The sequence below is a fragment of the Photinus pyralis genome, unplaced genomic scaffold, assembly GCF_008802855.1.
Source record: "Photinus pyralis isolate 1611_PpyrPB1 unplaced genomic scaffold, Ppyr1.3 Ppyr1.4_LG4, whole genome shotgun sequence".
Classification (NCBI taxonomy): Eukaryota; Metazoa; Arthropoda; class Insecta; order Coleoptera; family Lampyridae; genus Photinus; species Photinus pyralis.
The window spans coordinates 38,829,120-38,890,067 of record NW_022170511.1 but is presented as its reverse complement, the minus strand read 5'-3'; the positions used below and the strand labels follow the sequence as shown (position 1 = coordinate 38,890,067).

The window sequence follows — 60,948 nt, the reverse complement described above, 5'->3', positions numbered from 1 at the left end:
TCAGTCACGATGATATAGCCCTTCCACGGCGATAAGATCCTTAGGGTGGACAGGCAGAGTGCACTACCTCGCTAATTTGTCTTCTCCTCTCTACTGAGTTCGTCCTCCATGTCCGCAGCTTCACCGCAGTAAAAACACACTAAGGACCCCTGCAAAATTCAGATTGCCAAGAATGTTGTTGGAGTCCTTACGGACATCGAGCTTTCGGCTACTATTTACTACTACTCTTAAATTTACCTACACCTACACCTTATTTTGATATATTTCCCTCCTTAAATGGGACAATTCCCTAGAACCGAATCTTCTAAATGGAGATTTGATTTGGAAACAATTTGATTGCTCAAACCTTTTGAGGAGTAAATTTTTTTTGGTGTTTTCGTTAATGACTGGTTGCAACTCTTTAGTCTATCAACCAGTGGACGGTGGACGAGGCTGTTTTTCATTGTTTTGGACATGGTAGATTTCTGGGAACTCTTTTTCAGAAGAGTGGTTGCATTTCTTAAAAACAAAAATGCGGCATTACAAGCGGTTTTCCGCACTTGGAAGTCGTAGAAATCTCGTTAATGTCTCGTTTAATGGATACAGGTTCCCAATTAGTGCAATAACAAGAAATGTTTTTCCCAATCACTTAATTTGGTGAAAATTTTCAGTTAATTACCAATCCGGGGAGAAACGGCGGATTATATTGATTTGTTTCACATGAACTAGATTTTGCAATCTGCCTGTCATAATACATTTTTGGTTAATTAGTAGAGCGAAATCTATTTTTATTCCGAAAATTTCATCGGTGCAGCCGCAAAATGCATTGCCTTGATGCACAACTTTTGTGCTCGTTGTTTGTTAGTTAATTTCGTTGGGAACGCTGCAAAAAGTGCCACCGTAATAGGCAGGGGAACGATAGTGATATGCGTATCAAAAATGCGCTATCGTTGGCCCCCCATGTGTGTAACTTGTTGACTTTTTCGTATTTACATCTGAGTTCTGACGAAGCATAGGTACTCTCGATTAAAATCTTAATCAAAGAAAAAAAGATAAGATTAATTACATGAAATTTCATTTACCTGGTGATTACTTACGATTCATTCAATCATAACGTTGCTCTTTGCTCCTACTATATTGGACTGTGTTGGTTACTATAAATAACTCTGACCTTCGCTGTGTATTAGTGTAAAAATGTTGTTTGTGATGAGTATACGTGAAGTGCTCATCGGGTTGTTGTTTGTAAACCAATATGTGGACGGTGAGAAAATTTTAGGCATTTTTGCCCACAAGGGTAAAAGCCATTTTGATTCTTTCGTACCGCTTATGAAGGCATTAGCTCTGAAAGGACACGATGTAACGGTTATTAGTCATTTTCCTCAAAAAACTCGTGTGGCGAACTTTAGTGACATTGATATTAACCCGGGAAACATTTTCCTTGATGTAATTAACTTGGGAGATATACCGGAAAATTACCGTGTGCGGCGATACGCAACCCCTTTACTACTGCTAAATCTGGGATACGAATCGTGTAAACAAGTGTTTTCCAATAAAAATTTTATAAGTTTTTTTAACAGTGCGCCTAAATTTGATTTAATAATAACGGAGTTGTTCAATACGAAGTGCTTCTTGGGTGCATTGCGTCAACTAAATGCCCCAATTATTGGTATGTCCTCCACCGTCCCACTATCATGGGACGATTTTACAGTGGGCTTTCCTAGCAATCCAGCCTACATCCCAAATAACTTTATGTCATTCAATGATAAGATGACCTTTTTACAAAGAACAGAAAATACGATCGCCTACCTGCTTACCGGTGCCATCAATCACCTGCACATGGCGATTTCTGGATACTTATTGGCGAATGTGGTTAGCGAAAGTCCACATGATCTCAACGAAATTGCTTCAAATATCAGTCTGATGCTGGTCAATGCCCATTTCAGTGTGCAGCTTCCACGGCCTTTACCTCCAAACTATATTGAAGTAGGAGGGCTACATCTGACACAACCGAAAATACCCCCATCGGTAAGTACATTAATAGTTCAGTACAGGAGAGAGGATGTGGTACAAATGATGGTTTTTAACGTTAACATCAAAATAGCTGTTATCCAATTTGGTAATTTTACTGGTTTAATTATTCACATGTACCGGAAAATACTAATTACAATCATAAATAAATAAGTAAAGAGTATACCTTTGTCGGTCTACTTTTCGGTTAAATTTAAGGTATTAGTGCATATAAATGGACCCAATACTAATTCACACAAGGTAAATAGTAGTAAAACGTATTCCCAAAAGGGAATGAATTTACTTTCCATTATAATATTTAATCAAATTTTATATATAGTTAAGCACTTGCTTGACTAACGCCGCTTTTTCCATTTAAAACTCCAGAGGAAACAAACGACACGTCCTTCCCTTGTGCTGACATTGACAGATTACGTTTTTTAATTGTTTGTCTTTTAAGTGATGTAAAGGGAAGCGTGAGTTTTTGAGAAACATCGGAACTTTTAATAAAAATTTAATAATGGATGATAAATTATTAACAAAGTATTTTATTATGTAAATATTATAATTGTTTATTAAAGCACGCTGATCCCTTTTAAAGACTTTAAGGAATGTGATTAATGTTGCAGGATTTCGGCTTGTATACTCTGAACGAACAAAACGTTTAAATTCCCGTGAGATTGTCTCATTTTCTGATAGTTTGCTGAAGTTTCGTCAAGATTTAGGTCCCTAAACTTCTGCGGTTTGTCTTGTAAACAACAGGTTAATTTTAACTGCGCCTAAATTTAGAAAACGCAACCCTTTGAATATTAACGGTATACAAAACTTCTGCCCGAATAGCTTGTGTGCGTCAATTACGTGGAAAGTTACTTTAGATGCGGTAAAACAAAGCCATTAGGTTCTACTGACTCAACCCCTATTAGTTTTTAAATTTTTACAAATCGTTTATAAATAATAGGTTAACCCGTTTGAGAGTAAACTCAACTTATTTTACAAGTAGGAATATTAAGGATAGGGTTCCAACCGCATAATTCCCCAAAACATTGCATGGAGAGATCAAAAGGCGTTCGGGAACCGTGTTAGTGGCGAAAATTCTGCCTTTACCATTAGTTGAATTAAAAAAATTTCAGTGTAAACGGCTTCGTAGGTGATAATCTCTATTATTTCCTGGCTCATCTTTCAATCGTCAAATTTGTTCAGTAAATGCTTTCTGTGTCTGGCCTCTAGAAAATAAAATCTTTTATGCCTAAAAGATTATTAGTTAATAATTGACAAAATAGATGTTACGGTAAAATGTTAGGTAAATGTAGAATCATAACCATATTATGCAGTTTACTTCAAGATACCTGTTTCTATTTTCCACCAGTTGAAGCTGCAGTTTTAAATTGAAATGTGGGTACTGTTTAAAAATCACTTGAAAGTATTTTTAAATATCTATCTACCCTTATAAATATATAAGTAATTCATTATTTTTTTGTAAAAAGATGCTTACGGATTTCTACGGACCTCTGAAAATTTCGGAAGTAGGTATATACTGTATTTTACGAGGGGTTAATCTGCCTCAAAAATCGCATACACCAGAATTCCCAAACAACAGATTTCCCGGGAATTCCCAAGGACTTCACCTGAATTCCCAGAGACTTCCTGAGAATTTCTCATAATTCCTAAAGACTTCACCCACCTTAAAGTCCTTTTTAGTTAATGCTGAATATTATATTAATGAATTCTTTACATAATGTGGCGTTGTCGCAGACCTTACATTATAACTGCATACTGTAACTATATATTCTATAAATGTTATAATTGTAGTATTTGTTTGTACCATTTTATTATTTTACATTGTATTGTAACTGTTGACATATTTTCCATGTATATGTCGCAGGGAAATGATGAAAATGGAGATTTGATCAAATCCCTAAGGATGATGTTAAAACTTTGGTTAGGTGATTTCCCTAAACAAAGTAAGTGATTTGATCAAATCCCTAACTGTTTTAGTGAAATGACGCAATAAGCGAGTACCTAATACCACAATGGCCATTAAAACGCAATCATTTTTTTCGAAACAAATATTAACAAAAGAAATAGATATTTAGCAAATTTGATGTTTTTAAAAGAAAAGAGGATCGTTTTAGTGATATTTGAATCATTTTTATTAAATCTAAATTAATAATAATATTTTTATTTTTTATTTTGAATCTCGTTTTGAATTATTTTTATTAAAACACGTTGTTGATTTGTGGCATCTGGAGTTACACAATAAGTTTTTTTACAAACACATCTTTTTGTTTTACATTGTATTTTGGATTGTTCGCAGGAACACTTTTTAAACCTTTGACCTCCAAATAAGGATAATTTTCCTGCAATCTCACGTTAGGAAGATGAATAACAAGAACTCGTGAAATTCACGTTTAAAGAGTGATGTTATACTGTTAACGTGCGTCAAAAGGCACTATAGTGTATACGATTTAAATATAGCCATCAAAATGTTGGTTAAATGTTACAGCAATGTTACTCAGCCACGAACTCTAATGCGCACAAACGCATCTCTCCTCTGAGGAGTGAGTAAGATGAATGCCTCTTTCTAAAGGTAGAGAAGCTATTTTGAATACCATCATGCGACGATCGTTATGCACAGATAAACGCACTTTTCGAACGACGAATGGTATAACACTCACTGGACACTTTTCTGTTACTGCACGTACGCAATTATATTACAGGCGCAGTACTTTCGTGGAGGTGAATTTTTCCCACCCCTTCCTGTCAATGGAGGAACTATTCTGAAAATCGCGGTTCACGTACATGCATCACCTGTTAACCCCAAAAAGAGATTAATGGTACTTTTTCAATACCTTGTCCTCGTCTCGCGGTTCCATTAAAGAGGGCAGTTTAAAAGCGGATGATTGGAAACGTAGCCCCCCACTCTGCCCCCAACGTTATGTTACCGATTTGTAATACAATTGGAAGGCTGAGGGTAGGATAAATCCTAGTTTACCATTTATATGATTTTTTCAGAGGCAGACTGGTGCTTTCTTATAATTGATTGATTGACCGCAACCCTTGTGTTAAGATTTCATGAGCAGGAGTAACAATTAGATGCTGGCAACTTTTGAATGTTAGTAATTGAGGGTGAATTTTTTCACTCCTAGTGGAACTCGCCGCTTCTTATACGTCGAAGAGCTATTCTGGATGGTAGGTATAGTTTACATTCCCAGCCATCATTTTAATGAGGGGGAGCCAAAGTGCAATGAATTATGCATTTTGTTGGTCATTTCGTTAGATGAAATTTTGGCCGACGTAAGTAGGAAAGAACAATGTCGATAAGTAGAGAAATTATTTTACAAATCATAGTTTACGCGTACCAACTACTAGTAATTTTACACAGACAAGATTATCTTCTAGACGCTTATAGTCCAGCAGCCACAGTCTTTGTTTTTTTCAGTGATTAATAACAGGATGAATCTTCGTGAGTAAGTTGCCTTATGATCTGCGTAGGACTTGGAAAAGCAGCTGATTTTTTGTATGGAGCTTAGTAAATATTTGTATAATAAAATGGTCATATAGTCCTACAAATTTAGTCCTACGCTTGGTAGTTTTTAAGACCTGCGCAGATCATTAGCTACCTCCATCGAGAATTTTCACAGAGAAAAAACTGGTCGGCCCAACCTACTCATGAAGATTTAGCCTGTTAATAATCACTGAAATAAACAAAGGCGGTGGCTACTGGACTATTAATTAATGCCGAGGTTAATTTTCCTACATCCACAGAAACTTTCCTCAAAGTTGGAGAAATTATTGTATTGCTTCACTGTTTAATAGCTCCGTCACGATATTAAAATCAGGACACGCGCAATATGAATGATATTTTTATTTTCAGTTCTCAACGATACGATTATCGCCATGCTCAAAATAAAAACAACCTTATATAATTTGCAGCATGGTGATCATTCTGTTCAGATAAGCCCAATAACCACCATGCTGAAAATGCGAAAAATGTTTTGTAAATCGCATTTTCGTACTTCCGAGACTAAAGTGACAACTTCACTCCATTATTTATTATTATTCATGCGGGAAAATTTACTTACCGAACTTGTTAGGTAAATAACTATGACGGTACCCTCATAGGAGCCCCCACTACGACCTAATGCCACAAATTTTTGCCTCTTAAACCGTTTTGTGTATAAACTCAACCGTATTTGATAGCTGGGTATACCGCTGTAATTGTCTATAAATCGTGCAAAAGTACTAATTATGCAATGATTCGAAGAAAGTAGCGTTGTTAACCGCTTTAGGATACGTTTTTTCCTCCCTTGTAGGTTCTAGGGTTCGTCTCCTAGAATCAAAGACTATTAACACCTAGTGCATGGAATAAGAACGATTTTCTGATCATTTAAAATAAACCCTAATCGTTTTAAGTAAGGTTACTGTTTTTTCAATGTTACTTCTACAGATTCAGATTCCCCTAGAATGGGGAATCTAGATAGTTGGTACAAGTTACGCCACTGCTCCGAAGGTACTCAAGAACTTGTAATGGTGAATGTTTTAAATTTAACATAAACCGTTTTTCACCATTCGCTTTATCGATTTAAAAAACTGAAGCGAAAAATTGATCTTGGCTGGATCACAAGCTGGTTCCCTTGAACTGTAGCTTGACAATTTCTTTTTGTAACAAGCCAAACTCTTTCCCAAAGGGTTGCCGAAACGTACGGGATGATAACTGAGTAGGTAATTTAGTACATCCCTTTATCCAATTCATGATTATATAATTGGAGGTAATCTTGCTCTAATGTTCATCAAAATCTTGCAAACGTCCAGCACTTACCGGAGTTACTTTTTTCAATGTGTGTCTATTCGGCTGCGGTTTCGGTAGCGAATTCGTATATGATTGCTCCTTCACGAATCCCCCCGATTCGAGCGATATTTTTTAATCTATTTTGTGGTCCTCGCTCACTCGTTGAGCCTGCGGGTAGGTTTTTTCGTGTGACGTGTCTTTCGGCGCCTTGGGGCGACAGGCATATGAAGAGCTTTTTAAAGCTTTGCGTTTGTCAAAATCTTAATAGACTTTATTTCTCTACTAGGTCATTACCAAGCAACCATTCCGTCGGCAACCATTTATCCGCCACCTCTTTCAGGAAGAAGGCAGTTTTGGGACGTAGAAGGCTTGCGAAATAAGCTTGCCAAGATTTTTCTTGCGTCGCACACAGTTTCCATAGGGAAGGTTGGCCTCGTCTTTTGGGTAATTCACTCGGTAATTGTGAAGAACTTCTTCAGGAAGGTCTATATTGTTGTCAATAGACAGGCAGTCATTTTCTGAGGTACAATCGGAGAGCCTACGACTGTTGCTAGCTACGTCCGCATTTTGTTGTGAGGATTCGATCCTCCTTACGGATTCTCGTGAAATATCGTATCTGCCTCTGTTCCCAAGTGGGGAGCACGTGAGCTTGACCTACGGTACTGGCGTGATCGGGAACGCCCCTCCCAATAACCGCTTTTTTTTGTCTATAATTAATCGCTTACTAGAGTGTTTCTTATCGGTATCCGAAAGGTCGAAAGACGATTTTCTATAGCGCGTTCGCACCTCCAGATGCAGTATGGGGTCTTATGGACTAACTGCCTCTCTTACTAGTTTGCCATATAATAATAATGTGTCATTTATTTTGAAATATCTTTTTAAATAACGATTTTGCAAAATTTCGTTTTTTTCAGGATCTCCGAAAGTAGTCGGAATTTTTTCAGTTTCAAAACGACATTGCCAGATTTAAACTATTTACCTATCTCTTACAGTTTCCCAGATCCTCATGGTGGCCCTCGAATTTGAATCAGCCTTTTAATTTACAGTATTTACAGCGCCGTAGTACATTTCCTGCTTTTCGTAAAGCTGCGTAGGTATACATTATCCAAACCGAACCGAAACTATTATTATGGTCCCTTTTTTCCTTCTACAAGATGCTCGTTTTAAACTTTAAGTCTGACGTTTCCTGTAAAGGAACGGACCCCCAAATATAATTAGCAATAATATCTACGTCTGATGATCTAATTCTGCCTGGGAAATTAGCAATAGAATCTCTACCTTCTTTGAATAATATGAGATTCCAATTTTGTGGTTAAACGTGTTACATATTCTGACTATTGAGAATGAACCGTCGATGTCTAATTTAAACTTTAATTAATTTCTATTACTGGTCTTAAGAATTCCTAATTTAGTAGTAGACGCCTGAGCGCAAGGAACAATTTATATTTATAATAACGAAAGTTCACTATAATCTAATTTTTTATTTATCCTTACACACAATATTCGATAATCTCATAATTTAGAATTTAGCTTCCGAATTTTTAAGAATTTCAATATGCAAATATTCTAATTGTCCACTGCAGTACAAATTAGGGTTGAAGTTGATTAACAAATAGCGAAATTCTAAAATTAGAATTTTTCGATATAGATATTGATCCGCTTGTACTGGACCGGTGGCGAAAAATATAAATTCCATAACATTAACCACCATCTCCCCAACTATAGGCACAACTGGAAATATTGATTTTAACCCTCTCTTCTCAACCTATAAATCTGATAAAACTTTAAAGTTTTAAAAAGATCGTATCAACCCAAACGTCACTTGCGCAAAATTTGTGGAGGGTCATTAAAAAAAATTCGAGAGGGTTTGGCCGCACTTCTTCGCAAGTGCAGCGTTAATAGTGCCAGCTTCATTTTTAATCTTATCACGCACGTCAGCAAACAAATGCAACGAATGGCATTAGGGTTTACAAACACCCGACTAAATAACTAATCTAAATCCTGCATGATAATTTTCTACGTATAGAAAATTACATCTCCTTGTATAAAATTCCTGCCGCAATTTGGATGGGATTGAGATTTCTTATGAATTAAATCAAATTTCGTGGTTTGATGAATTGCTTCATTACTTGCTGATGAAATTAGTGTTAAATAATTGAATAGAATGTTGCATTGTGAACTCGATTGTAAATTAGATTGTTTGGAAGTGTTCATTTATTTGTGGGCGCAATATCGTCAATATTCAATGGTGATGCATGCAAATTGTCAATGACTGTAGGTACACGAATGCTCATATATTTATTATGCATGTCATATATTCATTTCCCGTATTGTTCATTTTTGTTATATTTACCTCATCATAACAATGGATTCTTTATTAAAGATTTTTTTTTCGTCTAATGATTACAGTTTCCCATAGTTTGAAGCTGGGTTTGAAGTAACATCGGTACCGGACGACAACAAGTTGGAGTTAATTGTTTGCAATTTTCATTTGCATTTTGTAAGGAGAAACATTATTTAGGAGAATATTGCGTTTCTAAAACTGTGTGGCGGTTTCAGGACGGGATTTGACCTGACTCTGCCACTAGGAGTCGGCCCCTGGGTCGAAACTTGCTCGCTTTAATTTGTTACTAATCCATATATTTATCTGTGTACTTTCTGAATTATAATTTTTTTTTGGTATGAAGTTTTCCATTTTGCCGGTGAGGTAATTTTCAGGGAAGTAATGAGAAAAACAGGCAAATCGTATTATAGTTTCTTTAATGGCGATCGATTTCGAGCTTGACATTATAGCCCATCATCAGGCCTGATGATGAAATATTTACTCGACTCAAAATGGATAGAAAAATACGTAAAAAGACGGATTTATTTTTACAATGACATGTTTTCAAAAACACCTTTATTTCACTGCCTTCTTTTTCTAATTTATCAATTTTATACATAAAATTACAATACAGGTATAATTTTGCTGGACCATAGGAGCATGGACGTTGTTGTTTTTGTGCAAAAAAAACCACTTTGCTCTATTTATGATATGTAACATGCCTTTCTTTAATCTTGTTCTGCTACCCTTAGCTAACAAACATCATTATCGTGCCGTAAACAATTTGCACATAATGCCTCCGGTTCGTCGTCTGTCAAGTTCAACATTCATGTGCTTCTCATGTTCAGTTTGCATCAGATTAGAGTTTCAATGACACAAGATAACACAAAAAATTTCGATAAATCAATTATACATGACCCGCTTGCTTCAGTATCTCAACAACGCGTCAACATGTGGTTGCACACCGTGATTGTTCTCGCAATACTGGCGCATGTTAACGGCTACAAAATATTGGCCCTGTTTCTCTATACTGGAAAAAGCCATTTTGATACCTTCCGACCGTTGCTGCAAGAATTGCATGCGAAGGGTCACCAACTTACCGTACTCACTCATTTTCCTTTCGGAAATAGTAGTACAAATATCACGAACATTCCCTTGAGAGACCCATTGGAGCTTCCTTCAGTTGGGGTAATCGATTTGGAGCTGTTTCTCAATTACCCTGTTCTTCGGGATACGTTACCGGTATTGGTGCCCATACATGCAATGTATTTGTGTGAACAAGTGCAGACGCAAACCAAAGTTAGGGAGTTTATAAGCAGTGAGCAAAGCTATGACTTAGTGATTGCTGAATTTTTCGCCGATTACTGCCTCATGGGTTTAGCAGAAAAATTTAAGGCACCATTGGTAGGCGTCAGTTCGTGCGTGCCCTACTCCTATTTAGACAAATACATCGGTTACCAAAATACGCCGAGTTACATACCGATTACATTTTCATCCTTTTCGGATCAAATGAACTTTTTGGAAAGGGTACAGAATTCAGTGTATTATGTTTTCACGCATGTTTTCTTTAACGTGCTCGTCCCATTGTACTACAATCGATTAACACGGAATAACATCGGAAGGAACCTATCTTCAGTTGAAGAAATTCACTTGAATACCAGCATCATGCTTGTGAATAGTCATTTCAGTTTGACACGGGCGCGACCGTTACCTCCTGGATTTATTGAAGTGGCTGGTTTGCATATTACAAAGTGGAAAAGACCGCCAATAGTAAGTGTACGCTATCCTATTTTAGATTAGAGGATTATCCGCTTTTCAAAATTGACAAAGTCTTATAAATAAATCGCTAATTATCACAGTATTGAACAAAAAAGTGGCCTCAAAAACCATAGTACATTTTTAACGAAAAAAGTTTAACAATTATATAAAAAATAATTCGCCGTTATCAGTTTCATTAACAAAGTAAACAGAGTCGTCCCCTTGGTCGACAAATTCCTCAGACCCGCAAATCCCGCGGGATCCCGCTCCATTTATGTGCGGGATTAATCTCGCAAAAATGCTGCGGGATCCCGGTATTTCGGGATCCCGCAATCCCGGTATTGCATTCCCTAGTTTTTAGTCTATAACTTTTTATTGAGAAGTCTGATCGAAAAAGTACGATTCGTTTTGGATTCTACGCACCAAAATTAATAAGAAAAAGTGTTTTCCCGAGAAATTTTGGTGCAGTCGATTTTTGGTAAAAAACGAAGGTTATACACATCTTTCGAAATTGGTTTCTAGTAGGGAATGCAATCCCGCAGCAAAATCTCAATCCCGCGGGATTCTAAACCACGTAATCTTTATCTAGATAGAAAATATTTTCATCTTTATAGAAAAAATTGAAAAAAATTATAATTTTTATAGAACACGAGCATATATTCTAAGGTGCGAACTTAAATAATTATAAACAGTGGTATTTTGTTACATGACTGGAGGTTTGTGGCTTTACATGCACAACAGACGTATCTTACACTTATACGTAACAATGGAGAGATACTCGCTCTGCCCCTCACTTACCGTTTGCCGCTCAAATCCTGTAGGCTCGCGTAGTCTAGGCAAGCAGAAGATTAAATTACTGTTTTTCATAGAGTACAGTCATTTACCCAAGTCAAGATCGACAAAATCTTCTTGGTTCGTTTAAACCCTAAACATTACAACAAAGTTTGTACACAGACTTCATTTTTTGAAAAATAAATTTTAAACTTATTCGTTTTTTATATGCTCAACTTGTGTTATTGTTCAAATTTGTACGTGAGTATGTGCAAGTACATGTTGATGTATTACCATGCAATTTTGAAGATCTAAGGATCGAGTTTTTGTGTAATTATTCAAATATTTCCGTTTTTAGTTCTCAGGTCTAATGCTGAAAATAACCAACTACTTGAATGCGTCTTAACTGAACAAGTATCGGTTAATCACTATCCATTATAACCTTCATTTCTATATCTTTGCCATTTTTTTTTACTGTTGACAGCTAGTAGTTAATATTTCCCGGTTATGGAGTTGTTATCAGTTATCATTCATTCATACCTAAGTGTCACAAAAAGATTGCATATAATTCCTCCGGTTCGTCGCCTAGTTCAACGTTCGTTCGTGTCTCATCCACTCTCATGTTGAATTTGCTTCAGATTAGAGTTATAATGACCCAAGATAACATGGAAAATTTCGATAAACGTATTAAACTTGGCCCGCTTGCCTCAGTATTTCAACATCGCGTCAACATGCGGGTACAAACCGTGCTCGTTCTCGCACTTGTGTCGCTTGTTAACGGCTACAAAATATTAGCCCTGTTTCCCTACACTGGAAAAAGCCATTTTGATACCTTCCGCCCGTTACTGCAAGAATTGCACGCGAAGGGTCACCAACTTACCGTACTCACTCATTTTCCTTTCGGAAATAGTACTTCTAATATCACCAGTATTCCCTTGAGGAACCCATTCAATCTTCCTTCAACAGGGGTGGTCGATTTGGAGCTGCTTCTCAATTACCCTGTTCTTCAGGGTACGCTACCGGTAGCGTTGGTAATATATGCAATGTATTTATGTGAACAAGTGCAGACGCAAACCAAAGTCAGGGAGTTCATAAACAGTGAGCAAAGCTATGACTTAGTGATTGCGGAATTTTTCGTCGATTACTGCCTCATGGGGTTGGCAGAAAAATTTAGGGCGCCATTGGTGGGCGTCAGTTCGAGTATGCCGTTGCCCTATTTAGACAAATACATCGGTTACCAAAATACGCCGAGTTACATACCGAATATGTTTTTACCCTTTTCGAATCAAATGAGCTTTATGGAAAGGGTACATAATTCAGTGCATTACGTTTTCACCCATGCTTTCTATAACGTACTCACCCCATTGTATTACAATCGATTAACACGGAATAACATCGGGAGGAACCTATCATCAGTTGAAGAAATTCACTCGAATACCAGCATCATGCTTGTGAATACCCATTTTAGTTTGACATGGCCGCGACCACTGCCTCCTGGATTTATTGAAGTATCTGGTTTGCATATTACAAAGTGGAAGAGACCACCAATGGTAAGTGTATCCTAACCGATCTGATTTTTCAAAATTGAGAAAGTCTCTTGTTCAAAATGTTATCGCATTCGACATGGCGAATGTTGATGTCCCCTTGAGTAGTTTTCAAAACTGATCCGTGCGAAATACCTGGAATAACTGAATAAGTTGGAAAACGCAAATACATGTTTGATACTGTATCTAGTTCTACCCGGTCCAAATATCGCATGGGGTCGATTGATTAGGAACAGTATATTCTTAGCGCACTTTCCAACTCATGTTAGAAGGCTACTTTCTCCGTCCGTCTGTCCTTCTGTCCGAGGCCTTAACTGCTCCAACAGTTTTCCAGATATTTAGTTCGTTCTTTTTGCATTCGGTAGCTTATAATACCTCTGGCGCCTCAACCAAGAAAAATCTTGACGATTAATTTGCGCAATGTCAACGAGACACTTTCTTGAAATTTCAACCAAAGATTCCTCTACCTATTAGAGGCAAACATATCGCATATATTTTAAACATCAGGTGTGCACATGCATAGACTGCGCAATGCTAAAGTTCTTATTTATAAGAATGTTTATGCCTTATCTACCTTATTTTCCTTTGTATGTTAAATCACCTTTCGGGAAGTACTGATCAATTACCACCGTACAGATACAAACCCTATTTTCAGCTCGTATTTTAAGCACATAAAACGAAATTTCGATTGGTCTATTCTGAAGTATTAATGTACAGGTATCCCCCCTTAATTTCTTAATTATCTATACAGGGTGTAAACGGAACTAGAGAACGCGATTTTTCTCGGATGATAGAGATACAAACAAATCTTTCAAATACAACTTTTAATGTTTCGAGTAACCCTACATAAATGAATGTAAATCAGGAAAAAAAACGTAAATTTTCAGAGATATTCCTATTTTTTACTTTTTTTTAATGGTACGCCGTGTATATTTTTATACTATTTGGTAGGAACTAATTTTTTCTTAAAAAAAGTTTTAATAAGTTATACCTTCGAGAATTCGAGATATCAAAGAAAGTATTAAAATAATTTTACTGGAAATTAATGCTGGCTAGGAAACAAAATTTGACATTTGTATTAGTTTATTGTTATAACATTGTGAAAAAGTTTATTGAATTGATAACTTAGATTATTATTTGTTGTAAAAATGGAAGGATACTCAATTAACGAGAAGTTTCCATTTATCGAACAATAATTTAAGACATAAACCCTGCGATTATACCGGCAACAATATCCTGTTCACTTTCATCCAAATCAAACATACTTTTTCAAAAGCTACGTAGCCCTGGTTCCCTGACTATTGCAAATTGCGTCAAATAAATGAAAATTTGGAAGTGGATATATTAGCTTATTTTAATGCGGAATTGTTAATAATATTATTCTGGGTGCATATTTTTATGAGGGTACTTTAATTTTTTACAAAATGAACTAAGGAATTTTTTGATGATTGAACAAACTATTTAAATTTCCAAATGCTTGGATTGGAACAAGAGTCCTTAGATTTTCTTGTGTGGGATGCCATCAAAAACAAAGTTTATGTTACGCGCATTACTACACTTGAAGAATTACAACATAGAATAACACAAGCCGTGAACGAGTTACATAATCAAATTAATAATACTGTAAATCAACATTTGTTAAAAAGGCTCACATTTTGTATACGAGAAAACGGTGAAAATTTTGAACAATTTTTATAGTGTTATCAGTATGACAATAATTTGACGTACATTTGTAATTTAAAATGTTTTGTAACAATAATTTCGTTTTAATAGCCAGCTTTTATTTTCGAGTAAAGGTATTTTAATATTTTTTTTAATATCTCGAATTCTATTAAGTTTATGAGGTATAACTTATGACACTTTTTTTAAAGCAAAAACTATTTTCTCTGAAATAGTATCAAAATATACTTAACAGTGCGTACCATTTAAAAAAAGTCAATAACTTCGGAGAAAAATCGCGTTCCTTAATTCCGTTTACACCCTGTATACTGTGGTTGACGATATATTGTATACTGTATGTACTTATGTATCACTATCATAATACATAATAATATTTACCTATAAGTACAGAGCGACCATTTATCATCCTCATCCTCGAAATAACTTTTGTCTAATAAGTTGTTGTTTCGTAGTGCAATAATTTACACGTTTTTCAAAATCGGGACGATGAATTTCTTGTAGCACGGTTATTTTATACGGGTAGAAATGCAACTTTTTCCTCGTTATTTTCTGACAGGTTTCGTAAGACAAACCAGTTTGTTGGGATCGCTGTCGCAGTAGCTTTTGCGGGCTTGGTTCAGCACATCTACTACCGCTTCTTTAGCAACTATTGGACAACCGGGGGATTTTCCCCAAGCAACACTCCCTGTATCGTCAAAACGAGTTCATGACGAAGTTCATGATGTATTACTAAAGAGAAGAGGATTATTTAGCAAGTACCAGAGACTTTCTAATAGTATGTACCCATAGTTGAAGATTAAAGGGATTTTAAGAGTTTTAGAATGATCTCGAGAAAAGGTTTCTGTGGATGTTTGTTTTCTACAATGTTTCTGAGAATATCTCAAAATTGGTAATAACCTTTTCGAGATCAGTCTCGACTTCAACAGGATACTATCTAATCCGATTTTCAAATAGATCTCTACTAAAATTCGTAGCAAGACATAAGAAGGTTTGAGAAGCTTTGCGAAGGATGTAAGAGGACCAAATGCCAATTGTTAGAATAGTACAGCAACAATACTTTTTTTTAATGTTCGGTAACGAATTGATGAAATGGTAATTGATTTATAGTTTTTTTCGTTGGATTTACTAGGAGCAAGCCGGTAGTGGTTTTTGTGCAAAAAGATGATAAACATTGCGTTTCTTGTTCTTGTTCTGATACACTTAAACAATAAAATTATGATTAATACTCGAATTCATACCTAAGTGCCTTCGGTTCGTCGCCTGTCAAGTTTAACCATTATTCAATGGTTAAACGTTCATTCGTGTACGTTTAGTTTACTTAGAAACACTCCATTAATATACGACCAACCAGCTTGATGATTGTTTCAAATTTTAATCAGTGAGATGATTTTTTATCTGATTAAACGCTAGGTAGCTTTTTATCATCGACAAAAATGCGTGTAGGAATGCGTAAAATATATAGTGGTTTACTGTTTTTTATTAATCTCCCTAAAATACACTCGATCTTGGTTTTAAATCACGATCAAATTATCTGATTAAAAATCAAGCTCTTGTGTATTTACCCTCTCGGCCAAAAGCATAAAATCACGCTTTTGATCTCGAGTGTTTTTCCGTTGCAACAAAACTTTCGTGTAAAAATAAAATTATCCGATTAAAAATCAAGCTGTTGTGCATTAAAGTGACAATGACACAAGATAACTTGTCAAATTTTGATAAACCGATAATACTTGGCCCGCTTGCCTCAGTATCTAAACGACGCGTCAACATGCGGTTACACATCGTACTCGTACTCACATTTGTGTCGTTTGTTAACGGATTTAAAATATTGGCCCTGTTTCCCTATACTGGTAAAAGCCATTTTGATACCTTCCGTCCGTTACTGCAAGAATTGCACGCGAGGGGTCACCAACTTACCGTACTCACTCATTTTCCCTTCAGAAATAGTACCACGAATTTCACGATCATTCCCTTGAGGAGCGCATCGAACCTTCCTTCAACTGGGGTAGTCGATTTGGAGCTGCTGCTCAATTACCCTGTTCTTCGCGATACGTTACCGGTATCTGTGGGCATATATGCAATGTATTTATGTGAACAAGTGCAGAGACAAACCGAAGTCAGGGAGTTCATAAACAGTGAGCAAAGCTATGACTTAGTGATTGCGGAATTTTTCGCCGATTACTGTCTCATGGGTTTAGCGGAGAAATTTAAGGCGCCGTTGGTAGGCATCAGTTCGTGCGTACCCTTCTCCTATCTAGACAAATACATCGGTTACCAAAATACGCCGAGTTACGTACCGAATATGTTTTCATCCTTTTCGGATCAAATGGACTTTCTGGAAAGGGTACATAATTCAGTGCATTACGTTTTTACGTATGTTTTATACAACATGCTCGCCCCATTGTATTACAACCGATTAACACGGAATAACATCGGTAGGAACCTATCTTCAGTTGAAGAAATTCACTCGAATGCGAGCATCATGCTTGTGAATACTCATTTTAGTTTGACACGGCCCCGACCACTGCCTCCTGGATTTATTGAAGTGGCTGGTTTGCATATTGCAAAGTGGAAAAGACCGCCAATGGTAAGTGCATCCTAATCTATCTTTTATTAGATGATTATCCCTTTTTCAAAATTGACAAAGTGCCGAAGCCCCCTTGACCAGTTTGACGAAAATATCGAAATAGTATATTTCATTAGGAGTCCGGAAAGCAGGCTTTTTCCGTGCGCGCGTGGCAAAGTCATGCAAGCACGGAAAAAGCATTTCTGGACGTGTAATGAACGATATTTTTTATTATACTTCTTTTAAATCGATAACAAAAAGCAACAAACTCGCTAACATTTTTATTTTGTAACAGTTATACAAAGTGCGTTTTCATGGTTACACTCAAATCATTTCAAAGGCGATTTGTTTAATTAGTTTATTTCAGATATGGTTGACGAAACGTCAAAAAATGTCACAAATTCTCAAAGAAGTTTATCTAAATATTCAAACATCTACGAATTAAAACGCAAAATACTTACATTTGAAACATTACAACGCATATAGATTTTCTGAAAATTAGTTTACTTCCCTGTAAATTTGTATTTTAAAGCAATATTTTGGGTTTTTATATTCAGCGCACGGAAAGAATCAAAGGGAACGGGAAAAGTTTTTCCGTGCGCTAGCCTGGAAAAGGCCAGATACCATTATTTCTAATACAGGTGTAAATAAAGTGATTTCAATGAAGTATAATAAAAAAATACTTGTTGGTCAAAGGACTTGATTGGCTAATATTTCGCAAGTTGACCAATCGTGTTTCTGAAATCTGTCAGTTAAACTAAACTGAAGTTTATACTGACGCTGTACTACCGGGCCTTACAGCAGTGGCATCATTTTTAGAAACTATAAATGTTTTTTTAAAAATGTTGCATTCGTTCTAAAGAATCTTTTTTTGTGATTCTTTTGTAACATTCAAGGTGCCACTTTGATGATGTGAATTGGTACAACTGTACAAGGTGGTGGAGATACCCAGTCAGTCAGTAAAAGATCACACGCTAGTATTCGGCTAACAATTCTTATTCGGATACTTACTGTCTTTTAAAGATTGTTTATTAGGAGAAAATTTCAGCAGGATTGATTCATGCTATCTTGGCCCAATCTTAACAATCAATCATTTTTTTAGTACAACAGTCAGCGTTTAATAACACAAAACTTATGTGCATAACGTGACGGGAATTAAAATCAAAAAGCACGTTTGCGATAGTATCGATCTCTGAATAACAGCCATGCTCAGATTTTTAAAAGTTTGTATGAAAGACACATAAAACGATTTTAGACTTGTAATCTTTATTAGCTTTTCCCGCTTTCGAAAGATAACGCGCGTTTTCAGTAAGGAGTAAAGAAATATGGTTATATATCATTTTCACTATATTATTTATCAAAGGCACTCAATCGTGACTTAAAAATGGTTTAGGGGAAAGTTGCTCATACTTAGGGATAATATGATAGGCGGTTTGATTTATCAACTTGCGAGCAGAGAAAAAATCCATTACATTACATAATAACCGGACCGCTTTTATTAAATATAACGTTGGTAACTATTCAATATTTCCTAAAAATCTAATCCGAAGGTAAAAGTTTCAAGTTTTGTCGACCAACAATGCTGACATTAGCTGTACGTTCCAAATGAATGCATTGACTTACCGCAATGTCCACAATTCCACATCAGAAATAATTGGATGAAGTTTCACATTATAATACTTTCATTACACACAGGATTGTACTGAATTAGATTCCATCAAGGTTATTTCTTCTGACTGTAATTGAAATTCAAAGACTCCGGCATCGGAATAAGGAGAAGTTCCGGTGTGTTCTGATTAATAATTTGCGGGATGGTAGACGGAACATTCCCTTAGGAAATTATCGGCTCTTTTTTCTTTAATATAAAAACTTTACGCTTGAACTATTTTGAATAGATTTTCGAGGTGGAAGCTATATTTTTGCGTTAAAAACGTATCAGGTTGATCGAATTAAATTGCAATTCCTAATGACGTCGGTTTGATAATATACGCGTCTGTGTCGAATTACATGCAAAAGGCAAGGTTGGTTAGTTGTCGACACTGAGCTTTAGAAATTTGCGTGCTTGCTGAGGACTAGATTCTTGCCAATATTCCAGGCCGGTTACATTTTTCTGCTTTTTTTAATTTTTCATGAAAACTAAAACTAGAAAAACCGGCGTTCATCAACTGCACATTTTAAAAATTCATCACAGTTTATGTATACCAGGGTGTATGGGATCTAGTATATATCGACTGTATACTGTATACACAATTTTCCTATATAAAAGTTGTGAAACATTTTATTTCCCATAATAAGGCACCATTCAATTGTTTTTATTTCAGAAAACACAGGAATAACGGAAAATAATGTTTTTTTTAAATAGCAATGCCCACTGCCATTAGGCCCATTTGATAGAGATTTTTTTCTCTTTGCAATTACGTAACACGTTAGCACCCGTGTAGAAGACATTTTTTTTCATGCTTTTTGTGCCTTGCAGTGGTGAACATTTTGAACATTCATTGCGTTGAAAACAATTTTACTGCTGATTTGTCTTCAAGGTTTAATAAGAAACGTACATGTTCTTTGTTTTATTTTGATGTAGAATATCTAGATTACTGTTATTGATCTAATTATAATAAATTCTTTTGAAAAATTTTCTTTAATAAGGGTACTAACATGTTATATCATCGAAAAGAGAAAAAAAATCTGTTATCAAATGAGCCTAATGAAAAGCTGCATTGCCATTGAAAAATATTCAATTGTTTGTCGTTACTCATTTGTTTTCTGAAATAAAAACAACTGAATGCTGCCTTATTATGTGAAATAAAATGTTAAACAAGTTTCATATAGAAAATTTTTGAATACATTCGATATTTATCGAGATATCTATTATTATATAATTAGCTCGTTCGTTTTTTGCAAAATTGGAAATGAGGAAGAAATTTGCAAATGTAAAAAATTTGTTTGGTTTGTCTTGAATTTTTGCGTATCGGTTATGTTCTTATAGACCCAGTTTTTTGCGGGGGTGTCCTCGGTTGCTAAGTTGTTATTATATGGTGCCTTTGGTCAATTCCGAATACAATTATGTCGTCAAGATATACAGGGAATTTTTCTTAAATGCATACATATGGGCTACGTCTACTTTAGAAAGAAAACATGTCATTGCATGGAATGGCTGTAGCCAATATATACTCTTGTAGGATGATTCGCCCCCGAAAATTCGCCCCGGGTAAATTCGCCCTTGAAAATTCGCCCCCGGAATATTCGCCCCCTAAATAACTCGCCTCCAAGTAAATTCGCCCCCGCACTATTCGCCCCAGAAAGATTCACCCTGGAAAATTGGCCCCCAACAAATTTGCTCCTGGAAGATTCGCCCCCGGCGATTCCGCTCCCATTCGCCCCATAAGATTTATTATTCCTCGGAGGTAACAGAGCCAGCAGTTCATAAAATGAATTTTGTTTAATTGTTATTTGTTTAATGTTACCAAACCAACCTATTACTTCCGAGAGTTAATAAATGTTTGGGGCGAATCCTACGGGGGCGAATCTTCTAAGGGTGAATTTGTCGGAGGATAATTTGGTGAGGGCGAATATTCCGGGGGCCAATTTGTTGGGGGCGAATACTCCGGAGGCGAATTAACTTGGGGGCGAATATTCCGGGGACGAATTTACTTGGGGGCGAATATTCCGGAGGCGAATTTACCGGGGCGAGTCTTCCGGGGTGAATTTACCGCACACCCTCTTTACACGCGATAAACGAGAGTTGTTTTGCCACTCGGATACCATATCAATACCTCAACCTTTCGTCTTTGCTGTACATATTTGTGTTAAATAAACACAATTTGATGCTAATAATAAAAATAAAGACTAATAGCTAACTTTAATTTGACATTAAACAATTAAGTTACTTTTTCCATAGCAGACGCAGATTATCATTGAATATAAATTCGTGTAGAGTTGATTGCCTATAATAACCATCCACTCTGTTATGTTTTTTACATGTTTATTTTTTTTTTCATACATAGCCCTTCACATAACCCTCGACATAACCCATATGTATACATTTAAGAAAAATTCCCTGTATAAAACAAATGTAATTTAAACCTAACATCGCCAGATTCATTATCTTCGAAAAAGCGTTTGCAGTTACTTATGGGTATTGGTAGTTGAATGGTCTCTTCTGTGGTCAATGCATTGTGATGGGAATTTATCCTTTTGAATGTCCTTATTTAATTATCGTTAATCTATCACGACTCTCCAGTTGCTTACATCTGAATTATCTAGTTTCTTTATTGGTACTAGCAGTAACGGGGCTGACCAATGAGCGGTTCCTCAGTGCCGTTCATTGTTGACCGCAGAGAAGATGTTACCTTTAATTGATATTTTTTGGGTCCGTTTACTTAGCCTCTATTTGATTTTTTTAAATATTTTTGAAACCGAAAAGACACACTCCGTTAGCATATAAGCACAATTAAGCACAACCGAAGTACTATGTAATACGGTCGTTTAAGTATGAAGAAGCTTAATTTTAATTTGAATTTACGAAATATTTCTAAAGCAAAAAAGGTACAAATGTGGCATAACTGCACAATTGAGGCATAGTAGTTACAAAAAAATTGGTTCATTTTTGCCTAAGTGAACGGACCCAAATTGCTTACCTGATTTAGGTTAGATTATATGAAACTATCAATAGATTCCACGTATTTTTAACTGTCGTGTTTCTCTATTCTATAGAATTGCTTTAAATTGACTTCTGGTGTTCGTAATTATATGGTTTCAATATTGTTTAATTCGCCTAACCTTGTACGGAACATCAGCTGGCTTGATTATTACTAACTAATTTTCCTGCAACTCAGCCTGACCCTGAATGCTAATTCTAACGCTATTACTTAGGTACATAAATTGCAAAATTGCTTTATCCATCTACAGTAGGTACCTATTTATTATTACTATTACACTAAATTTTTTACTTAAGTACAATCATTGAATATGTGGTTTTTATTCAATGGTACAATTGAATAATAATTAATTGAGGACTTTAGACAACTTTGCCATTATTTCTTACTTGGATGTACTTCCGAACAGTCTTCTCACACATTATGGTCATACCAGTCAGTGACTCTGACAAATCCAATTATTCCCAAAATGTCGCATGTGGATACCTTTGTAACACCATCCTCTTCAATTACCAGCTTGAGCTATTATGACATCTTTGGATACGGTGGTTCGGGAACGTATTGTTTTAAATGACCTCTACTTACTTTCATACAATTCTAAAATCTTGATTCAAATCTAAATCTCACATTTCTCAAACCTCAGGAATTATTCTCCGGCGCTCGCCCATAATTCTTTGTCAAAGTTCTACAAATTTTCGTTGGAACACCTTGTATAGTTGACAACGTACTATGTTTATCTACCACAACTAGTTTTACAATGATTTTGTTATACCATCGATGCCATATAAGAATAAAAAACATAAACATTACCAATTTGATATTTATGTATTATAAAAATTAAACTGCGCATATTGCTATATTGTACATGTGATTGTTATTGACATTGTGTTTAAACATTTCCTTGGGGCACTTTATTTTTGAGAAGTTTCGTCTTTTGACCATTGCCCGCCGTTAGAACCTGAAAGAACGACGACATTATCCGACTCGATCCATTCCATCTACCGCATTGCGATTAATCTGGAGCGATGTAAATAACTCAAACTACGTTTGCTCTTGGCTATTTAAAGACTTCTCAGGCTGCGATAGTTTACTAGTTCATCATAAAGCAAAGAAATGATTAGAACGCATGTGATATCTCATTGAAAAGCTTACTTTTTTCTCTTTCTTACTACCTTAAGCACGTGTGGCGTTAAATTAAACAAGTTGTAAATCAGCATATGCATGATTAAAGCGCATTTTTGGTAATGCAGGTCAGTATTTTAGTAGCGAAGTTTAAAATTATCGATCTCACGAGGAATTTTGGCTGCGTTAAATAATTAATTTGATTTAATTTCAATTGAGGGTACGTCTTTATTTTGTAAAACAAATCACAAAGTAAATAATAAGTTTTTATACTGGTAGCGCTATCTAACGGTAAAATTATAGCACCTCCGAAACCCATATCGAAATTATTTTCTTCAATTATCGATCTCACAAGTAATCTAACTCAAAATAGACTAGTGCCTGCACATCTACACTATAGCAGAAAGCTTTTAGTGAAAATTTGAATTCTCTAGCTATTGTAGTTATTGAGATCTCACGCGGACAGCCGGCCTGCCAGCCATAACGAATATAATAGCGTATTTTTTTCAAAAATGCGCTAAAAACAGTGTTAGAAAAACCTGGCCATACGCTTGGCTGACAAATGTATTGCACCTTTAAATTAACAGAACGTTGAGAAGAAGAGTTAGCCTTGTATTTCTAAATAATCTCGAACAAACAATGTTATTATCATAGTGGTAAGGCTATTTTAATTGATTAGTAAATAAAGTTTGTATATAATTCGGTTCATAAGCGTCTCTTTATCTTTACGGTTGGTACTGTAGTGAACAGACAACCATTACAGAATTGGATTACGTAAGTGGCGGTGGCAGTTCTATTTTGTACTCGCCACCCACAATATGCTACTGCATCTTTCAACAGCATTATTTACTGTTTTGTTACTTAATTAGAAGTTCTTATGGTGAAACGTGACCTAATGGTGTTCATCACGCATGTGCAATGTGCATTCAGTCAATTCATCTAATTCTAATTAGTAAAAAATAAACTTTGCTCTCCGTTCAAGAATAATGTTGTAAAACGTGCTTCAGTTCAAAACATGCGGTTGGTCTTTGTCATTCTAGTAACGTTCTTTAGTGTTGAAAGTTACGAAATCCTATGGATTTACACCAGCAGTGCGTATTCGCATTTTGTGGTATTCAAACCACTTATTGGCGCATTGAGTCAGAAAGGACACAACCTGACAGTGATGGGATTTTTTCCATCTTCACGAAAATTGGAAAACTGCAGAGACGTTGCACTAAAACTCGAGGAAGGCGGGCATGGAGCTAATCCTGGATTTCAGGATGAAATCGGAAATAGAGAACTGGATAGATATTTTAGGTGTTACACAATTATGAACTACAGCAAAGCTACTTGCAAAAGCGTGCTCGCTTCGGAGGAGTACCGAGATGAGTGTTATAGTGACAAAAAGTATGATCTAATTATTGCCGAATTTTTCGCTACGAACTGCATGCTAATACCCTTAATAGAGAAGCACAATGTACCACTAATTGGGGTAAAATCGCAAGTAATGCTGCCGTGGCAGAGTAAATGGGTCGGAAATCCGGATAATCCGGCCTACATACCCGATTTATTCTTAGGATATTCGCCAGTGAAGAACTTTTCTGAAAGGCTTAAAAGTGCGCTACTCTTACTTGTGAATAATGTTATATTTGACTACTTAGAGAGTACTATTGTTAAGAAAATTGTGAAGAAATACCATCCGGGCGACTTTGAGGAGTTCAACGCTAAATTGTATTCCACAAGTCTCATCTTGGTCAATTCGCATTTTACGTTAAATGGAGCCAGGCCGTTAGTGCCCAATGTTGTCGAAATTGGAGGAGTGCATATTGGAACAACAGAACGTTTACCATCTGTAAGTGCTTTTGGGTCAAAAACTTGATTAATCGGTTAAGAATTTTTTCGGAATCTTAGAAACCTTCTTTATAATCTATCTAAAAACTTTATGGGGAATATTTCGTGTACGGAAACCTTCCAGGCAACCCACAAAATCACTGCAATCAACGCGGTCTTCACGAAATCGTCCAAAATCTCATGTTTAATCAAAACGTTGGGCCATTTGCAGTCGCGGAAATTAATTATGACCCTAGCAATTTCGAAAAAATTTCCTATCATAGCATGGAGCAATCCTCATTTAAAAATCTAACGTTTTGAGAAAGCTCCTTAGAAAGTATTTCTTGTAGATTTTGGAAAAATAGTAATTGTGTTCTAAACCGTCATCGATAATAATTCTTCCTGAAATAATTATTAGAGATTTTTTTAGGTGTTCCTGAAGTCTCATTAAGAATGTTTTTTAAAACCTCTTTCGGCGTCTTCTTATAAACAAATTATTTAACTTCTTTTTAAATCAATTTTGAAAGCTTGGAAGGGTTTTTAGAATTTGAGGAGTGCGTCATGTATTTTATTGTGTAACTATTGAACTGTTGAAAGATGATTAATAAAACAAATTTTTATTACGCCTACATCAGAATTATTCTAGAGCTTTGGCGCCATCTGTTAGTTATATTGCGATTTAAAATGACGAAAAAGAGAAAAATTGTTTTTTACGTCCTTCCGTGCAATATTTTAGAAATTATCTTTTATACAAACCTTGACCTGATAATAAACACGACAAAAAAAGAATGATCTAATTTGGAGCAGTCGTTCTGAAGTACATCGGCAATTAATTTTTATTTATATAAAAGATTATGGCGATATTGCAGATTTGGGGTATATATTATCAAAGATTGTAGCAATAATGCAAAGGTCTGAGTGATAATGCTTTAAAATGAACTTGCTACAGTTAACAAAACCAGATTTTTGATTTATGTGTACTGTGTAGCAGTGATTACTATCAGTGAAAGTGAAGTAGTATAGTAGTAACATCGTATTGTACAGACGATGAAGCAGTTAGTGCTCCTGTTAGCGTTATTGCTACGTGCAGATTGTTACAAAATACTAGGCATCTTCGGCCATCCTGGACATTCGCATTATAAGATATTCGAACCGATTTTGAAAGGTCTAAGTGATAAAGGCCATAACTTGACAGTTTTCGGGTATTTTGCTTCACCGTCAGTCAAGGGCAATTACCGTTCAATTACTTTAAAACAGGACGGCGCCGCAACTAGCCAGTTCTTTGGATTTAATGCGAATATGCTGGAAGGTTATAAAGAAAAATACTGGCAAGCCGCCTTTATAATCGAGTTGGCTAAACAGACTTGCGATTTTGCTCTGTCGTCTAAGGAGTACCGAGATTTATTAGAAGGTGATGAAAGATACGACTTAATTATTACGGAGTTCTTCAATACGAATTGTGTCCTACTTCCCATTGTCGAAAGGTACAAAGTGCCCTTTGTGGGATTACTATCGCATGCGGTTATGTCGTGGACCAACAATTGGATCGGCAATCCAAATAATCCATCCTATATTCCTAATATATTCTTAGGAGAGGCCAGTCCAATGACGTTCTTTCAAAGAGTACAAAATCTGCTAATGGTTATCTTTGACACTTGCCTGTTTGAGTACGGCGAAAAGTATAAGAAAGAAATGATAAAACGCAAGTTTGGCGACAAATTTTCTCTGCCTAGTGACACCATGTTATCCACAAGTTTAGTTTTGGCAAATACGCATTTTACAGTTCACGGAGCAAGGCCTATGGTACCGAATCTTATAGAGATTGGAGGCATTCACATCGAGGAATCAAAGCCATTACCCAAGGTATGTCTTGTAAAAAATTTTTTGATACGACCAATAGTAACGGCTCCAGCATTAATGCTCCTTACTTTTTATTCACCCTGTATAATTAAAAATATGTATAGCTATTTCGAAAACAGAAACACTGTTGGTAGAGCTCAAAGGAATTTTCTTTGACATAGTACTGGAAATTGCATTAGAAAGCAAAATCTTCAAGCAGTTTTGGAAAACATCTTTAGCCCAGGCATTTTAGATCGGAAATGGGGTCAACCCTACGAAAAATAACGTAAATCTAAAAGTTGGCACAGTTGTTCTATTTGATGCCCTGAACAACATATAAAAAGTCCCAAGAGTTCCCATGTCGGCTTCCTTGAAGTTCGGGCTTTCGAAAGTCCGAACTCTTGAAATCTGCACGACGCCACTATAATTATAGCCTAGCGGACGAACGGAACAAGTCCCAGAGTCGCGGGAGGGCTTAAATTAAAGGTTAGTAACCAGGCTATCTTTTGATATGATTTTGCAAGTGCCAGTGACAACTTCCGGCAAGACAGGAAGTGGAAAAAGACCGCGAAACTTGACAAAAAAATCGGTTTTTGTTTTTTGTTTGGACATAGGTGCGGTTTAGCGTCCGATATCGGAAAAATGACCAAAACAAATGTTGTAGAGCGTAGTTTTAACTTTAAAACCGTACCCTTTGCGTTGAAATCCGACCAATAGGAGGGGAGCTAGAAACCGTTAAGTGCGATCCCACGCGCCGCTCGCCGTTGCGCGACTTGCCTGAGAGGTGCACCAGATCGACCAGATACGGTTGGCTTAATAGCGGCGCATCTCTGACATATTTGTATTTTGACTGTGAGCGTTTTAGACTTTTGGAATGTGTTTAGTGCGTAAATTTTGAGGGAAACTGTACTGTATTTTTTTCTAAACAAAACAGTCCAAATTAAAAATTTTTGAGTAAACTTCGTCGTAAAACAAAGGGGGTTCTGGAACATTATTATATATAACATTATAACATTATTACAGCTCCTGCCTCTACAATGCGCGCACATTAAAGTGCAGTGTAGGTTGGCAGAGCGGCACGAACAGCGGTTAAAACAACCTTGCTGGCAAGCGCAAGAAATCAAATGTAGATGTTCGTCTGGTGCTGGTGGCAGATTTGTCGGATTTGGAACAAGTGTGGGCCCCATTTTTTTCCAGCCCCAATCCGTTGGCAAGAAACTGTTCGATGGCCATTCGTGAACCTAAAATAAGGAAAATAAGAATTAGAATTAACTAAATCTTTCTAAAAACTACTGTACAATCAGATTCCATATCTCACTTGCAAGTACGTCCGCAAACTGTTTTGCTCGGCAGCGGCGGTTGTTGGCGGCAATGTAGCTAAATCAAACGTAGCTTTGCTTTGCTTTGCTACTGCGCGAGCATATAGGTGAATTTGGAGATCGTCCAGGCTTTGATTGTTTTCTTTACTGCCGTAGAGAATCCGATGGAGAAGGAACGTCGAATTAAAACAGCGAACCTGTCTTTGTTTTACGATGAAGTTTACTCAACAATTTTTAATTTGGATTGTTTTTTTTAGAAAAAAATACTGTACAGTTTCCCTCAAAATTTACGCGCTAAACACATTCCAAAAGTCTAAAACGCTCACAGTCGAAATACAAATAAGTCGGAGATGCGCCGCTATTAAGCCAACCGTATCTGGTCGATCTGGTGCACCTCTCAGGCAAGTCACGCAACGGCGAGCGGCGCGTGGGATCGCACTTAACGGTTTGTAGCTCCCCTCCTATTGGTCGGATTTCAACGCAAAGGGTACGGTTTTAAAGTTAAAACTACGCTCTACAACATTTGTTTTGGTCATTTTTCCGATATCGGACGCTAAATCGCACCTATGTCCAAACAAAAAACAAAAACCGATTTTTTTGTCAAGTTTCACGGTCTTTTTCCACTTCCTGTCTGGCCGGAAGTTGTCAAAAGATAGCCTGGTTACTAACCTTTAATTTAAGCCCTCCCGCGACTCTGGGACTTGTTCCATTCGTCCGCTAGGCAATAATTATGGTGGCGTCGTGCAGATTTCAAGAGTTCGGACTTTCCAAAGCCCGAACTTCAAGGAAGCCGACATGGGAACTCTTGGGACTTTTTATATGTTGTTCAGAGCATCAAATAAAACAACTGTGCCAACTTTCAGATTTACGTTATTTTTCGTAGGGTCAAAACCTAAAATGCCTGGGCTACTTAGGAGTTCATACTATCATCTTTCATACAATCCCGTTTCCATATTATATATTGGAACACAAATCAGAATCAAAGACATCACTTTCGATATTTTCTTGGAAAGCTTGCAGGAATTTTAGAAATATTCTAGAAATTCTCCTTAGAAATCCTCCAGAATGTAACTATACTACAGTAAAAAATGCGTGTATTGCTGGACTACGGTTTCTTTTTAAACTTTTCAGATTTATAAAATGAAGGGAGGTTCGTCGTCACGATTTTTACACTGGGATCGGTTTGAAATTGAGATTAGGCGATGAGATAGTTAATTCGAAGGTTGATTAGACACGATTTGTATTAGATTTCGGATAAAATGTAATTGTCCAAAACGATAATCTTTTAGAAATCTTCCAAATATTAATTAAAGTTTACCTGTAGATATTGAAAGACGATTAACAAACGTATTTCTGAGATCTTTTACTACAAACATATTTTGGAAATCTCCTGGAACCTCATCCGAAACCACCATCGTCGAAAATCTTCTCGAGTAATTTACACAGACTTGATTGCATTACCTAATCGTCTAATCGTCTTTCTTCAAATAGTATGTACCGACGAAATGTATGCAATGTGTGTGGACTAAGCGTATTATTTGATTAACTAATTTAGTAAACATCAGACTTTCCGTCCCCTCCAACAAATCTCCACTGCTATCTATTGGCTAAATACTTTTTATTCTGCTCTGTATAATTACTAGTACAGCGATCGAGTTGATAAGTAGCACATTTTAATGTTAAAAAAATGGTTCTAAAGATAAGAAAACTGTTAGGACGTAATTATGGCGATATTGTGGAGTATTATCAAAGATTGTGGCAATAGTCCACAGGTATTAGTGATAGGAAAACTGCCAGTTCCCCAAACCAAAAAGATATTTCCGTTATTCCCAATTATTGTAGCCTCGCAACGTCCGTGACACTGCTGAGTTAGTAAAGTGAAGTGACTTTGATTTTCAAGTACCAGTATAGTTGTAACATCGTGCGGACGATGAAGCAATTAGTGCTCCTGTTATCGTTATTGCTAGGTGCCGATTGTTACAAAATATTAGGGATCTTCGGCCATCCCGGACATTCGCATTATCGTATATTCGAACCGATTTTGAGAGGTCTAAGTGATAAAGGTCATAACTTAACCGTTTTCGCGTATTTTCCCTCTACGTCAACCAAGGACGGCTATCGTTCAATTACTTTAAAACAGGACGGTGCCGCAATTCGTCATTTCTTTGAATTTAATGCGAATATGAGGCATGGTTATACAGAAAAATACTGGCAAGCCGCTTATATAATTGAATACGCTAAACAGACTTGCGATTTTGCTCTGTCATCTAAGGAGTACCGAGATTTATTAGAAAGTGATGAAAGTTACGACTTGATTATTACGGAGTTGTTCAATACGAATTGTGTCCTACTTCCCATTGTTGAAAGGTACAAAGTGCCGTTTGTGGGATTACAATCGCATGCGGTTATGTCGTGGACCAACAATTGGAATGGCAATCCAAATAATCCATCCTATATTCCTAATGTTTACCTAGGAGAGGCCAGTCCAATGACATTCTTTCAAAGAGTGGAAAACCTGCTAATGGTAATCTTTGACACTTGCCTGTTTGAGTACGGCGAAGAGTATAAAAAAGAAATGATAAAACGCATGTTCGGTGACAAATTTTCTTTGCCTAGTGACACCATGTTATCCACAAGTTTAATTTTGGCAAATTCGCATTTCACAATTCACGGAGCAAGACCTTTGGTACCGAATCTTGTAGAAATCGGAGGCGTTCACGTCGGGAAAGCAAAGCCATTACCCAAGGTATGTCTTGTAAAGTTTGTATCAAAAATAAATAATAAAACAATACATAATTGGGGAGACCCCTTTACAAAAACACAACGCCTAGTCTCAAATAACGAAATCTCGAAATCGCGTGGAACTCTGTGCTAGTTTTCGGAAATTAGTTTGTATGTTATGTGCACTGATCAATCTTCCAATAACGTCAACAAATGTAAAGTTTTTTTTGCAGAAATAATTTCCAAACGAAATGGGGACAATTCCATTTTAGTGCTGTTTGAACACTAATGTATCTTGCGATCTTGCGATTAATTTTAATTTTGCACACATCAACCCTTAAATTATCTTAACAAAGTTTATACACATAAACTTTTTTTCTTCAGAAATATTTTTTAAACTTAGTCGTTATTTATCGATTTGCTAAATGGGGCCTTGAGATGTCCTAGGGATGTTTAAAGTTTTTGTAAGAGCACACCTAACGAATGTTATCTCGACTTAATCGGAGGTTATTACTGTAACCCATTCAACTAATTACTGTTAATTATTCTTATCTATATATATGAAATCTCCAAATCGGCAGTACAGCAATGGCCTTTTTTTCCTTGGAATGCGAGGTCAAGCGGCGCAATTGGTCACGTTAATATGTTGCTTAAAATGCACGACCTTGCCGGTTTTAATCTTGGATTTTCGTATAGCATAAGAAAACTAAAATCAATTAATGGGTAATTACCTAAAACTTCATAAGATTGATTCACACTTTTCTCCCCTGGCAAACGCGCTTTCGGCGGCTGTAAAAACAATTGTTCCTACAAAAAAACTTGCGTGCGATATCGGCCGATAAGACAACCAAATAAACAAAATGAAGACACACAAAGCTCACTCCTCATTTCCTAGAGCAAATAAGTATATTCGGAAACTACAATTTCTTCTTAACGAAGCGCCCAACTTAAGACACTTCTAGATACCGGGTGTTCAACAAAGCTGGTCGACACCACACATATACGGTGTGGTCATAATTTCGCGTATGAACTTCAAGGTGTTTGGTCCTGGACCCAATTGAAATATCGGTTCCGGTTCTGTTTATATTTAAGTGAAAATATTTATAACGGATCTGGTCCTTTTGCGGTTCTAAACAAAATAGCGGTTCGGTTCTGCTCATTTATTTCGGTCCATAACGGTTCTAATCTTTTAAAAAGTTTGGCATTCAAAAATTTCTTTATAACAACGTGATTTGTTAATTAATAGGTGTGAAAAAGAAGTAAAAAGTCAAGAATACCAAAACGTGACGTATCGTCAGTGTGGCTAATTTACAACGACAAGGGGAATAAACGAGGAAGAGTGAAATGTATTTAAATCCAATTGAGCAACAAAAAACAGAAAAAATACACAAAAACTTATGTAAAAAATGGAGTATTGTTTTTTATTTTTATTTTCTAAAACCTCGCCCTTCCTTTTATTATTTTGACATTTACAGTAGTAGCTAAATTACCGCTACCGCCACCCGTACTGGCTTCAATTTTGACACTTTATTAAAGATGTATAATCCACCAATCAATTTTCAAGACGTGTTTGCCGGCGCGTCCTTCAACTTTCAATAACCTGTTAAAAACCGAAAAAAACGATAAGGTTTCCATTTGTGAAGGAATAACGGTTACGTTTCGGTTTTCTGCCCTGAAAAAATACCGGTTTCGGTCCCGTTTTCGGTTCTTTTTCAGTCCGGTCCGGGTCCCTGCTTTGAACATTAAATACCTATGTGAAATCTTGCGATTGATATTAATTTTACACATATCAACCTTCAAATTACGTTCATACGGATTGGCTTCATTTTCCTTAGGTATACAAAGTAGGGTATTTTGGAGTTGGGTTTTTCTCCTTGAGGAGATCCATGATAAAAGAAATATACTTTTTTATTGGATTCCGCTCTCTGTATATATTATGAAGCATCAGCCATTTATTATTTATTTTTGCAATGCGTATTCGTATATAATTTTTTCCGTGTTCACACCACCTCTAATTGTTGTGGTTCTAAGACTAATTTAAAAAAGATCGATTAGAGGATCATAACAAAATGAAATGTGCTTGACAATTAATAGTTGGCAATATTCACCTGTAAAGCGCAACAGATTTTATTGCGCATAAAGGGGTTGAACTCCTTTTTCTTTCTAATTTTGAAATTTCTCAATAAATTGAAACTTTACTATGATTACTTGAAGACTTCTTTTTTCCCAGTTCCCTGACATTTGACTTAAAACTTGATTTTTTATAGGCTTGTTTGCAAATTCAATCCTAAAATTACCACAACGTTTCGAATTTATTAATGAAAAATTATATGGTCGAAAAAGTCCAATTTACATGACGGATTGAATTTAATTAATTGTTAATTTGTTGGTTTGAATATCCCACCTGATGAATCAAATTAGAATTAGAGTCGTAAGTCATTAACATAGGTAAGCTACACGAATTAAAAAAATAAAAGCGTGCTGTTCTCAAGCCTGTGTTATCACTATGCCGAGTTCCCACTGTTCAATAGTACTCCTTAAAAAGATGAAATACGATACAATTCTCAGACTTTATGGTACTATCAGCTTCCTAAAGTAATTAAGAACCAAAAACCCCCCAAAGACTAGCATATTAAAAACACAAAACCTTCCATTAAATTCAACATTTTGTGTCCTCTTTAATGCATAGGTTTTGAGAACTTGATTTTCCAAGCTTCTCAAGATTCTTCTTTTCTATAGAGCTTTGATTTTTAAATATTATATAAACATAGATTTTTATTACCTTCAAGACTTGGAAGGCATTAATTTTAAACTTCAAAATCTCTAATTGTAGTCCCTGAGGATAAACAGTTCATATTTACTCCACGTTCGCAAGTTCGACAGTTCTTGAAGCCCTAATAGAAAGATAATCACATTTTGTTGTGAGGAAGCGGTAGCCTGTAACCTTGACCTAGGGCAGCCTCCCACTGAAAGTTGTAAGATTCAATGAAAAGATTGAAATGAACGTAATGTTAGAGGTCAAAGTGATGATGAAAGTTTCCATTTCATGAGTAAAAAATAAAATAAACAAATAAATGCAGGTTTGTAAGTTGTATAGACCAAGCAGATATAAAATCGGTGAGATAAGAAATTGAGTACGATCAATCAAAGTAAGTAATTAAAAGTACGCATGTCCGTTTCGTCAATCGCTCAACTTCTGTAGCTCATGCTTTAACTTTCTAGTATTCTATTCTAATACTTACGAAGGGAGTGTCCTTTAATTAGAAAAGTGGTGTCGCGTTCTATATTTAATTGAAATGAAACCTCCCAAGTATTTTCTATTTTTAGTGAATTTGCTTTACAGTGCGGAGTGTTTAAAAATCTTAGCGGTGTTTCCGTATACTGCTCGCAGTCACGCGGTCACCTACATCCCTCTCCTTGAAAAGTTGCGGGAAAGTGGCCACGAACTTAGATTGGCTGCATTCTTTTCGCTCAAGTACAGGCATGCAGACGATATTAAATTATTGATTCCACCCAATTCTGAAATTGTTATCGAATTGGATTCCCTTGTAGGTTCCCGCTTTGAACAATTGTACCTGGCTCATTTTCTCCACAGTGAAATAGCAAACAAAAGATGCGATTTTCTACTGTCTTCTAAAGCATTTGGGGAGCTTCTGAAGTCAAACGAAACCTACGACGTGATTCTGACAGAACACTTCACGACCAGCTGCCACATATCTCCTCTGGTAGAAAAGCATCAAACACCTTTTATTGTCATTCATACAAATGCGCTGATGGCATGGGCCGCTCCATGGGTGGACGTTCCATACAATCCAGCGTATATGCCAGTACTTTTCTTAGACTTTCCCCTTCGAATGAATTTCTGGAAGAGACTCGACAGTTTGGTAATGTGGATTTATGTGCACGTTCATTACTACTTGGTGATAGCTGCACAGGATGACTCCTTTCTGAAGAATCCTAAAGGGATTATTTCACACGAACTTATGCAAAATGCAAGCCTTATTTTGACGAATTCGCATTTTACGTACCACATTCCACGTCCTTTGGTTCCACGAACCGTGGAGGTTGCTGGGATGCATATTGAAGCGTGTCAACAACTACCAAAGGTACATTTTTATTGTTTTTCTATTTATAGCATATGAGGGAAGAAGCATTTAATTTTTAATTATCTTATTATAATTTTTAGTCTTTAATTTGTTGAACCCTGTTTGTCCTGGTTTCTTCAGAAAAGAAATTACGAGTATAACAAAAATGATTGCAGAAGTTTCAGTAGTGCTCAAGTACCTAACAAATGCGTTTTCAAACATTCTTCAGTGCAAATTTGGAGACAATGGATTGTAATTGTACAATGTTTTTTTTACAAAATATAAATCGTAATTTCGCAAAGCAATTTTTTACTGGTTTTTGAGAGAGCAGCTCAATCGCCTTCCTTTGCTGCTCTGTAGGTAGTAAAAATGTTAACGCCTCCAGTATTACCGATCGAGACGTCTAACAAAACTTTATTTACTGTAACAAATTCTACTATTAATAATTGTAGTTAAAAATCAAACCAATTGACTTACAATTGAATTTATCTGGACAAAGCATGCGCAGTTAATTCCATTTGTACACCGATTTACAAAATATGAATTGATAACATATCAAATTTGTATTTGGCCTCTTTAAACAAAGCAAAGTCGACGTGTGCGGCCGCAAATGCTAGTTTCCAAACAGGTTTGAACAGTTTACACAGTTGTGTGATTTTCTGTGCGTGTACGATAATGAAGTGCCTTATAATCTTAAGTGCAATAATTTATAACGCGTCCTGTCTTAAAATATTAGGTGTTTTTCCACACGACTCGACCAGCCACTCGGCCGCTTATAAACCACTGCTGGAGAAACTGCGAGAGAAAGGGCACAGTCTTAAACTGATCGCTTATTTTTCTCTAAAACGAAAGGATCCTGGAGATGTTAGGTTAGGAAACCCCCAAGAGCCGCGACGGTTGTACAACTTTAGCCAGTTGGAAGGTTCGCGTTATGAAAGGGTGAATTTTCTACACCTAAACGTTACAGTAGAACAATGCAACCAAATGTTATCTTCGAAGCACTATGCGAGTATTCTGGATGATCATTACGACCTCTTCATAACCGAGTATTTTACATCAAGCTGTCACGTTACCCCTCTCGTGCGCAAACTGGGGGTACCTTTCGTTATTTTGCAAACAGGCGCGTTGATAGCATGGGCCGGTCCTTGGCTCAACGTCCCAGATAATCCCTCGTACGTGCCCGTTGATTTTATGGATTTTCCGAGCAGAATGGATTTCTGGCAGCGTCTGGCGAATACACTCGCATGGACGCATAGTTATTTCTACTACCATACAGTCATAGCGACTCGCGATGACGAGCTTTTAAAGACGTGCGAATACTGTCAGGGAATTACATCGCACGAAATGATGCAAAACGCTAGCTTGGTCTTGACCAATTCGCATTTTTCGTTTCTGCACGCTCGAGCTTTACCGCCGAATGTAGTGGAAGTGGGAGGAATGCATGTGGAACATCGTACGCCTTTGCCGAAGGTAATTATTAATTGACCATTTTCTAGATATTGCTCATTTTAAAGCTTTAGGGAGTTTTTGCTTCTTGGTTGAAAACTAAATAATGAGAAATTTGAGTAAGTTCAAACTTCCGAATTTAGTAGTTGTTCCACAATATTTTATTTGTTATACTTTCCCGTTTTCTTTGTTATAGTGCGAGTTATAGTATATTTGTTTCTCATGAAACGTGTTATCCATTATACTAAATCAAAGAAGTGGTGCCAAAATACAATAATAATACGAATAGTTTGCTGAAAATAGCTAATTCAATGAGTCATTTTCATCCAACATTTTTCTTGCGATTTCTAGTATCCCAGAACTCTTCGTCATTGAAATGCTCCAATTTTTATTGCTTTTATATGCTAAATCTAGACTAACCGAACGTTTTTTTAAAACATTTGATTTTTTTTGTAAAAACAAAGCCAGTCGAAAATTTAAAAAATGGCTTTTTAGATACATGAGACACACAGTTCTTTTTTTCGATGTAGATCCATTGGGAAAGTTTCCATTTGAAGATGCCACCTATTTAATTTAAAAACCATCGGGAAAAAAAGGGAAGTTGGTATAAGAACATATTTTAGTTACCAAGTCCTCGGTGTAAATAGTGTATACATAAAATTTAGGACTGGCTTGAATTTGAATTTCTTGGTATAAAACCAACGATGTTTGATCAGATTATCCAGTAGACACAGGATCTTTTTTCCGTACCTATTTCAATGTTTCAAAATTGAATATTTTTGTTTTTGGCATTGTTTCGCAGACAGTTGGGTTCTGCACAGCCCCTCAGTAAGTCTAAATTTGGTATTTTTATGTTAAACAAATATATAACAAATTATCAAGAAATTTTTTTATTAACGTTGTATATAAATATAGCTAAAATTTATCTGATTAAAGTTTCGAATAGTGTCTTAAGGGCTCTTTGCGTTGTTGTCGAGTAATCTGCCAAAAATGGGGATTCTCTGAATTTGCCGAAAAATGAAAAATTTGGTATAACTGTAGATGGTGATGTCATTATACTAAAACTGTAGGTAATGTTAGCTCTTTTATAATTTTTAAATATTTAAAAAAATGCGTTATCAAATGACACAAAAAGTAAAAATGACTTCCATAAAGTTGATGATGTTTAACCGGAGACGAAACGTCAGATTTAAAATTTAAAACTTGTAGAGTGGAAAAAGTGGTCATAATAATTTTGAAATATCTTTTTAAATAACCGGTAAAAAATAAAATCGATTTTGCAAAATTCTCTTTTTTTCAGGCAGCGCAGGCGAAAGCAGTCGGAATTTTTGCAGTTACAAAGCATCAAAATACCGACAACTTTGCCAAATTTAAACTACCTACTTATCTCTTACAGTTTCCGAGATCCCCATGGTGGCCCTCGAATTTGAATCAACCTGCATATGCTCCTAAGATTATCATGCCATCAACTATATTAATGGGAGAGTCTTTGAATTTCTCTTGGGCCCAGGCCCCTCTTTCTCACTGAGCACTCTGGGCAAGTGCTCAGAGCCCCGTGGTCGGCAGGGGCCCCCTAGTTCCTGCAAGATCACCAAACGATAACCGATATTTAGTAGGGACTTACAAAAATTGTTCACAGTGAAAATGAGGGAAATATTAGCATATTGGAAATAAGTCACTATTGAAAGAAAACAAAATTGAAGACACATTTCCAAATGTAGAAATCACATTGAGAATCTTTTTAAGCATGATGGTAACTAACTGCAGTGGGGGTTTTCTCCAAATTGAAAAGAATAAAAAATGAATTGAGAAGAACAATTCTACAAGAGAGATTAACCAGTTTGTCGCTGCTTATCCTAATATACCTAGGGTTTCTATTGCGATTATTCGAGGCGTATGATACTTAAGTAAGTATCGTATGCCTCGGATTATTCGATTTTGCATTATAAGCATTAGCAAGAATTCCCAGTACTGATTTATTAATGGTGCCATTATTGTTAATTGAATGATGTTGATCTTGTGATACTGATGCTATTTCAGTTTGTGATTGCAGTATGAATGTTTAATTCTTCTTTTGAATTGAAAACTCCTGTTACACGTAGAACATTTAAAATTCTGACAAGCATTTCAGTCAAAAGATTCTGCCATTTCCTGTTCCTCTATCATCAATATCAAACGCTGAACCCAAACAATTTTGTTATAGATAAAGCTTAGCTCGAGGTTTCAAAATATAAGCATGTTTTATATATGCGCTGGTGCGGGGTGCTCGATTCAAGTTATGGATCCAAAACGTTTCATTGCGATCCTTACCTGGTATTTCGATAATTCCTTTTTACTTTCGGATGGTGCCCCCGCTAAACGGTGGTGCACAAGAAATTGTTTACGAACTTTTGCACCTAAGGGTCGTTAAACAATAAGACAGCTTCCTTCAAATTCTAGCCCAAAGCTAAACTTTCCCAAATAGATCATGTGAATTTCTCTGCACCTAATATTTTATTTGCATCAGCAGTGAAAATGATATATGTGCCACCGATTGTAACAAAACAACAAGGGGAGTTATTTTGAACTTCTGGAATGAGTATTGTCAAAACCTTGATTCTCAAACCTTATCTTAAACCAACCCTAGTAGTCGAGTAAAATTAGAGTAATATTTGCTCAAACCTAGAACAAATTCGGGACAAGCAACCGGTGCCCGAAATTAGTAGTGCCAATAATGCTCTTCAACATACTAAAAGTCCCCATATGTCCGAGGTGCGGAACATCCTGAAAATTGAGCCGCCATCTTGGTTTTTCACGTTTTTTGCTAATAACTTTGTTATTATTATTTTTTTCGGAAAAAGTTAGGAAAGGGATTTGAATTAAAGAAAAAATCTTTTTTAGACACGTTTTTTATATTTACTAATGCGGCTATCGATTTCAACCTATATTAGGTCATCTTCAGGCCGAATACAATACATCAATCGAATTAGGAAAGGGAATTTGTGAAGCTTTAAAATACGAATCCAATGCTTATTTATTTCTCGAAATCGATTGGAAACTAAGGGAGTTATGATTTTTTTCTACTCCTATGTTGTAAACATTCCCAAAATGTCACCCTGTACTGCACGTCTAAATCGTTCATTATATCATACGGTTGCATAATGAAAATTAGAACTGTTACTTAATATATATATATATTACGTAACAGGTTAAAGGTCAAACGCGAAATGTTAATTTAGTAGGTTGTCAGCCCTGCCTAATGAATGAAGTAACGTCAGATTTTGTTGTTGTAGGTTATATTTCACATTTTGTAAACTTCTTTGAACAGAATTACTCATAATTTGTTTAAACATTGCCATTTGTATGGGAATGGAGCCTGTATGTAATTTATTAGCCGTGCCCAATTATTTTTCATAATCGCAATGGGCTACTCAAGAATGGTTTGAAGCTGCGTTTAGTTAATTAAGCAAACTCTGTTGCTACTATTTTGTATTTTAGAAAACTACAATAAGTACTCGAAGAATTAATGGATGGTGCTAATTACGACTTGCATGGAACACGGAATAATGCACTTTAGAATTATACTGGGTAGTCCGATGCTTCCTTCCCGGGAAAACTCGTTAAAAGACGCAGCGTTTTGAAGGCCTTAGTATTATCGATAGTTAGGTACCTAATACATTGGCAACTACAACAATAGAAATCGTCCAAAACTGTAATGAAAAAGAGCACTAACACCACCAGAGCTAGTTAGGTAGTAATCTTCAACTTCCACACTTTTATCTTGTATCCTATTGACTATTGCATCTATGGTGCTAAAATGAAACTCACATTGCAGTAAGGAATAGGGATGTAAAAACCCTGCAATACACTTCCACTAAGTAAAAAGTATTTATAAAATTCTTGCTCGCTGGCGTGCATTCATGGAATATAAGTGAGGTTACGTTGTATTTTGTATTCCTTTTAAATAGACCATGACATTTGACACTTGACAGTTCTAATTTTTAGTTCGAAGTTCGAATATTTAGAACCAAATCAATCGTAATCTATCAATCTTTTATCAATTATATTCAAGTCGTAGAAAAAGTATAGTACATAATTCGAGTGCTAATGCCTATTACGCACTCGATTTTATTACAACACTCGCTCGCTGCGCTCGCTCGTGTCGCAAAATACTCGTGCGAAATAGGCTTCTTAGCACACTTATTATGCAATATACTATTTTTTGCATCAATAATCGCCACTATACACGAATAACGAATAATTAGATTTTAATCGATTTATCCGATAGGCGAAATTCATTGGAACTTTATAGACCAAAGACTAATTATTCTTTATCGATTCAACAGTCAACAGTCCAAATTTTATTTTACCGCCCCCTCCTAGGGCAATATTTTCAAATAACTACCGAATGTTACTTTTACAATCATCATCACTAAAGTGGTCCAAGAAAGCGACAAGCAGAGTTAAATCGATGGCCTACATGAATAAATCCGTTAAAATAGGCAAAAATGTAGTGACAATTAATCCTCTGCAGTTGTTCAACCGGATTGTGTGCGCCGCGAAATCTTCTTAGGATCTGAAGTATTTTCCTATGAGTTGGCACAATACCCTTCGAGTATTTTTGATGAGGTATCGTTCAGAAAAACCATTGTTGAACAATATGTGAAACATGTTTTACATCATTACGGCAAAAAATCATTTTTGATGGTTATTCTGAAGAGGCAGAGTCTACCAAATCTGCGGAGCATTCACGAAGAAAAAAGGGTACTGCTGCCAAAGAAGTTAGCTTCGATTTACAAACTTCCGTCAAAATATCTGTCTGATTTTCTGGCTAACTCTGCTAATAAAGAAAAACTGATAAACTATTATAACGGAAATGCTCCAGACATGACGTCGCCTTTGGCGCTCTGGAATTTTCTACGCGCGCGATTATTCGAGAATGTACTGGACTTACATTGCTTGCGTGTATAAATGGTTGCGGACCGAACATCGCGGGAGTCTACTACCGAACGAGTACGTAAACATTGAGCGCGAAAGTCTGATATAAATTGCGAAGTGTGTGTGATATAAAGAATCGATATAAACTGTACGGATTTTATAGTGTTTTAGTTCTGTTTAATAAATATTGATATAAATCGAACCCGAATTTATAAATAACGTTACACTATATATGACTCCGTACTTTGAAGAAGCAGGAATTACCGTAACATCCGCAAAATCTGATGCAGACTATTTAATAGTTCGAACCACAGTAGATTTCTCAAAAACTTGTACTGATGATGTGGTGCTTGTTGGTCAGGATACCGATTTAATGGCGCTGCTGATTTTCCACAATACCGAAGGAAACGTTGCCATGCTGAGGCCAGGTACAGCGGGAAAGTCCGATAAATTGACAAATATAAGAAAACTGCAGACTGCGCTGGGTGACAAAGTGTGTCACAATATTCTATTTGCACATGCGGTATCAGGGTGCGACACAACTTCGGCCTTCTACAAAAAAGGCAAGACTAGCGCTTTAACTACTTTACAAAAGGATGAGACTCTATCACAGTCGATATTGATATTCAATGACGTGAAAGCGCCTATGAATGAGCTTCTCAAACAAGGAGAAGCATTTATATTGAAATGGTACGGTGCCAAAAAATGCAAAACGCTCGATAACTACCGGTACATCAAGTACAACCAAGGCGTGGGCAAGGCAGAATCTCTTTACCAATTTCGAGCTAGCATTACCTCCTACATCGCATGCTGCTAGATTACATTTGAGACGCGTGTATCTACAGGTCCAGAATTGGATGGGTGAGGAATTGAACCCTAAAGACTTTGGCTGGTTTACGAAACAAAACAATGTCTTGGAGCCCGTAAGAATGGAAAAACCCTGTGGACCGGATCTCATTTTGAAAATGCTGTTTTGCGGTTGCAAAGAAACGTGTTCTAATTCTTGTAGCTGTAGGAAGTCGGGGCTCAAATGCATTGCATGTTGCAGGAATTGTACTGGCAATTTTTGCGGCAACAGCTTAGACCCAGAAAGTGATGATGCTGAACCTTTACCCTAAATTGTCCATTGCAAATAAATACCTATACGTTAATCATGTTTAGTTTTTTAATTAGTTTAGATCAACTATACCAGAAAAGGGAGATGAAGCGAGGGCCTATGGGCGGGGAGGGGGTTGACGGCAAGAGGGTGGAGTAAGGGGGTATTACACATATCTCTGCTCATGTCTGGGGGAGGGGGGAGTGTTGCACTGTTGTATAGTATACACTACACACTACACAGCGAATGCTGTATAGTGCGATTATTGATACAAAAAAAATCGTAGCTCCCTTAGTTTTCAATTGATTTCGAGAAATAAAGAAGCATTGGATTTGTATTTGAAAGCTTCACAAATTCCCTTTCCTGACTTTTTCCGAAAAAAATAATAATAACAAAGTTATTAGCAAAAAACATGAAAATCCAAGATGGCGGCTCAATTTTCAGGATGTTCCGCACCTCGGAGATATGGGGACTTTTAGTATGTTAAAGAGCATTATTGGTACTACTAATTTCGGGCATCGCTTGCTTGTCCCGAATTTGTTCTAGGTTAAACTCTAATTTTACTCGACTATAGACTATCATTACACAACGTTCAGAGTAACAACCGCGCCTGATAAATCCACTTGTTACAAATGTAGATAAAATATGACTGATTGGACTAGAAGGTCAATCTGCGTTTAGCGTAGCGGAATAGACACACGGTGCATTGCGCCGATTGCATAAGTTTACGCATATATAATAAACGAACAGTGAGCGCGTGTTATGCAGTTACAATGTCCAATTGGAAGTATGTCGTAATTTTAAGTGCGCTATCGTACGGTGGGGAGTGTCTAAAAATATTGGGCATATTTACGTATAACTCCATTAGTCACTCAGCTGCGTACATACCAATTTTGGAAAGGTTACGGGCAGACGGGCATAGTTTGAAACTGTTCGCGACCTTCTCGCTCAGCAAGGAAGCGCCCGGGGATGTGATTTTGGGAAGCGCTCAACTCGGACGACGTTCGTATGATTTTGAGCAGCTGAAAGATTCGCACTCGGAAAGGATAAGGTTTCTGCACTTAAATGTCACGGTCGAAATGTGCAGGAAGTTTCTGGCTTCAAAGTACTATGAAGACATCCTGCAGTCTGAAGATAATTACGACGTTTTTATCACCGAGTACTTTACAACAAGCTGCTGTATTACTCCCATCGTGCAGAAGCTTCGCCTACCCTTTGTTGTTATACAAACAAGTTCGCTGGTCTCATGGTCCAGTCCATGGATTAACGTTCCAGATAATCCCTCTTACATTCCTGTTGACTTCATGGAATTGTCCAGGTCGACGTTTTGGGAGAGGTTTCGTAATACGATGGCCTATGCATACAGTCATTTTTTCTACTACACGGTGATCACGCCTCGAGACGACGCCCTGTTGGACAATTGTAAGCATTGTACGGGAATTAAATCGCACGACGCTATCCAAAATACAAGCTTAATTTTGGTCAATTCGCATTATTCCCTCCATGGCTCGCGTCCTCTGCCACCACACGTCGTGGAAGTGGGAGGGATTCACATCCAAAACAGTAAACCTTTACCGAAGGTAAGGCCACTCAATTTAAACTGCAAGTTCCAACCGAACCTCAAAATATCACTCTATAATCTCACATGGGGTTATCATTTTGCACAGTAATTTCATGTCATTTTTTAAAGAAACACAATTATGTAGAATTACATTCTGAAGGTTATATATTATGTGTGTGGAAATTCCATTGGAGTACTGAAACCACAAATTTGCATAAGATATACAACAATGTGGTTCTACTAATCATTCAACTGAGATAATTCCATACTTACGGTATTCGTGTACTGATTTGGGAGAAAATGGCATTGCCTTATCTTATCGTTAATTAAATAGACATTAATCGGTGATTTTGTGCAAGTCTCCTACGTACTAAAAACGTCGCCGTACTGAACATATGTAATAATAGAATCTAAAACCAGAAGTGGGGAAGCCGGTCGAAAGCGGGTCATTCCTCAGAAGTAAACAGTTTCGGTAGTCTCATCTCATGACAAATAAAGGTTTAGGTCTAGCTACGGTTGAATGAAATCACCAAGATAAGTATTTATGGAACCGGCCATGCGCCAAATTCCCTACCATCTGAATAATTGATAATATCAGTGCGTTTCAACTCGCTGCGGTATTTCAATGTCGGGGTTAAACATCCTGCTTTTATTGTCGTTAATAACGTGCGCATCATGTCTGAAAATTCTCGGCGTGTTTCCGTTTACGGGCCGAAGCCATTTCTTGATCTTCGAGCCGTTACTTAAGGAACTGAGTAGGAGAGGGCACGAAGTTACGGTGATGAGCAGTTTTCCCTTACGAAATCCTCCGCCTGGTTACACGGACGTGTACTTACCCGTTCATCCCGGAGGAGAAGATATGGTTCAGTTAGTCGCCGGGTCACGGTGGGATAAGTATCGTTCGCCGATTTCCTGTAAGGAGTCGACGAGGCATCGTTGCGAATTTCTTCTCGCGAGCGAGGAATACCGCGATTTTCTGCTCGTCGATGGAAAATATGACATTATACTTTCCGAATACTTCTTCTTTAACTGCCATTTGACTCCCGTTGTGAAAAAGTTTAAAGTTCCCTACGTTTTGATACAAACAACGCCGTTGATGCCGTGGGCTAACCAATGGGCGGGTAATCCGGACAACCCGGCCTACATCCCCAATTGGGTCATGGATTACTCGCACAAACTGGGCTTTCTCGAGCGGCTTGAGAATACTGCTGTATGGGTCTTCGGCTTTCTCTACTATAATTACGTTATGGTTGCGCAAGAGGTGCAAATGTATTTGAAGTATGCTGGTGCAGATTCTGATTACCTCTACGATATGATGAGGAATACCAGCATGTTCTTGGTTTACACGCACTTCGCGATACATGGCGCTAGACCGTTTGTACCTAATGTGATTGAAATTAATGGTATGCACATCGAAAGTCAGAAACGGCTGCCAGCGGTAAGTATGCCTTATTTAATAATTAGTCGGGGCCTCAGTCAACAAAATAACACAATAAATTTGATAATTGCAAGGAAAGTCATTGAAGATTATGCAAACTGATCATAATGAGATGACATACTCATCGTGTCGTCCTTATAGGGTGGCACAAAACCACAACTTCTACGAAAAAATGTTATAGGACTTTTTATATTCTCCATTAAATTCTCTATAAAGATGTTTCTTACTGTTTTTGGGTATCTCCCACCCAACGCTCGTAAATGACCTTGGAAAATAAGCATAGTTTTCAGCGCAAAGAGAAAAATGAGCCCACCGCTGTTTTTTTGCGGCGATTATCTCGTAAAGTGAATCTGAGTAAAAAAAATTATAGAATCGAAATTAAAGAGCAGTTTTTTTTCTACATTGCATGTTCTATTTTTGAATCTTTAGTAAACGTACTTGAGATAAATGCACCAGTTACCATCATTATTGTTGCCGCGAGACGAGACGAGACGAGACTTTCAAAGTCTCGTCTCGTCTAGTGTGGTTTGGTCTCGCGTGGTCTCGCCATACTATCCAAAAATGGCGTAAAGCATGTATAAAAGACACCACGAAGGCATAATAAATAATATTGACCTTCCTTATCTATCTGCTAATCACGAAACATAATTATGTGTATTATAAGGATTTTCTTTACCATTCTGCAGCTAAAAAAATATTAGCTTTCGTAAAATGTAACTGGTAATGTGACTACTGTAACTAGGTATAGAACAGTCTCACTGATTTCTTTGTTACTTAAATACTTAAAGATAATCTGTCCAAGTTATTTTGTAACTTTTATGGACTTAACTACGCAGTAAATATGTAAGTACTTATACTTACAGTAACTGTATTTGAATATGTCATATGTCCACAGTATACATTTTACCTTAAGCAGCGCCTTTGTTCACAGAATTTCGCAAGAACACAAAAAAGTGTAAACTCATACTAAAGTACCTAGGTATAGCATTTTAGCCCCAATATGGCGACCAGAACGAGCTACGAATCAAAAACGAGATACCCGGTTGTATCCACTGTTCTAAATTGAGTCACTATACCTATATACCTAGAAACGATTGGATTTAATGCCATAAACTTGTGAAAATAAAATGAGAGCATTAAGGGCATTTAATATAAAGCAGTCCTATTAAGTATTATTACCAAATCTCTTGATAAGGGTACAGATTTAATAAATCAATTGTCCGCCAATAAAATAAAGCTGTCGAAGACTTCCTGGATTTAAGAAAAATTACATTTGTATAACACCTATTGTAATTAAGTCCTACATCAGTAAGGTCAGGAACGGTTTATGTCAACAATTGGAATGCATGTTATTTCAATGGATTTTCTTGATTAAAATTTAAAAAAAAACAGTAAAATAAAAGAAAAAAACTTCGAGACCAAACGAGAGTCGAGAGCCCGAGACTGATGGTTAGTCTCGTCTCGTCGAGATGAGACAAGGCGAGACTGAACCTTGGTCTCGTTTCGAAAATTCGAGACGAGACCAACGGGGGCATCACTAACCATCATATCATAAATAGTGAATAATTAATATTTAATTTCTTCATCACTCTTCGGACAAAGCCATTCGCTTTTTGAGAGAATATTAAGGAAAGGGCGTATAGTTCCCATGACTTACACATTTCGAAAGTTTTAAAGGGTTGCAAATATAATAAATGTATATGTAAATGTATAGTGGGTTGGGTTGGTAGAGCAGCCTTGACTGAAACCCCGCCCACTCAAAAATAAAGGCTAAATAAATAAATAAATAATATTTTATTTGCCCTTTTGCCTTTTTTTAGGAGAGGAAAATCGCAGACTATAAACTTAATAAATTGAAAAAAGAATTTACAAGAAGTGGTTGTAATATAAAATAATCCCTCATCGACGAAAATTGCTCTTTAATTTCGATTCTATACATTTTTTTGCTCAGACTAATACAAGGTCATTTACGAGCGTTGGGTGGAAGATACGCAAAAAACAGTAAAAAACATTTTTATAAAGAATTTAATGGAGAATATAAAAAGTTCTATAACATTTTTTCGTACAAGTTGCGGTTTACGAACAAATGCCGAAAAAGATCGTGAGGTTACGATTGGGGGTGGTTTTTTGAGCAAAGGGGATAAAGCTCCCACCGAGGAGGTGGGAACTTTTCAGATCTGTATTTGGGTCCCTACTGAGAGTTCATAACCAAAATCTCAAAACTTTATAAATTTTTTCTTCTAAAAAAGCTAATTTTCCTACACTATTTTGCGTCCGAAATATTTTTCTTCCGAATAAAAATACTGAAAGAGCTTGAATTTGTAGGCTTATTCGCCCTACTAACCTTCACCTTTATAATGCACTATGATACCAGAGATATTCTTAGTTTACGAGATATAGGTACGCCAAACACTGAAAAAAGGAAATGTTGGGGTTACCACACGGTCCTCGAGGTCGAAAGCAGCCTAATGTACCCCCAAACAACCTGTCAAAACTCCATTAACTTTGGAATACTTACCAGCAACCTCCCCTATTTTTCATTAAGTTTATCGACTGGACTAACAGCCTGAAATCTATTTTTCTTCTAATGTGTAAACTGTACTTTAAATGTACGTATGGGTCAATTGCAAGAATCTCGCGGTAAATAGTCCCGCACTAAGATTTAAGCTATGCCCTTTGCATCCAATCATTACATTATTTATGGTTCGTATAGTGAGTGGTATAAAATCATTATTAGAAATACGTAGGCCTTATGGGCCTGTGTGGTGTATTACATCAACGATCAGCATTATCTGGCGAAATGTAGAAACGATCAATAAAAGTGAGTCTCTTCAAAAACCCTTTAACAACGTGAATAAAATTGGTACATAGAGGCTTGATTTTTTTGGAAATAATTTTAGTGTCAATGTGTACAATACAATCATTGTGTTTCTAAAGTGTTTTCTTTTAAATTTCAGCACATAGACAAATGGATCAACGAATCAAAACACGGTGTGATTTACTTCAGTCTGGGATCAATGATCAAAGGACACACGTTTCCCGACGACAAGAAACAGATGTTCATTAACGCATTTGGTCGTCTACCTCAACGCGTTCTGTGGAAATGGGAGAACGAAACTATGCCAGGGAAGACGGACAATATCATGATCGAAAAATGGATGCCCCAATTCGATATTTTGTGTAAGTTACGTAACATACAACTGAAAAGTTACTTTGGCATACCTCAAGTTCAAAAGATCGGCGAGTTCGAAATGACACCTTCATGTGTAAGACTAAAATTTGGTGCTTTTGAGCTCGCACCTTTGTGATCTAAGTTTGGGGGAGAACTTTCAAGTGATTCAAAATCAAACAAGCCACAACAGACCAATGTTTTTTACCAAAAATCAAGGACCTCTGGAACTCTTGAGTTTTTTTGTTCACCGGCCATTGCAAGCTTTCCAATTCGATTCCGTATATTGTAACCATTTTTTGTATTTCTCTGATTTTGAGGGTTAGTGTAACTTGGAATTAAATAGTGTTGCAACTTTGTCGATCGAACTTAGAACTTGACCATAGTTTCAAGTATTTGTTGTATTATGAATAATTTGTAAACTTTGAAAAATGAAAACTTTCTGTAGCACCATCATGCACTAAAAACCCTAGCCAGTTTCATTCACCCATTTGCTTTATTTTTAAGTGCATATTCGAAGTGTATAATTTAGGGTCAAAATTTGAAATGTTGGATCAAATAAAGTAAACTTTTAACGTTTAATGCAAATCTTGACAGTTACCTTCACTTTTTTTTATTATGAAAAGTGAAAAGTGCAGGTTCAATTTTGGTATTTGAATTTGAAGATGATTTGAACATCAAAATTAAGCTCAAAATTATACAGCTATGATTCATTCCTTTAAATTCCAATTTGAAAATCAGGAATAAGGGTCTAACAATTTTTTAATTCCAGGCCACCCCAATGTGAAAGCATTCATCGCACACGGCGGCATGCTAGGAGTAACAGAGGCAGTCCATTGTGGCGTCCCAATGATTATCATGCCACAATTCGGCGATCAATTCACGAACGCAAAGGCTGTCGAAGCTAGTGGAGGCGGAACAATCTTAGACTACAGATATTTGGACGAGGAGTCAATTTATAACGCTCTTACAACAGCTTTGGACCCAAAGTAATAAAATTTAAAAGTTTAATCCTCCCAATTTATAACCGAGTAGAAAAGCTCGTTCTCATAACATTAACAATATTTCCAGCTACTTGTTTTAATTAACGTATTCCACGTACATCATAAGCAGCTGCGGTCTTTTATGGGGCGAGTTTTCTTATTAAATATAATACGAAAGGGAACATTTATTAATTTTAATCTTTTTTTTTCTCTTTTTCAGGTCCAATAAGAAGGCGAAGGAGCTTTCGGCACGCTTTAAGGATCGCCCTTTACCTCCGTTAGAAACGTCTATTTATTGGATTGAGTATGTTGCGAGGCACGGTGGAGCACCGCACTTGAGGACCGCGGCGGTCGGCATGCCCTTATATCAGTACCTTCTCCTTGATGTGATCGCCTTTTTAGTCGTTATTTTATTTTCGTTTTTATTTGTTGTGTATTATATTAGCAGAGCGATTTTAAGAAAGTTATGTAGACGTAAGCAGTCGTCACAGAAAAAGAAGAAACATTAAGTAGCCGCTTTAGCAAATTGCGAAACTAGAAAACAAATTGTAATTGATAACGTAAATTAGTGATTAGATTAGTGATATTTTAAAGTGTTCTTCTTGCACATTTTTTTACGTAACGTATAATGACAATTTAATCTTAGGAATTAGGGAATAAAAAGAAACCTAAAAATGAGCACAGCACTTGAGGACTACGGCGGTCGGCATGCCCTTCTCCTTGATGTGATCGCATTTTTAACCGTCATTTTATTTTCGTTTATATTTGTTTTGTATTATATTTGCAGAGCTATTTCAAGAAAGTTATGCAGAAAAATTAGTCACTTTATATTGTAAAACTAGAGAACAAATTGTAATTGATAAGGTAAATACTAGACAGATTAGTGATATTTTAAAATGTTCGTCTTACACATTTTTTCACATAATGTATACTGACAGTTTAATTTTAGGGATTAGGGAATAAAAAGAATTCTTCCATCTGTAATCTGATTGAATACTTTCAGTTACCTTTCAATCTATTTTGAAAACTATTTGCACACAAACATTAACACATCCTTTTTTAAAATAATCATGATATTTTGTTGTAATAGGTCTTTGCAATTCTTGTTTATCCGTAATTTTTGATACAATTTTGGAAATATTTTGAAACAAGAAAAAATTCAATTCTGACTTTAAATTCATGACGTTATTTACACAGTTATTTACATCCGCCCTTAAATTGAGCAACAAAAATAAGTTTCATACACCCCCTTCCTCTCCCCCCTTAATACAAAGCAAAATTATTAGAGCTGCAGTTTTTTTAAAATCAATTAACATTAATTTCCCTCATATAGTTCGCCGTTGAGATTCTAACACGATCGCACAAAAACAATTCCCTAGTCAAAATCAAAATTTCATGCCGCCAACACAATATGTCTGGGAAAAAATCCTATCCAAACACTAAACCAAAATCAAAACCAATAATCAAATTTGACTTGGTCACTTTCTTCAAAATTATCATAACACTTTTACAACTATCTCCAAATCTCCTATTTATTACAGAAGGTCTTTTATAGGGTAAAAGTAATTTTGCACTAATTCATTCTGGACCATCAGCCACTCCTTAACTTCGTTAAAACAACTAAATCACCTTCTTTAAAGATAACATTTTTCTTAAGTTTACTATTTTTTTTTCTGACAATTTATTTCAGGTCGTTTTAAAATCCTTGAAGTAAAACATATGGATACTTCCACTCCATCCTGTCTTTGAACTATACCCCTGTAAATGCACTATCAGAAGCATCCGTTCGCAAAATGAATTCTTCATTAAAATCCGGATACAATCTGATTCCCTTAATTTATTCTTCCTTTAACTTGACAAATGTCTCATTTCTTTCCTTAGTCCATTTAAATTTCTCGTCTTTCCTTAATAATTTAATTAGCGGTACCGAAATATCTGAATACCTGGGTACAAATTTCCTGTACCAATTCAAAAACCTAAAATTCCTCTTGATTTGCGTAATTTAGTTAATTTAGTAGGTGGCGGAAAATTACTAATTATTACCAAAACTTAACGAATCGTCTTAGGAGCTTCAAGAAAATTTTAAAAAAACTATAAAATTGGTGCAAGTTTGCAGAGAAATTGTAAGAGGATTGCAGTTCTAAAATATCCTACGATCATTACGAGAACATGTCAAAACATTGTAACAAGAGTTTCGAAAAGAAGCTGTCGCACATCAAGATCACAGGAAAAAACTACAGAAAATCCAACAGAATTTAGTCTTGAAGCCCTGAAAAATTATTTATTACATTACTTTAAAAAATCTACGTGGTTAAAATGCAAAAGTAACTCGTAGTACTGGTATTCTTTATTTAATCATATTTAATTAAAATTGTCGGTTTACATTTTTTCCATTTTTTTGAAATGAATCCACTCGGACCAGCATTTTTCTTTAAACTACGTAACATTGTCTTCAATAATACAACAGATCCTATGACTAGGTCACCCTGTGTATTTAAAGTACTCAATTTAATTATTTAATTTTAATTAGCTTATTTTTTATAATTACATCTATTTAACTCAGTTTTCTGAAAATTTCTGTTTACTTTATGAAATTCTGGTAGTAATGGTGTCTTAATTCCGATGGGGTGTGTTTATTAAGAATGCCACGAAGAGTCTCCCTGCCAGGTATATCGCACCAGAACAATTTTGTTGCTTAAATTAGTTAATAATTTGGTATTACAGTTAACTATTTTTTAAGCTTCTTATTTTTTTGATTATTTGAATCATTTTAGAAGAATTACCCAAGTACACAGCTTCCCAAGAAACCCAGAAATAGTTTTGCGATGATCCAAAAAAAACTTACGACGAATGTTTCGGGAATTTCTCGTTTTCTTAAAATTTTCTTAAAGTATTTGATCAACAGTTATTTTTTCTTCAACATCTAAAGATTCTTATTTCCAAATTAAGGTGTTTGTTTTTAACACATTGTTGAAATCTTCCTTGAAATGAATTTGGTAAATGAAAATTCCAGACGATTTTTGGAACAACCTCTTGACCTTTCCCATAAATCCCTTTAAATCGTCGGTCGAAGAGTCCTTTTCACTATTTTGCTTTTATTTTATTTTGGCATTTTTTTTAAAAAACATTAAATATAAATATTAAAGAAAAACTAACGAATTGCGCTTTGTGCTTTCTGGTATATTTCAGACTCCCATACGTTAATTTTCTCGAATTTTCGTAGATCCGCACTGCTTGATAACGTATTCAAGATAATTTTCAAAATTTTATTTAAATTTTATGAAAATTCCATAAAATGTTGTGTATATTTTCATAGGATCCTCTATGAGCCGCCTAGGTAGTTCAGTTTTTACTTCATTATTGGGCTTTATTTACTTCGATTTCCATCACTAAGCTCTACAAGTTTCTCCCGTTTTCTTCTGGAATCTTCGATACTAATTTTTGCATTTACCATTTCCATAAAAAAATGAGCTTTGTACAAATTGTGGCTATAAATCGAAGCTATTTGTAATCCAGCACTGGGCATTATTAAATTAAAACGTTCTTGCATTAATGGCACACCGTAGATTTACACCCTGTACAAACGCTCATAAAAGGAAGAGCTATATTCAAAGCATCAGATTATATGGATTGTCGTTCCTGGATAGCAATTAAGAAGAAGCGTAAGTAAATAAAGCGAAATTTTATTACGCCGTATATATTGAGTTAGTGCCGAAAGCAGTACATGAATCCACTTATAAGCTCGTCACGACTTCGCATACATCAAATTGTCTTCGAATTCTGTAGATATAGCGATACTTAACGAGGGGCTTATCACATACTATTCCGAGTTAAAAGCCTACACCCTCGAGAAATACAGTTAATGCACGGCTTTTAACAACTTTAATCTATTTCCCATTATTATCGAACAGAAATGAAATTTTCTGGATTAGCCGTACTTAAACTTCAGTTTTGGGAATTATTCAGCCGTTTTGGTAAAATTGAGAGTGCCACTTATACTGGGAATAAAGCGGCGAATATTATATTCAGAGGTTTAGTAATAAAGTGACGGATCACAGATGCTTAATACTGTAAGGATGCATACCATGCGAAGGATTTGCATTGTAAAACATGGCTGTCGAACAATAACGTACTTTTATTAACATCTATAGTCTGTAACAGTAACATACTAATAACAACATATCTATTGATTACTACAAAACAATTACTTTCTTCCATAAATTTAACAATTTTACTATATTAAACAACTATTATTTTTTGGTCTTAAAACTTTTGTTTCTGGCCCTAAAATTTCCTTCATAAAAACATCTCTCCCATCAGGAATGATTGAACACACAAAAAATCTATCTGATGATGTAGGTATGTGTATATAACATTAATACTTAGGTTTTCTTAATGGTCTATTTGCAAGCCAATCACTTGTGCAAAAAACTTGTTTGTAGTGTCTGTTTTTCAAATCTCAGTTGAACTAAAACAAAGTCGTCCTTTTTAACAGCAAACCACCAAGACAACCCCCAACAAAAGTCGAATAAATAACCGTACGAAACATACGGGAAATTGTAGGCAAAATCACATAACGTAAACTGCACTTTAAGACTGTGACTATTAAAAAGTTGTCACCCGGAATTTCTTTGCATATTTTGGGGGATTGAAATGTGGCTGTCGTTTCTCCCTTGAATATACTACAGCTTCGTGGTATTCGAACAATTTTTTAGTTATTTTTATCGATGGTACCTAAGGTATAATCTATAGGAGGTATTTTCGTCGGAAGTGGTGAAGGAGTCTGGGATAGATGCATTTTCAAGGGGATTAATGAAGATGGGTCTGGCTATATTCGTATTCTGGCATACCAACTCTGGCGCCCAACGTGGGGAATTTCCCGAGAGATACTTAATTCTTCCACCCGAGTTAAGAAATCTAACAATGACATGGACCCATCCCCAGAAAAGGTTAAGCCTAATTTATGAATTTGATATTTTTTATTTGGGATCGAGGTATTCTGAACATTTCCCCCAGTACCTTCCTTTCCCACCACGGTACGGGAAGATCCAGAATCTAGTAAACCGTAGAAAAAATATCCATAAATATTTACGGTCAAATAAGGTCTTTCATCGTCTCTGACGCTAGCAAAAATAAAGTCTAAAAGGATTCGTTGTTTGTCAGGTAAACCGTTAAATGGAGTTTCCGAGATTAATTAAATGTGTGAGTCAGCTCCTCGGGCAGCAGACTCCACCTTCAGTTTCCCTGGTTCGGGTTACACTTCCGGCATTTGGGTTTAATTACCCCAGGCTGACCACAGCCGTAACAATGTATTTTCTGCGGTATTAAACATTGCGGCGACAGATGTCCTTCTTGAAAACAGTTCCAGCATTTGGTAACTGGTTTTGAAGAAATAGGAGTGTTGTTTCGCGAAGGAATTTTAGCTAAAGACGCTAAATTAGTTTTTACTGTTGAAGAGCGTGAAGTTTCCGAATCAGAGGACGACGTAAGATAAGCTAAACTCGGTTCTAATAGTTTCGTAGTAAATAGAGTTTTAAAAACAATAATAGCCTCCTACGTAAAGGAAAATCAACGTCACTGGGATGTTAACTTAGCAAAAATTGGTTGTGCTATTAGGACTGCTAAACATGAAATCACAGGTTATACTCCTTTCTTTGCTTTTTGTGGCCGTGAACATGTTTTGTATGGAGATCGGTTTAAAAATCCGGCAGATTCCGATACACCTATTATAGATTCTGATAGATCTCAGTTAACTAAAAGATCGACTGAATTTTTTGAAACATTACGAAAGAATATTTTACATAAAATGAAACTGTCAACTCAGAGAACACAAAATCGTTATAATCTCAGACCTCGAATGATACGATATAAAGTAAATGACTTAGTGTGGAAAAGAAATTTTGTTCTTTCGGATGCTGCTAAATATTTTAATACAAAACTATCCCCGAAATTTAACGGCCCTTATAAAGTCAAGAATGTCACTTCTCCTTGGACGTATGAATTAGAAGATGACAATGGGAAATCGTTAGGTATTTTTCATGCCAAGGATTTGAAATTAGATAAAACCAATATTTCCTCAATAACTCATAACAATCCTATTTCTGATACGGGTTCTGAAAATTCGGATAATGACTCAAATATTTCTCTTACTTACCATAAACGTCGGAAACGTCGTAAACTATAACTATCTGCTTTACAGGATCGTTCATTTAGATGACGACCTTTGCTTGTATACATTGCTTTTCTATTTTTCTTTGTTATTTTATTTTTGGGTGGTTTGGTTGGGCACAGGGGATGGACTCTCGGATCGTAGCAACAACACCTGCTAGGGGATTCGTCCCGATCCATTATCCTCCTTCTTTCTTTTTCTATCTGCACCTCAAACACTTTTCTTTTAATTTCCTCAGGGGAAATTTGGGAGAGGTTGCCCTTTTCTTTTCGCTTTCCTATGTTCTATCTTTTTCTACTCTTCTTTCTTCCATTTCCGTTCCATAGAATGAATGAATGCTTGAATGGATGGGTAGTTGACACACAAGAGGAAGGGGGTGGGTACGCCTTCCCTGTGCGAGCTTCGGTGACCATGGGACCCCTGGATTCTTTCTCCGCAAATGTGATTTCTATACCTTCTCTTCTACTGTTTTCTATCCATAGCACCTCCTTGCATTTCATTGCGCTAGTGCATGGTGGAGTTGGGTTGGAAAGGTACCTTCTTTTTGGGGGTTTCCTTCTACACTTTTTCGACAAGGGGGTCAAAATTTGGGCTTTTGTGTTTGATATCGTCAGGGTGGGGGGGTTTCTTCTTTTTGGGGATTTTAGTGCTGCATCACTTTAAACTGTAGGGTTTCGTTCTTCAGGGTGGGCACTGGATTTGGGATTTCTTGGGGGGTTTTTGGTGGTGGGATGGGGTGTAGGAAAGGGGCACCTATTGCCATGATACCCGACGGCGCGAGTTTCCATCTTTACGCGAGGACATGTCAATACCCGATTTTGCATTCCTTTCTGGCTATTGAAGAACCTGAGAAGATTCTTTGAAGGTGAACTGTCTTTGGGGTAGGGAGTTTTAACCGCTTTTCTTATTTTATTTCTTTGCTGTGTTGTTTGGGGGGGGGGGGGGTTGTTTTTTTTTTCCTCTCGCTACGCTCTAGTTTTGGTAGGGGGGAGTTTGTAACATTTAAATTTGTGTAAGATGTCATTTTTGGGGAATTTTATTTTACTGGGTTGGTTTACTGTAATCTCATTGGTGGTATGCATTTAGACCGGAAATTCGTTCACTTCGTTGTAAGCCGTAGAAGTAACAACTGTTGTTGGTGTTTACTGTCCTCGACCTCGTGTAAAATCAATTGTTCTGAATTATTCAGTGGTCATCTACCAGTTTTACATTGATTGGAGGGATTTATACGTGAAATATCGTTAGGAGAAGTTTCTACCGACGTATATTTTTGAAGAACGTATACCGTTTCGGGATTTAAAGAGGATTAGTTGGGCCAGTAGTTTGTGACTTTGCCCTTCGTTGTTAAGGGCTGTTTGGCTGGTGCCGGTGGTGTATCGTTTGGCGTATTGGGGTTACTTGCTGATTGGATTTGGTTACATCTTCTTGGTATCGTGTTACTTCTACGTGGGATAACATTCGACTTCTGTTATTTGCTGTAATTTTGGCGTGTTGAAGAAATTCGTCGCTGTCAAATAAACTGTCGCCCGACGCCATCTAGTACGAGTTTGCCGTATGTCAACAATTTCGCTGCCATTTGCAATACGATTTATTATCTATTTACAAATCTACGTAACTTTGAATTGATTAACTGTAATGTGATAGTCATTAATGTAACTCCTATTTTGTGAGATTCCTTGAAATTTGAAAACCTTGTTTAATTTGTCAATATTGTAAATTTTTGCTCCTGTTAAATCATTCAAATCATTTATTGTACTCGAAATCTCCGTTTCAAAGTTTTGCTTCAATTCTCTTAACTTAAAAATTTATGTTGACCTTTTGTGCCACTTCGTTAGGGTAGTTCCAGGTAATGATTGTGTTTCAGACATGGATGTAACGGGAAGCCTCGTCCACCGAGCTCGCTGGATGGGAATGGTATTGTTGGTAAGCTTATATTAACCTATGTTACTTTTATGTGTATAGGATTTTACTTGGATAGACTTTGGGTAGTGGTACCATAACTTGTATTTTTATTTGTGTTTCATTGACTTCGCGTAGGTACGCTGAAGTAAAATTAACTTTTAGACAAAGAGATTTGAGTTGCCTATCTAATTAGAGGCTGAGTTTGCTATTGCGAGCCCTTTTGGCTATGGTTATTCCTTGTGAAATATATATTTGTTTGAGAAGATTAGCATACGTTAATACTATACTATAGTTTTGGATTAATTTTGTGGCTGGTAGAACCAGTGTGCAGTATTAAAAATTATTTTGAGGGTCGATGTGTGATTTTATTATTAACAATCAGTAGTGTTTTACCTGTGTCTTTGGTATATTTCTATATTTGATACTATAAGATTTATTGCGTGGCCGTAAATATAGTGGCGCCCTTAGAAATATCATCTTTTTCCCTCAATTGTATGCGATGGCCTACGCCCACTCGCCTACCTTGCCTGAGCTACCGAGCCTTCGCTTCTAAATTTCGTTACAAGCACATTTCTGCCTGTAACAATGCATTTTCAAGGGGATTAATGAAGATGGGTCTGGCTATATTCGTATTCTGGCATACCAACTCTCAAGGGTGTCATTTTTTAAATTGTTGTTATGCCCATTTTATCATATGTTCTTCAATAATGGAGCTTGAGATTGTGGGCGAATTAAATTCTAATTCAAAAAAATGAAATAGTGTTGCATATTTGTTTCGGTCCAATTCACATAGGTACGTCTGCGGGTCCACTTAATATGACCAACTCGTTACTTTAGATGGCTTAGGTGGTACTTCTTACATCTTCCTACGGATGTATTTCCGGATGGTCTGCTTACATAAAGTGATCATACTAATAACTCCCAAAATGTCTTATGCTGATATAACCCTATTCGTTAAGGTAACGTACTAATTGCCATACTATAATAAAATCCTGATTCAAGCCATTTTTGGAAATTAAATCAATAGTATATTATATACCGCGGGACTGAAGTAGTACTTTTAATCCCGAAGGTAAATCCCTTCGGTCGGGCCATAATTTACCTGAGGGATTAAGACCACTACTTCAGTCGCAAGGTATATACGATATTTTTCGTACTTCCGAAACTGAAACACTTAATATGTATGGAGTTAGAAAACGCGTTCTTTCAAAAAATCGCTGCTCAACAAGTTACCATAGGAACTGTCATTGCTAGTGTCATAGTGGTGGGTGACAAAGGTGTATTTGATAGTGATAAAAAGCAGCCAAAGTAGGTAAAGAATTGATACCACCGAAATCCAAAAAACTATATGAACAGCAGTACGATGCGTTTAAGAAGTAGTGCCGCATACAAAATGTGGAACAACCTACCGAAATTGCTTTGTTAGTAATTTCATCCTTCCGGGATTTTCGTAAAATTTAATCCCGGCGGGACCAAAAGTGACACTTCAGTACTTGTCATAATGGAGTGAAGTTGTCACTTTAGTCTCGGAAGTACGAAAAAACAGTTATGCCATTACTGCACACCTTTGCTTGTGTGAGAGAACTGTGGTCGTAAATTAGCCCTTGACAGTATTGTTCTCCCCCATTAATAATTGCTTAAGCTCACCTTTACTGCCAGTAATTTGAGGCATAGGCCATTGTGTGCATTTAATTAAAGTGTAACGTATGAGCAGAGGGCTCCCACACAACACGATTTACGCCAAGGTTTTATCCCTTGCCTAACATTCAATAATGAGCTTTCAACGTTTCTTTTACATTGTAATTCAATAAATAAATTAGATTTAAGGTCATACACCATCGCTCACGAATTCGTTTCATAAAGCACGAAGTACTTTTCCGTCTAAGTGAAAAGTTTGATGCGACATATTTCACATTACAAAGTGTAATACCGTATTCATTATTTCGAAAGCGGAACGCTAATTAGTTCGAAACGATGACTTAAAAATGTCCAATTAGAAGTAGGATCATGTGATATATTTTATTTAAATCCGCTTAACTTCCCTCCTTCGAAAATGTTGATTTATTCCCCTATGCAGTACAACTTTACTTGATAAACTCAGAAATCATAAATCTCCCCTGAATGGCCTACAATATTTCAGACGCTAATTACACGCTTCAATATAATTGCAGAACACTTGAGCTATATATTCACATTTAAATCGGACTTTTTGGCGTTTACGTGCAGCAAAATGAAGGATGGGAGTACCTCAAAATAAATTCGCAATTTGCGAAGTTTGTAAATAAATTTACGGCATAAAATGTGTCTGATTTAATTTCATGAGTTCTCAACTACAAAAACATGTAAAAATCAATTATAACGTATCGTATATTAAAATCTGGGTTAGAGGTATAGGCAGAATAAAGTGATATAACTAGGCAGCGTTGCACCAAGAAACCAAAGTATTGAATACGTTTTGAGGGCAAATCAACTAACAAAAGTAACTACAAATAAATACAAGTGAAGCTAGAGGTTTAGAGTACTGAATGGTCATAGGCTTCCCTTTATGTTCACGTGTTGGAAAAGCAATCTAAAAAATATAAAAATTTGATCATATAGTCATTGAAATATATATCGTTATCACATTTTTGAAATTTGAACTTGGACTGAAATACATTAATAAATAAATTTCTATTTATTAGAAATTAGTCATTCAATTAATTTGAATACAGCCCATATTCCAACATTTGGTGAGCATAAAATCGCAAGATTTTCTAAGGAAGAGGGCGAGTTCGTCCGGGAAACAAGTTGCAATTTGTTTGATCATTTAAAATCGAATTTTTCGTGCGTTTTGATAAAGATGGAACAGCGCAATAGAAAATGTGGAGTAAACAAACAAACGTTCACAGGTTTTTGACGAGTATAGTACCTCGAGATTACTACGAAAATTGCTGATGATTTTGAGTATATCAAAATAAAAATCAATGCTGAAATTCATAAAATTAAATTGGCTAGAAAAAAAATGGCTGAAGAAATTGCTGTTCACTTGACATCGAAAAATTGAAACACCCACTCGATTGGGGATAACAGTGATAGTGCGGCACTGAGCTCTTCGACGACGGAAGTAAAGGGATTGGTGAAACGATTGATCTTTGGGGGAATAGACGTTGACTCTGTATCATTGTTACTTATTTCAAAAAAGCAGACTTCATACGACCGTCGTATGCAATTTTCTGCCCCATTTTATTCATTTGAATATGTGTTTGCTATTATGTCACACTTAATGTTAAGGGTCGTGGTCATAGTGGTAAGGAAGAGACG

The 60,948-nt window shown here is 36.3% G+C and overlaps 3 protein-coding genes across 11 annotated transcripts; all 3 read left to right on the top strand.

Moving 5' to 3' along the window:
* The first annotated feature begins 936 nt into the window (after positions 1–936).
* On the top strand, positions 937–5,175 carry LOC116169469 (UDP-glucuronosyltransferase 1-7C-like). 2 transcript variants are annotated; one of them, XR_004144960.1, is made up of 3 exons: positions 937–2,004; positions 4,704–4,934; positions 4,999–5,175. XR_004144960.1 is itself a non-coding variant. In XM_031485574.1 (2 exons), the coding sequence occupies exons 1-2, from the start codon at positions 1,174–1,176 to the stop codon at positions 4,860–4,862; spliced, it is 990 nt and encodes a 329-aa protein (XP_031341434.1). In that variant the 5' UTR covers positions 937–1,173; the 3' UTR covers positions 4,863–5,175. The 2 variants fall into 2 exon arrangements, 1 of the variants encoding a protein (XP_031341434.1); XM_031485574.1 differs by having other exon boundaries at positions 4,704–5,175.
* A 4,873-nt stretch (positions 5,176–10,048) lies between these two features.
* LOC116169126 (UDP-glucuronosyltransferase 2B19-like) lies at positions 10,049–10,898 on the top strand. The gene has a single exon (XM_031485152.1). It carries the CDS (start codon positions 10,050–10,052, stop codon positions 10,896–10,898), a length of 849 nt encoding a protein of 282 aa, XP_031341012.1. The 5' UTR covers position 10,049.
* Positions 10,899–12,262: 1,364 nt separating this feature from the next.
* Positions 12,263–50,561, top strand: LOC116169468 (UDP-glucuronosyltransferase 1-3-like). 8 transcript variants are annotated; one of them, XM_031485565.1, is made up of 4 exons: positions 12,263–13,177; positions 48,383–48,605; positions 49,367–49,583; positions 49,798–50,561. In XM_031485565.1, the coding sequence occupies exons 1-4, from the start codon at positions 12,278–12,280 to the stop codon at positions 50,084–50,086; spliced, it is 1,629 nt and encodes a 542-aa protein (XP_031341425.1). In that variant the 5' UTR covers positions 12,263–12,277; the 3' UTR covers positions 50,087–50,561. The 8 variants fall into 8 exon arrangements, with proteins under 8 accessions (XP_031341425.1, XP_031341426.1, XP_031341427.1 ...); XM_031485566.1 differs by lacking the exon at positions 12,263–13,177 and adding an exon at positions 16,602–17,435; XM_031485567.1 differs by lacking the exon at positions 12,263–13,177 and adding an exon at positions 24,103–25,025.
* Positions 50,562–60,948: the final 10,387 nt, after the last annotated feature.

What these genes read in the sequence shown, in the direction of transcription:
- LOC116169469 (XM_031485574.1), top strand. Translation starts at nt 1,174, where the DNA reads ATGTTGTTTGTGATGAGTATACGTGAAGTGCTCATCGGGTTGTTGTTT. An exon ending in AACCGAAAATACCCCCATCG is followed by an intron (nt 2,005 to 4,703) that starts GTAAGTACATTA and finishes ATTATATTACAG; the next exon opens with GCGCAGTACTTTCGTGGAGG.
- LOC116169126 (XM_031485152.1), top strand. Translation starts at nt 10,050, where the DNA reads ATGTGGTTGCACACCGTGATTGTTCTCGCAATACTGGCGCATGTTAAC.
- LOC116169468 (XM_031485565.1), top strand. Translation starts at nt 12,278, where the DNA reads ATGACCCAAGATAACATGGAAAATTTCGATAAACGTATTAAACTTGGC. An exon ending in AGTGGAAGAGACCACCAATG is followed by an intron (nt 13,178 to 48,382) that starts GTAAGTGTATCC and finishes TTTAAATTTCAG; the next exon opens with CACATAGACAAATGGATCAA. An exon ending in GCCCCAATTCGATATTTTGT is followed by an intron (nt 48,606 to 49,366) that starts GTAAGTTACGTA and finishes TTTTAATTCCAG; the next exon opens with GCCACCCCAATGTGAAAGCA.